Genomic DNA, 72089 nt, shown 5'->3' on the forward strand with positions numbered 1-72089 from the left:
TTTGATAGCTGCTTTCAACTACCTGAAAGGGGGTTCCAAAGAGGATGGCTCTAGACTGTTCTCAATGGTAGCAGATGACAGAACGAGGAGTAATGGTCTCAAGTTGCAGTGGGGGAGGTTTAGATTGGATATTAGGAAAAACTTTTTCACTAAGAGGGTGGTGAAACACTGGAATGCGTTACCTAGGGAGGTGGTAGAATCTCCTTCCTTAGAGGTTTTTAAGGTCAGGCTTGACAAAGCCCTGGCTGGGATGATTTAACTGGGAATTGGTCCTGCTTTGAGCAGGGGGTTGGACTAGATGACCTTCTGGGGTCCCTTCCAACCCTGATATTCTATGATTCTATGATTCTAAGTTTTTATGCATTTTTAATGGAGGAGGAGGAGGAGAGGATAACCCCTCCTCAAAATCCTAAAATACCAAATATTTACTTGGCTGTGGTATTAAATGGCCTCCATGCCAGATTACCAATATTCAGGGTTGGATGCCTTCAGTTTAAGTCTGTTGGGTTCAGCCCACCTCTAAATCCTGACATCCTCTACATTGCTGCAGGGGGGGAAGGGTCCCAGAGCATCTGAGACTGCACGCTTCCAGGGCCTCAAGGGTTTCTTATCTTTTGTTCCAGTCAAATCTCCCTTCCACACATACCTCCCACACTGAAATGTGGGGAAGCATTTTTAGAGATACAGATTTTCCAGACTTTTATCTGTGTGAAGAGTATACATATCACTGAGAGGATCTCTCCATTTCTGGAACCCTTGAGCAAAACCTATTTTAAGATTTTTGATACATTTCTTAGAATGCTGTCTGACTCTTCTCCAAATTGATTAGCTTATAGCAAGTTTCACACTTGCAAATAATTAAAAGTCATGACATACAGTATATGTCAAGTGTTCCAGTACATTTCTATACAAAGCACTACTAAACAGTCTTTGTGTTTCAATAATTAAGATATCCCTACACTGTTTGCACACCAATGACAAGGTGAAGGTAACCTACTTTTTGAATTGCTATCAGTGGTCCACACAGAATTTTATGTTTTGCCAGTAGTCAGAAGAGAAGATTTTTGGAGGACCATGAATAGGATAGAGGCTGTATTTGTTCAATTATGTTACATTCAATTACATTCTCCTCAGTGATGTCCTGTGTTATCATGAATTCTTGGAATAAGATCCTTCTGGTGATTCTGCCTGGTGGAGTGATTCCTCAGGAGTTAACATCTCCTGGAAAATTAGAAGCTGAAGCTGTTCTAATTTATGCCAGAAGCCATTTAGACCCCTGGCAGTCCCCAGGATTACAGGTGGGGACAGAAAGGTAGCATAATGCCATCTATGCCCCCCATCCCCAGAATGCACTTGGGGATCTAGCCCTCTGACAAAGTGAATCACCAGCCAGCATGGCCACTCATGGCTGAGCATAGCATTAGAGGCCTTTTCCTTTTTGTAACCATGGTGGCCAGCCTTTGAGGTCTGTTGATGGTTCCCTTCTATCTTGCAACATTACTTTCTCTTGCCAGATGATACCTAGTCCCATGCCTTCGGGGAAGATCGGAGTCCAGCTAAATAATAGTGTGGCAGCCTTGTGCCAGGTCTCTAGTAGGATTCCAAACCCATTAATCCCTATGACCCTAGTCTGGGGCCTTAACCAGTCCTTTCCTTGATGGCTATAGGGGAATCCAGTCCCTCACTCTATCCTGTGTTACAGCCTTGGGTCCCCGTAGCAGATGATTAATGTTGTGGTGTATTGAGTGACTGTCAGAATTGCAAGCTATCACTTTATGAGCGGGAGGTTTCCTGGTCCTGCTTGCAGGCTAAGGGGCTCTGTAAGAAAACGTGTTATCAGAGTCAGTCTGGAAAGAGCCAGCTTAGAACACGGTGGGGTGAATTGTGTCTCTCTATCTTAGGGAGCAACCTGTTATGGGGTTCTTGTGTGTTATCATTCTGAATTCTAAGAAACAAAATAGTGTTGCTGTTATAAATACAAAGGGAAGGGTAACCACCTTTCTGTATACAGTGCTATGAAATCCCTCCTGGACAGAGGCAAAACCCTTTCACCTGTAAAGGGTTAAGAAGCTAAGGTAACCTCGCTGGGACCTGACCCAAAATGACCAATGAGGGGACAAGACACTGTCAAATCTGGAGTGGGGGGAACAAAGGATCTGTCTGTGTGATGCTTTTGCCAGGAACAGATCAGGAATGCGGCCTTCCAACTCCTGTTAAGTGAGTAAGTAATCTAGCTAGAAATGCATTAGATTTCTTTTTGTTTAATGACTGGTAAAATATGCTGTGCTGGATGGAATGTATATTCCTGTTTTTGTGTCTTTTTGTAACTTAAGATTTTGCCTAGAGGGATTTTCTATGTTTTGAATCTGATTATCCTTTAAGGTATTTACCATCCTGATTTTACAGAGGTGATTCTTTACCTTTTCTTTAATTAAAATTCTTCTTTTAAGAACCTGATTGATTTTTCATTGTTCTTAAGATCCAAGGGTTTGGGTCTGTGTTAACCTGTACAAATTGGTGAGGATTCTTATCAAGCCTTCCCCAGGAAAGGGGGTGTAGGGCTTGGGGGGATATTTGGGGGGAAGACGTCTCCAAGTGGACTCTTTCCCTGTTCTTTGTTTAAAACGCTTGGTGGTGGCAGCATACGGTTCAAGAACAAGGCAAAGTTTGTACCTTGGGGAAGTTTTTAACCTAAGCTGGTAAGAATAAGCTTAGGGGGTCTTTCATGCAGGTCCCCACATCTGTACTCTAGAGTTCAGAATGGGGAAGGAACCTTGACAGTTGCATTGCCACTTTCCAGCAAGAATATGTCATGTTTTACCTAATGTTCTTGTGTGTATGCCACGAACATAAAAAGGTCTGCCTCTTTACACAATCTATTTCTTTTTTTCTGTGGTGGCCTGCCTAGCCTCCTTCCCCAATCCTTTTTATGTCTCAAAGGAAAGATAATAAAAGAAAGGTCTAACACAAAACTAGTCCAAATGTGTACCATGCCTCCTTCTTTTGACAAGCTGAGGCCCAGCTTAATTTCCTCGGGATTATTGTGCAGTGTCCTCAGGCAGCTTCATCCTCCATAGTGTTCTTTTCTGAAAGCTAATATCCACCTCCCAAGGCCTGCTCTTCAGAATTGGGCTTTTCTCCCTTTTAAGGCTCCTCTTCTAAATGTGGCATACTACATGGCTTGGAAATCCTTCTACCCTCCCCACAATGAGACACTGGAGATGAAATTCTCTAAAAGGAACCTTTCAGTGATTTGCTTCCCAGTAGACTCTTCTTGCAAGACAGGGAGAGGGAGGGTCCTCAGGTCTCTGAGCTCAGAACCTGCCAGCTACAAAAATAGCCTTTATTGCTTTCTGCTATCTCTTGATACTTTGCCTATATTTGCCATTAACTTGTAGGAACATCCTGATTTAGCAGGTGGAAAATAAGGAAGTCTACGGGTACTAACTGAACCTTTCCTTTGAATTCTTCTGGTGGGTATGGGGGCAAAGTTTACCACACACACAAGAAAGGCTTAGGGCCTCACCCTGTGAATCTTAGGAGATATACAGGAGGCAAGTGTTCCTTGACTTTTCACTCATCAGGCTCCCTGACTCTGTTCCAGTCCCTGGACATTAGAGCTCCTCTGGAAGGCTGACAGGAAGAATCCTGACTAGGTCTCTCCATAGAATACTCCTTCAATCTGAGGAACTTCCTCCAATCCGAGGATGGGGAAACAGAGTAAATTACTTACTACAGATTCCTCCATTGTTTTGGGGCACAAAATGGCTGAGCCAAAGCAGCTCTAACACCTCCAAACCAACAGAGCCTGGCCCCCATAATATGAGCCTGGCCCCCCAGTTAGAAGGGTTTCTGAACAGCTGAAGGGAACATGCCACAGGAACAGCACTCCCTCACTACTGTGGGCAAAGGGACATGGACCGTTAGTGTGTGTGGGACTCCAACGCACAACCCACCTCTAAACTGACATGCATTGTAAACGGACTCGGCTCAACTTGTAAATAATAAATCATGGCACTTATGGAAAATTGTTTGCACACAGATATCTGTCAGACTAATTTAAAGCAAACTATCATCTGTTCAAATACATTTATATATCGTTTTCATTTAAACAATCTATGTTCTAAATGAATAAACTGCTTGTAGTAGTCTCAATATTTTTTTTCATCTTAAACATTTGCAGTGAATGCTCCAATGTTCTGCGTGTTCTTTCTCAGACCAGCATTTTAACTGACAAGCCCTAATCTAAAATTTATTGAATACACAGGAAATTTTGCATAATTTAGGTATAATTAGGGAGCTAGGGAGTGTGGAACAAATTATTTAATGATCACGGGTAGAAGGAGTAGAGAAGCTGAGCAATTTTATTTATATAGCTGTGTGAGCTTCCAATAATACTAATGACGGGGCTGCTACCCTCACGCTCTCAAAACTCCCAATGAAATTAGTATTATTTCTGAACCAAACCACGAAATCCTTTATTCTATTTCTAATTCAGTGTTTTCCTCAGGAGAAACTCCCTCTGAATTCAATCAGGACCTTGAGGATATGGCCTATTATTTACATAGCACCATACGTGTGCAATACACTTTACAGACATAGGTTACAAGCTCATTGGGGTGGACATTATGAGGACCATGTTCCCCTTGGCAGTTATGTGTCTATGCAATTGTGATAGTGCGAGGGGAGGCAGACTTGGTTCCTGAATTTAGGGGAGAACAGGGATTGCTTCCCCCCCTACTTCCTGGAGGGGAGAAAGCTCTGACTTAAACACGTTATCAAGCCTTATGTTCGACAAATACAGAATCACAACAGGTAAAGCCATCAAATGTTAGAGTGAGGGTGACGAACTGAGATGACAAAAATGGGAAAGGCAGTGCTGCTCCTAGAAGACCATTATTTTGTTCAGTGGGATTAAAGACTATAGAACTAGGAGCTGGAAAACTCATTTGTTATTTTTTGCTCAGATTAAGACATCTCTATCTTGAAATATCTACCCTAATCCTCCCACCCCCATTCTCCCTTTCGTTACACACACACACAGACACACACACACTTTTGAAGTCCATTCAGTTTGATCCCAGATTCATGCATGAGAGGCCTCATTTTTTCTCTGCTAAATTAGAGGGCTTCTCATGCACTGCAGTTCACCAATCAGAGACAGATATGTTCCCCTGATTTATAACAGTAATTCTGTTCTAGCCAGCATGACTTCATGGGTTTTGTTGAAATTATTGGTCTTATTTTCAGTTGGATAACTTAACTGTTAATTAGGGCTCAGTGCATAAAGGTGACCTGAAGGGTTTTGCCTTTTTGCTCACCTCACACCACTATTAGTTTTGGACTCATAGCTTCACACTGTCAGTGAAGTGTTTAAGATTTCAGCTTTTATAATACTGTTTCTAGAAGGGGAAAGTCTCCGGTAAATGGCATACACACACACACACACATCACGCCCCCTAAAAGGCTCTTACTGATCTCTCTTCAGCTCCTGACACTGTAGGGGACAGCCATGATGTCATTTAGTCCCCCCATTGGTGACTGACAAGCAGGCAAGTTCTTGCATCACAACAGATTTCCCTCATGGTGCTTTGGTGCCTCGAGTGTTTTAGGAGATTAGTGTGGCAAACTAAGATACTTGGCAAAGAAAATTACTCTGGATGTTCATATACATGAATAAATGACAAAGGAATTGTGTTTAATTTCAAACAAATGTGATGTCTTTGTAGCTTGTTTTTTAATAGCAGAGTCTAGATTTACTGTCCTCTCTGTCTGTTTATTGTGCAAATTTCACTTGTAATTTGCCAGCTCTTGGAATTCTGCACTGAACTTCTAGGGTGTCCTAAAATAATATGAACTAGAACACTAATGGCTACCAGAGCCCTGACACCACTTCCCAGCAGGGGAGTACACAGGAATAAAAATATGGCTGCTTTTGGAGGGGCACAGTCTGAGGAGCTGCCTCTCCCCACCTCGGCCCCGGGGCTGGGGGATCTGGCTTTCCCCCCATTCCTCTGCAGCCGCAGAGGAGAGCTGCCACTTTCTCGACAGAAGGAAGAACTCGTTCTTCCCTGACAGCCAGAGGAGCTGGATCTCGCCCCCATGGTCCCATGACCGGAGAAGTTGTCATATCCTGCCCTGGCCTGGGGCCAGAAGAGCTCACTCGCCCCACCCTTGCCTTGGAGGAGTTCTTTGCCCCTGTGGATTGGGGGAGGGGCTGTGCACACGTCCCTATTCCCCAGCATGCTTGGAGTCAGGTGTGGGGACAGAATGGACTGAAAACTGCTGCGGCCAATAGGGAGGCTTTTGCAAGGGCTGATATGGACAAGCAGTTTGCTGGTTCAATGATGAGCGAGGGCTGCTCATTCCCTCAGTGGGAGGAGACTCAGAGACAGAGATTAGGTTTAGTTTATATTTTTAGGATCTGAGAAAGAAGCAAGGCAGCTAAGGGAGTCTCTGAATAACTCCCTGTGACGGGGTTCCTGGGGTGCAATCTGAACTGTGGGACTGCTGAGCTCTCTGTACCATCAATTGGGGGGTGTCCCTCTCCTTCTGTGATGCTGTGTCAAGCCATAAACCTCTGGCAGGTACTGCACTTACAGGCAGGGACACACCCAGATGAGTTACATGAATACTTTCCCCAGCCACTCATGAACCAACAATAGAGAGGCTTCAGCCAATTCCCCCATATCCCCAGACTTGCACCCCAGAACTGTACTGTCAGAAGCCTAACCAGTGTAAGTTCATTAAGTTCACCAGTTCTACAAAAAAAAGTAGATGTGCATTAGCCTTTGTAACCTGAGCAGATTTCCCAAGCACTTCAACCAAAACACACTGGTTTTAGGTAAAATGTAAAACAGATTTATTAACTACGGAAAGACAGATTTTAAGTGATTATAAGTAGCAAGCACAGAGATCAAAGCTGATTACCTAAAGAAATAAAAGTAAATTCACAGTCTGAGTTCTACAAACTAACAGGATTTGATTCAAGCAGTGTCTCACCATGACAGATGGTATAATTCCTCAATTCACAGGATAGGACTCATTTCCAGCCTGGGACCACCCTCCCCAGTTCAATGTCTGTGTCCTCCAGACATGTTTCCAGTTGTTGAGTTGTGGGGGGAGTGAAGCCAAGTCACAATGTCATCTCCCCTCTTTTATAGTTTCTCCCAGCTTGCTGGAAAGATCTTTTGCTATGACATGGGTCAAGCAACCTCCATTGTCTACGTCTTCTCTTTGAGAACTCTCCATAGAGTTGTTGGGATAGTGGATTCTTTCCTTGGTGGGTGTTGATAAGCCATTAACTGCTGTCTGGCTAATCCATGCTATATTTGAAAGGCTGTTTGTGGGTGTTCCCAACCTCACAACATATTTTGGTAACACACACATAGCAAAGCTTCATAACTTCACATACAATGATAGCATGTTACAATCCAACAGGAGAGTAATGTTCAACAGATGGAGACTTTTAAAATGATACCTCACAAGGCATACTTTCTACAAAACATATAATAATTATATGACAGTGGTGAATATGGGGATTCCAGGGAGCTGCTTTGAGGTACAGTGCCATACTCCCCCTTCGCACAAAGGGGATCTTTGAACTGCTGTGGGATCCAGTGCACGAGTCAGAAAGTTCAAGCCCTGCAGAGGCCAGCATCCAGAGTGGCAGAGATCCAAACTAGTGCCAGCTATTGAGAGCCAATCAAGACTGCCCCAGGACAACACACCAGGGAGACAGGAAAGGACTCTCTCTCACTCTGTCCCTTTTGTCATTTAAACCAGCCAATGATCATAGAACTTCAGCACTTATCTCTGGACTCATCTTCAGCATGCCATATGCCTGGAAATGTGCAGGGAGGGAGCTAAGGGTTGGGAAGAGTTGTGATTGCTGGGAGGTGGGAAATTATATTGATTTGTTGATGTGTTAGTTCTTACTAGTTAATACTAACCCTTTCCTTCCCCAGATCCTTTTTTCCTGCTCCTAATAAAGTCCCACCTTTGTTATACTGTTATTTTTGGATGTGTTATTTCTTTGCTGGAAACCTCATATCCCAGGAAGGGTACCACTGAGGCCCCAGGTGTTTTCAGTACTAGGAACTTCTTGAGAACTTGAACTTGAGAAAACCTCAAGATCCTCCAAGAATCACACGTACCTTGGTACTAAAATTGTCTGTAGTACTAATCAAGCATGACCATTCCAGCAGAGATCCAAAACAGTCTGCCTGAAAAAAAAATCTGGATCATCATCAGACTTTTCATTACAAACCCTGGTACCTAAACTGGTAACCTCAGATTGCAACAGTGGAACCTCGGAGGCCAGCATCTTCAGTACTAGCACCATCAGACAGGCAGGTACCACCAGCAACATCCTTGATATTGACATCTATCACCCTGGAGATCCCGATTATGCCAGCACAGATTCACCACAGGAATTTAGATTCTCAAAGGAGTTGTTAGTGTCTGAGCTAGAGGCTCCAATACTAATGAGTACTGAGGTCTACAAGAACTCCCAGACCTTGCCTTTCTTTGGTATTCCGTGATTCTCTGGTGCCATTGGCACCAGTTGAACAAGCATCATTGCCTCCAATTTCTGGCTGTCCTCTAGATTCTCAGATCTCCATGCAGGCATCTCCTACATACCACAACATCTTTCTAGGTACCTTTTACTGAGTAAGAAGCACCAAGAGCAAGACAATCTCTTGGACCTTCCCACTGGTCTGGGAAGCAGTCGATGCCTCTTCTTCAACCTTATGGTCCTGCTCAGTGGCTATATTGGGACACTCGGGCAGCCTACTGCCAACAGTTTTTGAGAGCTCATTGCTATTCCTGTGGGGAATCATTGTGAAAGGCACTGTCCTGTGCCATCTCTCCCTCATCAACAACCCCAAATTCATGGAGGAGGTTTTCAAAACATAAGTGGCTAGGTTCACAAGATGGTGATGCCTCAAGCTAACATTTCCTCATCTTCACCTCCTGATGCCTCTTGAACCTTCTTATGCAGATTACTTTAGATCGTTTCAGGACCAGATGAAGTGGATTGCTGACTCTCTCCAGATCCCACTGAAGGAGGTCCAAGAGTCACAACATAAGCTTTTGGATGTACTCCATATGATTTCCTCTGGTTGAGCAGCCTTGTCCGTAAGTGTTTTGGCAGGACCCAGTAAGGAGTCAATCTGGCAAATTCCAGAATTGCATCACCTACATGTAAAAGAGTTAATGAAAATACTACGTTCTCGCTAAGAATTATGAATTCTACTGCAGTTTTCACATGGCGAGTGGCTTGCTACAGCTGTTGGGTTTTCCTCAGGAGTTTCAAAATACAACAGAGGACCTTTCTCTTGATGGAAAAACTTTGTAACACAACACACTAGGCTACATCTCCTCTCCAAGGTTGTCTCAAAACATTTATATACCAAACAAACATGTTTTAGACAAGTTGGTGTCTGTCCCTTGTTAGGTGCTAGACTCACTCAGTTGGCAGAATAACCTGTCCAAAGTCCTTGCAGGAGTTCCTTTCACCCAGCTGATCCCTACCGTTATCATAATTTTTGGTGCATCACTGATGGGATGTAGAGCTCACCTGGTGACATGCACCATTCAGGGAAAATGGCTGCCTGAAGAGTCTCTCCTTCATATTAACCTCCTAGAGTTACAAGCAGTCAGAAACACCTGCATTCACTTCTTTCAGTGAATCAGAGGACTATCATCAAAATCATGACAGACAACATAGACTGCATGCTCTACATAAATTGTCAGGGAGGGGCCAAATTCCATTCTCTGTGTTGAAGAAATAAAGCTGTGGAACTACTGTATAGCCAATCACATTCTCACTTCAGCATCTTATCTTCCAGGCATATAAAATATCATAACCAATCATCTGAGCAGACATTTCTTCCTAGATTAAAAGTGGAAGCTGAACCGTTGAACCCTCTAACAAATATTCCTGATTTGGGAGTATGCAGAAGGGGAACAAGATCAAATAAGACAGAGTCAGTCATTCTAATTGCACCAAGGCAGGACTGGTATCTTTACCTGATTTATCTAGCTTCCTGTCCAGTGATGCAGCTTCTGTCCATTTCCTCCAACCCAAAGTGACTATCCCCAGACTCAGAACATGCTCCTGGATGGTTCTTGGGCATAGAGGTTTCCTGTTCAGCAGAGGTAAAACAGATCTTATAAAACAGCAGAAAGATCTCTACTAGAAAAAGCTTATCTTCAGAAATGGAAGACATTTCACCATTGATGCACCCAGAGTTAGTTTTCTCCTGTTCTTTCTTCCCTCTCTGCAGTTCTTGATTACATGTTAGATTTAAAGAAGTCAGGTCTTTCTATAGAGTTCCATTAGAGTCCATTTGGCAGCTATTACAGCCTTTCATTACTTGGTTTAAGGATTTTCAGTTTCTGCTAATTCCACAGTGAAATGATTTATCAAGGCACAGGGCACCTTTCCCCCCACAAATTAGATGGGATTTGAACTTGGTCCTTAATGATCTTATGAAACCTCCTTTTGAGCTTTTAGCTAAATGTTTTCTGGTGTATTTATCTGTGAAAACAGTATTCTTAGTGGCTATAACCTCTGTCTACAGGACTGGAGCTAGGACCATTAATGACTGATCCTCCCTTCAGTTTTTTTCAGTGATGAGATGTCATTATGCCCACATCACAAGTTCATACTTAAAATATCCCCAGTTTCAATACTAACCAAGTTATCTATCTACCTGTGTTCTTTCCAAAGCTTCACTACTCTAGAGAGCGAGCTGCCCTCCATACCTTGGATGTTAGAATTGCATTATTAGCTTTCTATTTGGACAGAACTAAGCCATTCAGAAAGTATTCCAGACTGTTTATTTCAGTTGTAGACAGATTCAAAGAATCCACAATTTCTACCCAGAGACTTTCAAAGTGAGTTTCCAGTTGTATTCTTGTTTGTTATCAGATTGCCAATATTCAGTTCCCTTCAATAGTGATGGCCTGTTCAACAAGATTCCAGGCTGCCTCCCTGGCACTGTTAAATGTTCAAATTACTGAAATTTGCAAAGCAGCAACATGAGCTTCAGTGCACATATTTTCAGTCACAACACTCTCATACATACCTCTAGATGAGATGCTGCTGTTGTTATGGCAGTCCTTACTTCAGTGTTATACCCAGTTCTGAAGCCTTTTGGGGTTACTACTAGAAATCACCTGAAGTGGAGCACCAATAGGGACTCTACACAAAGAAGAAGAGGTTATTCACCTTGTGCAGTAACTGGAGTTCTTTGAGATGTGCCCCCTTATGGGTGCCCTGCCATCCTTCCTTCCTACCTTCTGCTTCAGAGTTTCTTCTCATGGAACTTTGTGGTAGAGAAGGAAGTGAGGGTGAGTTACCCAGGCAGCTCTATATATCCCCAGTACAGGGCGTGAGCATATCTGGTCTGCATGTGCAGGCCAAACAAGCACTGCTAGGAAAGATCTCCAATCAAAGGCTTATTGGGAGCATGAGCACTGGAAGTGGACCATGCATAGGGTGCACATGTCAAATAACTCCAGTTACTGCACAGGATGAATAACCTCTTTCCTGGTCAAAACTAGCAGCTTTTGTGGCTTCACTGTGAACCCCTCAGTAGAGTACAAGTTGCAGCCACATTTCCGTGCAGTAACCTCCACAGAGTCTCTACCAGGGACTAGGTCAGCGTTTCCCAAATTCTTTCATGCCACAACCTCATTTGGGATTACTTTTGTTGACATGACCCAACTCCCCACTCCCCAGGGGCTCTGACCTAGTTTAGATATTTTTTGCGGGGTGGATTATTCAGCCCTGCTCCCACCTCTCCCCAGGAGGAAGTTGCCATTGCAGACTGGCACAGGCAGGACCACCCTTGCCCCAGCAGCTGTGGCATCACAGAATCTCTCTTCCCTGCACCACAGCTCCTTGCCAGGTTGGGAGGTTCCTTTCAGCACCACCAGCCATTGGACTCCACTGTCCCCAGCAGAGACCAGGCTCTCCACAGCTGGATCCATGGATCTCTGCTCCCTAACTTTCCCACTGCTGGCTCAAGGCTTCCTACAACACCAAGAGGAGTTGCTGCAAATTCTGGCAGAAGGACCTTGAAGGTAAGGTGGGACCTGGGTGCCAGGCACAGTCCTCCCACAGCGACTATTCCCCGCCCTTGCTCCTTACCCCTTCTCTCTGCTGTCTTGATATCTCTTGTCCCACCCTTTTGCATCCCTCCTGGGAGTTGCAACCCACAGTCTGGAACACTAGTCTAGCCCAATGAAAGCTGATTTAGACCATGGTGAATTTGGACCAAAAACTCCATAAGGGAGTGGGTTTGGTAGGCTGATATAATAGAGCATTTGAGCAGTGAAAGATCTTTTAATATTTTTTTCTTTAAACAAAAGTTAAGTAATAAACCTTCAAGGTCCATCCTCCAAGGGTAATGGTTGGGGAATGTCTGTGGTGCCTGAAGGTGGGGCTGGAGAGTCAATATTTCTTTCTTCTTCCTTTAAATAGGACAAGTATGGGGAAAAAAATCAAGAGTGTATAGATTTGTGGTTAGGTTTATAGTGATAGAAAAAGATGGTTAGTTTTTTTGGGGTCTGATTTACTCCTCTCTCAAGCCAAAATCTTAAGACAAACATAATAAATCTGAAAAGTTTGACTGATCTGTAACATAGGCGTTATGTGCTTGCAAGATTGAAACTATTAACTGTACTGCTTACATGGCCTGTTCTCTGTATTCATAAAGGGCAATTTGTGAGGCCTTTCTCTCACTGCTCAGCACTCGCTCATGCAAGTGGTCTCATTGAAACCAGTGCCCTTTCACAAAGGAAAAGCAGTGAAAATTTGTTTGCTCTTAGGGATCAGCAGAGTAGTTACGGTAGCATAACCCCATAGTGTAGAGACAGTGTACAGCAATGGAAGGGATTTTGCTGTTGCTGTAGGAATGCCACCTCCCTGAACTATGGTAGCTAGCTGAATGGAAACAGTCTTCCATCGACCTAGCTACAGTGGGGGTTAGCTCATCAGTTATCACTCTCAGGGGTGTAGGTTTTTCACACCCTTGAGCACCATAGCTATGTTGAACGAAAGTTTCATTGTAGACCAGGCCTTAGTAATGGAGAAATATCAAATAATAAATCCCACTAATGAAAGGAATTGTAATAAACATAAAACATGTATTAGCCCATTACCTGCAAGAGAACTGAGTGGGGAGAACAATTTGAGAGTTTGAAAATAGTTACTTAGCAGAGTGCTCAGTCACATAAGTACGCATCCTCAGAGAAGCCAAATGAAAATTACTTCTTTCACTCTCTATGGAGTCTGGATGGACTCTGAATGGATGGAGTCTGTCAATAAGAGAACCAGAATATCATGTGACATTAATCATGTGGCCTCCAACAAGTGACCAAACTACTCTGAAACTTGACATCCTGAAGTCTGTTGTTTTCAAGCCTTTTTCAAATTTTTGCTGACAACCAGAGAGTGCAAAATATTTGGGACTCAATTCTTAACTGATCAGGGGTCCCTTGCACCATTCATGTGGAGGAACAACAAGCTCCCTGACATCCTGCCCCCACATCATCTGCACTGAGTAAAGCTCTGGGACAGCAGGGAATTTGCTGTTCTGTGTTTAACTTCTGCAAAAGTTTTAGGGATACAAAAACTATTCTGACAAAATATTTAGGAAGAAGCAGCTCAAACTTGGAAACTAGGAAACTCAGTACTAATTAGTTTTCAGTCAAAGATTTTGGAGCACTTGACTATATGCTTTTAAAATAAGGAGTCCACCTTAAATCTATATAGCTATTTATTACATTCAAATGAGTGGCTTTCCCTCTTTGCATGTTTGTGATAGAGCTGAGTGAATACTTCATTTTTTTCTGGAAGCCTAACCAAAATATCTGATAGATTCAGGTCATTTTGAATTGAAATTGATTTCCCGCCTCACTCCAGCTGCAATGAAAAAAAGAAAAAAACAACATTGTTCAGATCAAACAAACCATTTAGAACATTGAAGATTTTGAATCCACATTTCATATTAAAAACATGAGTGTATGTATGTATTTTCAAAACACTAATTTTGAAAGGACATTTTAATTCAAAAATATCATTTTCAATGAAAGTGGCTTGTTGTAAAAATCTTGAGACAAAGTGGTTAGAAAGTGTCCACATTCTTTTTCCCTCAGGTTTTTTTTTTTCTGCCCAAAACTGTTCACTGAGCTTGAACTGAATTTGTAAATCATTTTGGTAGCCTCCAAACACATAGTTTTGGGCAAATTTTCTGGTTACCAAAAAAATAAAAACAAAAAAAAATAAATATATTAAAAAAATAATCCAGCTCTATATCTATCATGTGCTTAACTGTGTTGTGTTCTTGTTTTGTCTGGTTAATTGTGCAGTGAATTTGCAATCTGGCCATACAAATAAATTAAAAAAACAACAAACTTTATTTGCATAAATCAAAAAATGTACATAGCACATCAATTTGTATTCAGCAATAATAAAGTATATAAAATATAATTGCTAAACTTTTAAAATACTTGATTCTGTCACACTGCACAGGTATTAATTTATGTCATCATAAGCATATTTTACCTATGTGTAAAAGTTTGCACAACAGCTGCTTTTTATTTTATAGGACTCAAACTTGGAATGCAAATGTATTCTTGCATCTTTTCCTGTGATTTGCTTGATAAAAATATTTCATGAAAGCCCAATTTAATTTGTTGACATTAATTGGAAGCCTCAGTAGAATGTCATTACTGGATATCACATAAAATGCAGTATAAGGCTTTCAGTAACATCAGAGGAAGATCTCAGGATGACTAAATTTGGAATTATATGCATCTAATTATGTCTAGATTTAATATGTTAACATTTAACAAAGAAGCTGAGTGAGATCACAGAGTCTGAGATAATTATTTTGAAAGTTTCATCATCATGTTGCATGCCTTCAAAAATCTTCCCATGACTTGTAAGTGACACTGTGAAATCTACGATAAAGATTTTCCAAATACAAAGTACAACAAGGTTACTACCATACCTCCCAAGAGTTAATTTTGTTAAATGAGATTAGGCAATGAATAATGATATACAAAAGTGTCTATCATAAAGAATTTTATGAGTGAACAATAATGACTAAACACACATATTGGCTGACGTATTTTGTAGATGTGAATTACAGCTCTGCATATTATGAATTACAATCTGCATAATATTTGTAGGAATTGTTTTAATCTGGATTATTGTTTTTATTAATATATTTAAGTGGTATCCAGTGAACACTATTATTAATTAATTTTTACTATACTTTTACCATGGTGTTTTTGGTATTCTTTATCCTCAGAATGGGAATGCTATAAATCTATAGTAAGTGTCACTCCTGTAAGTGGTAAATATTCTGTTTTCACTATACGTACTGTACAGCAGCAGCATCTATTGTGCTAAGTGGCAATATAATAGATGTACTTGATGCTTTGTGGCTGTGCAAGACACAAAGAATGTGAACTCACCAGGGCACAATTGCAATTTGATTATTGCAACACATAATGGAAATGTAACAACAGATCATTGTCGGTGGATGTTAGTGAAGACTTGGATGTGGAGTGAAAACAAGGGAAAGAAAGATATTGCTCAGAGAAATAGATATACATACATATGGGTGAATAAACTGTTGTAATGGATCCAGCAACAAAAGAAAAGTTACTTACTGTATTCAACATTTTTGTCCCGAGCTGTACTTAGTATACACAGGTTTCAACATAAGACTAGATGGAAAGGGTGAGATCCACAAAGGGATTTAGGCATTTCAATCCTGAGTGTCGTGGTGTCTAACTTTTTGGTTCCTAGGGGAAAAAAAATCACAGGAACAACACTGGAACCCAGAAAGCCGATTTAGGTGCCTAGACCCCCTGTACAATCAAGGGGGAGTGGTAGGTAACAAAGAATGCAATTCACAAAATCCCGTACATTAGGCAGGGAGTCGTCTAAGCTAGCCAGTGAGAGACACCAACAAGAGGCATGAGTGAGAGGGGTGGGGCTTAACGGAGATAGGCACCTAAATTTGTGCTACAGGGAGGAGCCTATCACTGCTAGAGATACAAAAATGGAACCCATCTCCTGGGGTCAGGCATTTCTTGTGGGAATGAATTAAGTGCCTGCCTTGCTCCACACAAAGCAAGGGTACTGGTGCCAGTGGTTCCCACCTTAGAACTTTTATCCCGGTCGTTAGCACTCTCACTGGGGATATGCAAGATGCAGGTTCAATTCCCCCTTCGCTGTCAGCAGAAGATGATTTGAAAGGGAGTCTGCTGCTTCACAGAAGAGTGTTTAAACAACTATAGTATGGGATATTCTGCTCTAGGGATCCCTCACTGTCTCCTGTTAAAGCTGTTCCACTATGGATAAATAAACAGTGATTGGGACTGGACCCTGAGTCTCCTGCTTCCCAGGTTGGTGCCTTAGCCTCTGGCCCCTAGACTGCAAAGTCTCTCTCTGGCCCAATGACTGTTTATGTATTTATACTGATACTGAAAAGGGCAAGTATTGTGTGGTGGCTAAAAAGAACCACTTCTGGTATGGACCAGGGAATGTTATTTTAATTAGTCTGTGTTCTGTTTTGCATCTATGTTTCCTGAGGTAATGAATACAAGTATATCTAGTACCAGGTTTTTTTTTATAATGTAATTAAAATAAAAGCAAACAAAATTACCAAAAAATGCTTTAAAGACAAAACATGCTCACAGGGTGAAATTACACCCAGGTGGGCTATACCAAAGGAGGTGAGACTCCGCTCCTTGGTTTATACTCTAAACCAAGCATTTATGGTGGTTCAGACAATTACAACTATGATAGTCTTAAAAACTCTATTGCTAAATAGTGAATTGAAGAAAAAAAGCACAAAATACTTAATACAATGCAAAAGAAAACAATTGCTAATATAAAAAAGAAGAACAAAAGCAGGGTGAGGCCTCATTTCTTGGGAGGCAGGATTAGGAAGGTAAATGGATCAGCAGGCTGGAAACAAAATGTCTGTACAAGCTAACAAAGGGGGGAACACCCAAGGAACAATTTATAATGGAAAAGATAACAATGGACAGGATAGAGCCTGGAACATAAGATGAGGTAAAGAAGAAGTTGTGCATGGACTGGGTGTTGACAGAGTATTCTGTACAGGATTCATGACTTTAGAATAACCAAGCCAGTCTAGAAGCAGGTAATGCACTGTATAATTAAGAATGCATGTGTTGGTAGAGTTTGATAAAAAATTACTTAAAGGAAGAGGTTTGCTGTGTGACTTTGGATATGTGCTATGCCCTAAACCCACCAGCTATACTTGAATCTAATCAGTCCATCATAGCTTTGCTGTACAATAAAGAAATCTGAGTGACAGGACTGGAGGTGAACTAAGTTTTTGGGGAACCAAGTGAAAGAGGTCACCGCAGGAACCCCAATAATACAAAGCTGCTTCCATGTGTATACAGAGCAGAGTTGCAATTATTTATATATAAACTAATAAATTGCTGACTCCCTAATCTGTATTCTTTTACTACACATTTAATAAACAATGTATAAAGTCAACAGTATATATCCAAGAGTACATTTCCATTACAGAACAAAATGAGGGGGTAAGGTTAAGAACAGGTGGCTATTGTGCAGGAGGTAGGGGAATAGCAACAGATGGAGGATTACGGTAGTGGGAAACTGCCTGGATCTTTTTGGGGTTCATTTTCAGACATTCTAATTATACTTTTAATCTATACGTTATATGTTATATATAATTAGATGTTTACTTTTTCGATAGCGTGGAATTTCCATAAGGAAAATCCTCTGAAAAAGTAATTGCATTAACTGGAATCAAATAAAACATGTTTAATCCTAACTTTTTTTTTTGCACAAAAATATTGTTTGGAAATAATATGAGTATTAGATGTGTTTTAAAATATTCTATACAATAAAGACTTGAGCACATAAGCAAGTTAAGTTGAAAGGCTTTAACAGTTTCTCCTACTCAAGAATTTCATGCTATTGAGTCAAAATCATAGAGTTTTGACCCGATAGTATACTGGGTTACATTGCTGGGGGAGGAGGTGGTATTTTTGACAAATAGGTTGTATTGCTCTGCCACATGTAGTGCACATGAATGCTTTTCAATCCATTTCCTTTTCCCATATTGATGAAATAAGCATTTTCCCAGCAGTATCCAAGACCCTGAATGTAAGCAATCAGAATCTGAGAAAATGGTGTTGGAAAAGCAAAGAGAGAAAGGGATATATTGGTCCCTCAAGACAAAAAAAGAATCTTAGAACTAATAAAACAAATAAACAAAGGGTACTCTGCTCTTAGACCATTTCAACAAGTGAGTGCAGCACTCAGGGCCCCAAACAACCTATGTATGAAATCTCTCACCTTGGTATGAAAGAGCACCATAAGACAAAGCCAACTGTCATGCCACAATCTGCCCTGAGTAGTGGGCATTAAAAGGGAAGGGATTGTGACTCTCACATTCACAATTCCCTCTCTGTTTCTCCCGTTGCATCAGGGACACAAGTAATCTGTTACGTTACTACTTTCATAGCATATTATTTCCGCTTCTGCACCATCAGAACCACACTTGCTGACATATGGGAAGAGGGGGCAAAGCTAAGGATCCATCCATTCTCCTTCCATCTACATGCCTGACTAACCTCATTGCCTTCTATGATGAGATAACTGGCTCTGTGGATGAGGGGAAAGCAGTTGATGTGTTATTCCTTGACTTTAGCAAAACTTTTGATATGGTCTCCCACAGTATTCTTGCCAGCAAGTTAAAGAAGTATGGGCTGGATGAATGGACTATAAGGTGGCTAGAAAGCTGGCTACATCGTGGGGCTCAATGGGTATGATCAATGGCTCCATGTCTAGTTGGCAACCGGTATCAAGTGGAGTACCCCAAGGGTCGGTCCTGAGGCCAGTTTAGTTCAGTATCTTCATTAATGATCTGGAGGATGGCGTGGACTGCACCCTCAGCAAGTTTTCAGATGACACTAAACTGGGAGGAGTGATAGATATGCTGGAGGTTAGGGATAGGATACAGAGGGACCTAAACAAATTAGAGGATTGGGCCAAAAGAAATCTGATGAGGTTCAACAAGGACAAGTGCAGAGTCCTGCACTTAGGATAGTAGAATCCCATGTGCTGCTACAGACTAGGGATTGAATGGCTAGGTAGCAGTTCTGCAGAAAAGGACCTAGGGGTTACAGTGAATGAGAAGCTGGATATGAGTCAACAGTGTGCCCTTGTTGCCAAGAAGGCTAACGACATTTTGGGCTGTATAAGTAGGGACATTGCCAGCAGATCAAGGGACATGATCATTTCCCTCTAATCGACATTTCTGAGGCCTCATCTGGAGTACTGTGTCCAGTTTTGGGACCCACACTACAAGAAGGACATGGAAAAATTGGAAAGAGTCCAGCGGAGGGCAACAAAAAGGATTAGGGGACTGGAACACATGACTTATGAGGAGAGGCTGAGGGAACTGGGATTATTTAGTCTGCAGAAGAGAATAACGCCAGGGGATTTGATAGCTGCTTTCAACTACCTGAAAGGGGGTTCCAAAGAGGATGGATCTAGACTGTTCTCAGTGGTAGCTGATGACAGAACAAGGAGTAATGGTCTCAAGTTGCAGTGGAGGAGGTTTAGGTTGAATGTTAGGAAAAACTTTTTCACAAGGAGGGTGGTGAAGCACTGGAACGCGTTACCTAGGGAGGTGGTGGAATCTCATTCCTTAGAGGTTTTTAAGGTCAGGCTTGAGAAAGCCCTGGCTAGGATGATTTAGTTGGGGACTGGTCCTGCTTTGAGCAGGGGGTTGGACTAGATGACCTCCTGAGGTCCCTTCCAATCCTGATATTCTATGATTCTATACTTGGAAGGTAGTAAGTCCCATGGATGCTGCTCTCAACCTAACTTTCCCCACTTTGTGAAAGGCTAGTAGCTGTACTTCCCTGTATGCTGTAAAAAAGGCAGGTCACAGCTCTGCTCTAACTGAATTGCCCAAAGTCTCACAGTGGCTTTGTGACAGAGCTTAAAAAAAAGATCCCACTTAAAGCTGGTCAAACGTGGCATTTCCATTCCATGGGAAGTTGCAACATTTTGAATTGGTTTTCATTCCAAGTCAGAACAAAAGCAAAAGTCAAAATTTCCAGCAAAATGAAATAATTTTTGGTCAATTGGAAAAAATAAAACTCTCCATTTCAATAAATGAAAAATGAAACATTTAGACACTGTCAAAATGGTTTTTTTCCAAAACAAAATTTTAATTGAAATCAGCACTGTCCTGACACTATCCTCTAGAAAGTCTTGATTTCAACAAAATGTCATTCTGGTTGGGAAAATGTGTCAATCATCAATTTCTGAGTTTTTTTTATTAACCAAATCTCAATTTTACTGAATTTACTTGGTCCCTGAAGTTACTTGCTGAATTGTAAAAAATGAGTTCTTTGCACAGCCTCTGGGGTGGGCTCCCTTATTTGTGATTCAAAGTGAGACACCCTGGTCTCATGGGAGCAGATCCTCTGCTGTGTAAATGGGCCCAGTTGAGAACCTGGCCCATCATTTTCTTTCTGGCCCTTCACTGAAAAAACCTACTTATATAAAACAGGATGCATACTTGAACCTAACTCCTTGGGCTTTGAGTCTTTCTGGGGCAAGATAGACTCCCACAGGAGGGACACAGTTCTTCCATGTTGTTCATTATGAACAGTATGGTATTTTGGGTTTTTTGAACACCAACACATATAGAATCTAAGCCAGTTTGTCATACACATGTACCTTACTTTTGTAGGAGTTTGCTAGTTCACAGTCACCAGTGGGAGATTCTGGCTTACATCTGTGTAATATATAATTGTGTCTGTCAGTCACTATTTCTTGAAGGCCAGCAGCAGGCAGTTGTCTAACTTTGCTTTTTAATTGGGACTCTGTCCAACCAGTTTCATTCAATCAGATTTGTATGTTTGCTCATTTTGTCACTGTGTGGCATGGTCTACACTACAAGGTTAGGTCCATGGAAGCTACCTTGCTTCAACCTAGCTGTAGAAGTATCTTCACTTAATTTTGGCACCTGCTGACGTAAGTACCTCTCTACACTGATTTAGTAATACACTGCTCAGAGAGATGTCACAGTTGATGTAATTAGATCGATGCAGTGTCAGCAGAGACGCTATCTTGCTTACGTCGACTGTTACTGGCTTTCAGGAGCTCTTCCACAATGCCTGACACTCACAATACCATCAGTGCAAGTGTTCCTGGTGAGTACGCGCACAGATGACTCAAGGAGCCAAGTGTGTACACACACAAGCAATTTAATAACTGCAGTGACTGTATGCCAATGGTCAATATAATTCTGTGGCGTAGACATGGCCCGTGTGTAAGAGACACAGACAGTAAGCAGCCACTGTAGTATCATCCTGTTAGCTACATCCTACTTCCTCCTCAGCTGTGGCAAGAGAGAAGGCCAGTACACATAGGCTTCAGGTGAGGCATGAATGCATACACACTATACCTATGCTTTTTTTTTCAGTGGAGACAGTTCATTTGAAGCTTCAGGACCAAGAGAATGCCAAAGGGCTCAAAAATGTAACAAAGCACAGGGTATTCACAAAATGTGCAGTCAGAGGAAAGCAACAGTAATATTGCTGAACCGTATTATGGGGCCCACATCCTCCATTGCTGCCAATGATCAAACATTTTTAACACTAATGTGCCCCCTGAATATGTGAGAAGTACTCTCAGAGAGTATTACTAATGATAGAACCAAGAGTTGTTGTGTCATCTGTACTCACCACTGTATCCTCTCTAGTCAAGTAGAAAGGTACAGAATCTGACAGTGACTCTTGCGTTAGGAGAAATTAGTGGACATGTTTCCAGCACTGAGCTATCATAAAAGAAGGCATTATTTAAAAGCTAGTTGACTGCTCTCTCCCCTTCTCCCCAGCTAACGTGAAAGTAACAAACCAATGCCTGCATACCAGATATCACTGGAGAATAAATGTGAGTCACCGATGCTTCCTCTGTAATACATACTAGTTTTTTGGGGGATGGGGGATAATATACAAAACACAGACACTAATTTGGGGTGTGGGGAGAGCAGTACATTGCTCTCCCCAAGTGAGCACACTTTCATCTACCCTTTAATTTTCTCCAGGAGGGAAACTAACTCACCGCTGGCTGACAGGGGCCACAAATTACTATCCTTCTCCCCCATATGCCACCCCTCAGCTCTGTTAGCTCATTTACTGGCTCCATTCACTCATTCCCTACCTCTCCTCATCCATTCCCTACCCAGCTGCTTTGGGAAGGGGAGATAAACAAATGCAGAGGGCCCACTTACTTCTACATGCCTTAGGGTGACCAGACAGCAAATGTGAAAAATCGGGACAGGGGTTGGGAGGTAATAGGAGCCTATATAAGAAAAAGATCAAAAAATCAGGTCTGTCCCTATAAAATCGGGACATCTGGTCACCCTAACATGCCTGGACCCATTGTTCAGATGACCCATTTGGGATAATAGGAGGATTTCTCACTCTCCTGCATGGGTGTATAGTCCAAATCATAATATAGTTCATTGCTTGCATTGTTGTAGCAGTGTGAGACCCAGGATCTTAGAGACACAAGGTGGGTGAGGTAATATCTTTTACTGGACTAAGTTCTGTTGATGAGAGATGAGCTCTGTATAGCTCAAAAACTTTTCTTCAGGTCTGGGCCTGTTAGGAAAGACTAGCAGAAAACAGAATGGCTTGAGATAAGCCATGTCTCATCAATGCTTGATGGTTGTTAAGGGACAATACCAGGACTATTAATTTTGGAGATTTTGCCTTCTCCCCGCTAACTTATAAAACTGGTTGAGCTAGGACAAGAAAGGGCCAGTGAACATGGGACATCAAAATAGCAGTAGCAGGTTTAAAAAGGAACATTTTTTCAAGGGGGTCAAGGGAACCAGATTGAAATAAAGGAAGCTGCGGGGCGTTTCTGAAGAATTAGGCCAGCCTAGGTCACCCTCAGGGGATGGTAGGGCTTTTGGTAAAATAGATGTATGCAAACTATTTGTTTTTTCAAAATCGCTTTTCTCTAATTATTTCTATCTACCACATAACTGTAGACAAAACTCTGGTTTTAAGGCAGCTGTTTGGTCACAGACTCCAAAAGGGAAGTACTGTGGATGCCAAACCCAGTCAGACCTGCAGGGTGAGAATGGTGGATACATAGGGTACTGTAGCCCACAGCCTAGTCTAAGAGTGGGAGAATTATGGAATTCCACCCCAGGATAGGTAAAGTCCTGAGGCCTGACACTTAAGGGGATGCTCTCAGAGACCCGCAAAAGGAATAAGGGAACAGTAACCCTGTAACCATAACAATTGGTTCAGCCCAGTTTTAAATGACAAATCAAGCAGGTCCTTTGAAAAGAAGTGTAGAACTAACTCCACAGCACTCTTTGCACACACCTGCAGAAATTAAACTTCAGATAATTTAATGGTGTTACTTGTAGGCAGGATAGGTGAGGAGAAGAATGCAGAGCTCCCTCTTTATTGAGGGTAAGCTCTTGTACTGGTGAACAGCAGTCACTTTGATCAGACAGGGCATTGCCCAGAGTTCACTTAATCTGGCAGGATGGTGGTGGGGGGCGGGGGCGTGACAGTCAGCTGCTCTTGCTAGAGTCTCTATGGGTATGTCTACCCTGCAATTAAAACCCCAGTGCTGGCCTGTGCCAGCTGACTCAGGCTCACAGGTTTGGGCTAAGGGGCTGTTTAATTACAGTGTGGACATTGAGGCTCGGGCTGCAGTCCACGCTCTTGGACTCATCCATCTCACAGGGTCCTAGAGCCCAGGCTCCAGCCCAAACCTGAACATTTACACCACAATTCAACAGCCCTTTCACCTGAGCCAGAGCCAGCCACAAGTTTTTAATTGCAGAATTGACATACCCTGTGGAAGTCCCACTCTGGGCTATGAAAGGTGTTTGTTTCAGCCGTGCTGGGGTGTGTGGGTTTCCCCTTGTACTTGGCAGGGTCAGCTGGTCCTAGTACTCAGGGGGTCTGAAAACCCGTTCAGTTCTTGAGTCTTGAAGGGATCAGTAGGAGAAGCCAGGCTCACCTGCCCACCCACTCTACTGGGTTCCAACTCAGGGCCTTAACTCAAGCAGACAGAATCAGGGCTCAGCAATAACTCTTGCTGTGCCCTGAGCTGCTCCTAGCTCCCTTGGTTTCTGTTGGCTTCTTAAGCCTGTAGAGCTGGTCATCCCTGCTCTGGGCAGCTTCTCAGCAGCTTGATGGCCATTGTTTCCTTCTCCAGCCTGCTTACTCCTCTGGCAGCCAGCCCAATGTTTCTCAGCTCTTTTATTCTCCCAGCTGCTGTGAGGCTGCTAATCAGCTCTGCCTGGCAGTTCCTGCATTAAACCCTTGGTTGCTAGGCCAGCATGGAGTATATACATCCTATGACATTGAGTCTCAGGAGATCCATATAAGTTGTTATACTGAAATGGAGAAAGAGGAAGATCTTTATGACAGTGTGTGTTATCTCCTCATGTCATGACAGCCATATGGATCAGGGGACCAAGCATTTGATTACATAGCCTCTGTAATATATTTCACAGTTTTGCAATCTGACATCTGTGCCCTATCCATTTGCACATCAAGCACCATCAGGAAACATGTAACACTGAACACTGTGAAAAATACCACATGGCTGTCCACCTGCTTCAGGATTTGTTTCGACCATTTGGAAACTGGCCTACTCCCAGATTTCTGAGACCAGGATTTATTACTTCAGATTATGGTGTCAACATTTTATGGACAGCAAAGGATGATAACTTTACAGACACCATGTTTTGAACACCGATTTTTTTTCCCTTGAAGACCTCAGAGTTCACGTAAGATTAAGAAAATAGTAGCAGCAGTGGAAGGCAAATCAGCTGCATTTCCTTCTGCACAAGCAGCACCAGACCGCTCAAAATGGTTTGGATTTAATGGCATGTCTTAGATTTTAGCAGTTTTGCTGCAGTGTCCCACAGTCCTATGCAACATTTCCTGGTCTTGCACTATTAGTTTTCTCTCCTCTGACGACCCATTCTGCAGACATAGAAAGGAGGAGAGGGGGTAAAGTGGACTAGCAGCGAAGGATTAACATAGTGTTATGGGGTATACAAACCCCATATTGGACTCTAAGGGCTTCAAAGACATTAAAGGGCCCAAGTAGCCCTGACCCTCCGGACCTGCCAAGGATGCTCCAACTGGAGGAACAGATTAAAAGGAGCTCAGAAGTCCAGGCAGAGGATGGTGGACAGGTTGCATGAGAGTGGACTCCTTCTCCAGGAAGCCAGGCAGAAGAGTGAGCCTGAAAGGGGAAAATGGAGTGGATAAGGTCCTCAGGTAGAGCCTTCTCTAGCTCCCACCCTTTTTGAAAACTTGCAAAGCCTTACTGTTTTGTTGTAAGGTGACTGACTGTTTGGACTATAGGAGCCATGTGAACTGAAAGGATCTATAGGTAGGAAGTAACCCAGGGAAGGAACTTAGATGCACTGCAAGGCCAATATTGCTTTCCACAGGGCTCTGGGCTGGGACCTGATGAAGAATGCGGGCCCATGACCCCTTACCACAACCCCTTAAGTGCCTATTCACTTATGTGAGTGTAAAGCTGAAGATCCCTAGGTTAAGGTACCTCTGCTGCCCTGACAGAGAGGCAAGGGGCTGGAAGTTGGGTGCAGCTAGGTTGCCTGGCCCTCTGAGCTCCCTATCACACATGGGTATTGGTCTCAAATGGCAATGAGGGAAAGTGTGGAGGACTTTGAGGGGGGAGTCAGATCATGGGCTGTATGAAAATATCGTGGTAAAAGACTGTGGAAGGACAAGGAGATGGAAGGAGAATGTGAAGAGAATAAGAGCATGTATGCAAGAGAAAAAATGTACATGTTAAGTGCTGAGTTTACCTTGTGATAATTTGTAATACTGAAGTACCGCAGTAATTTACAAGTGGTGTTTGAAATAGTGTGTTGATAGAAATTAAAGATGAAAATGACCTCTTAGGTCCTCTAGCTTCAATGAGATTATTAGTTTGAATAAATCCTCACCACCAGGAGTAAGGGTTACACAACTGAGCTGTTAATTATTTCTTAACCCGGGTCTGATGTATTTGTCTTTGTTAATCTTTGTTCATACTCAACATTCTGTAAATTGCTTTTCTCTTTGGAAGTTGATGCCACTATCTGGCGGCCTCCATTCCCCTCTGCGACCGCAAAGGAAAACACATAGAAAGGCTGGGGCGCAACTGAACGCGAGACCCATGCTTTAATCAATTGTTCAGTACTGACTGATTTGGAGACTGGGAAGTCTGAGTGGCACCAACAGCAAAATAATATTAATGCAGCCGTTTTATTTCTGAGTGCAAATGAGTATTTGGATTAGTTTGGGTCTTTTGCCATCAGCCTAAATTGAAATAACATTATCCAGTCAATAGGCATCTGTCAGTACTTTCATGGTGAACAGTGACATAGAGTCCAGTGACTCTGGAGTAGTTACCATGTATCATGTCAATCCACAGTGAGGAGAGGTTAATTAAGGGATCTTTGACTTGATCTATCACTCCAATCTGTATCACTGAAAAATTACTGAGCAGATGTGTGATACGACATCTTGGGCTAAATTCATTCCCTATGTAAATCCACTGAAGTCAGTGGAAATAAATCAGGGTTGCTTTTGTCCCATTTGATAATGCATAGAATAGGGCCATTAGGATTTCAGTATGGATAATATCTGCAATTTGTCCTTGAAAATATTATGAATAACACTTATTGCATGTTGGGAAGCAGCTGATTGGCTGTTATATTTATTTTAATGTCTAAGACAAAGATGTGCCAATTTTAGAGAAGTAGACTCAAGGCTCTGCCCTCTTGTGTATGAGTTAGATGTAGCAGCCCCACTAAGGCTCCTATCCTTCGTATGCTGATGCAAGGGAGTAAATGGGGCTTTACACCTCTTCATTCCCTTACACTGCTGTATAAGCTAAGTCATTGTGTTGCCTAGTGGCTGGTGCACTAGACTGGGCCTTAAGTGAGCTGAGTTCTATTCCTAGCTCTGCTAGTGGATCTTAGGCAAGTCACTTCATCTCACTGTGCCTCAGTTTTCCTATTTGTAAAATGGAGGTAAAAATACTGAATTTCTTTGTAAAGAACTCTAAGCTTTATGGATGACAATTGCTATATAAGAGCTAGACCTTCTTCTTCACTGAAATAATTATTTCTCTTACTAGGTGCTACTCTGTGCAGAGGCAGTTTTACCTTTTCTCCTCTATAGTCAGCTAGTTTCATGCATGATTCAGCTGTGTCTTTCCTACAGCAACAGGAGAGTAAAAAATCTTTTTTTAAATGGGAAATATGACTGCATGACCACAAAAAATGGCAAAAGCAGATGTAATACCTGAAATTATGTTTAATTTGCTTTTTGGAAGTGACTACACTATGAATTGCTAGTATTTTTTTAACAAAACAGACTAACATATACAACTGATTTAAGCAAGTTCTTTCCTTAGCTGAAGTATTGCTGTAATGACTAACAAACTCATTAAACCAGATTTAAAATTTGATTAAATCTAACAGAAAGGGAGCAGGGTGAATTGAGGGCATCAGAAAATATTCATAATTAACATTTATCTATCTAACAACCATACAATTAAGATCTGTCAGGAGGGGTTAGGAAAATCTAATTATTCCCCAGAGTCAGGATCAGAAGAGGTGGAAAATTGCATGTTCTTATTCTAGGCGGGTCATAGAAGCCAAGTCCTAAAATGAGGTTTTCTGTCTGTGCCGGACTTAAGGTTCAGCTGCATACAAGATTGATGCCATGACATCCTCCTTCATCAATTTTTTTTCAACATTTAGTTCCTGCCTTTGATGTTGTGCAGCACGCTTATGTCAGGGGAAATTAGTAATTTATGCCCATCAATAATTAGATCAACTTTCTTCCAAGTTCACATAGCAGTTTCTTGCTTATCAGTAGTATTCAGAAATATGGGATTCTCTATATAACTGGCATCTGGTGTAAGGTTTCCTGTGGCTAACTTGATAACACCTTTCCATATACAAAAGATCTGGTTTGCTTCCAGATGCAGGAGTCCTGGGATTTCACCATCCACTAAATCAATGATTTGTTTTGGAATTTTGTCCCAGGAGCTTGATATATCAAATGCATTTAGTTATCAAAGACCTCAAATATCCCATCTTCATAGGAGTTCTGCTTGGAACAGTTTTATTTTTTTCCCCACAGACTGAACTTTACAGTCTTTGTACTGAGAGCTGAGTTAGCCTGTTTGCTCTATGTTGTTTAAGCATCATTCTCATTGTAATAATGTTATTGTTCTGCCCACTTCCGTCTGAAATCACCTATTTCAATTTAGATTATAGAATCTGGAACTGTGTGTCCATGGACATTGGTACAATTTCAGGGTTTTTTTTCAGGGAAGAATTTCCAGCATTCTTGAATGGAGGACTGGTTCCTGCAGAGACAAACTAGGAGAGCAGTGGGCAGGTGTGGAGTAATCAGTAGGCCTCTGGACAGACCCCTGCAGAATAAAGAAATGTATTTTTTTTACCTGGTTCTAGTTCTTCCCCATGTCCAGGATGTAGTTGTGGGTTGCACACTTGTTGAGCACAGACAGACAAACTGGGGCGGGGGGGGGGTCGGGGTCCGAGAGGTTAATTCCAGCTCTATCAGTTGAACTTAAAAGAGAGGCTCATTTCCTCTCCACTCGTCACATTTTATATTTATATACAAAATATTTGTGGGGAGGGATATCAAATAATAAAAATAAATGTGACACAAGCCCCTATTTAAGAAATTACAAAAAAACAAAACTTCCTGTCAAATCAGTATTGCCAAAACACATTTAGTTCTGTGCTGCTTCTGTGTTACTTATCAAGTTGTGATGAAACAAGTTTTGGAGCTTAGTTTTGTCCCACTAAAACATGGAGTTTGGATCTGATTTTATAGATTAAACTCCTATTGGGCCAGAGTTTCCGGTACAATTCTAGCTGTAAAAGGCCAGATGATAAATTTTCTCTTACTGAGGGAAACCTCCGCACTGGTAGAGGCCCAGCATAGGCAGTGCCTGCACCAGCCACCTCCCACTACACAGCAGGGGGAAAAAAACCGCATGCAATCGAAAGATGGTCCAATGGTTAGTGCATTAACCTGGGAGTTTAAAAACTTGAGTTCAAGTCCCATCTTTCCCACCAATTTTACTCTTTCTGGTCTCCATCCATAAAATTGGGACAATAGCACTTTCCTACTTCATAGGGGGCTTATGAAAGAACAATGGATATCAAAGCTTGTGAGATGCTCAGTTACTACATTGATGGAGCCATAAAAGTACCTTGGACAAATAAGAAGAGGGAGGAGCTGTAGTGGGTGTGTGACAGAGCTAAATATTAATTAGAGTAGCCCATAAGCTGTTCAAACTGAGACCTGAACAAGGTTGTGCAGAACGCAGGAGTTATAGCTCACTAGGTGATGGTTCCTCACCTCCCATCCCTGACCACAACTCAGCTACAAGGGACGATCAAGCCCGCTGACTTAATGCACAATTTTTCCTGTTTAGGATCACTGAGCAGCAACTATTCTTTTTGAAGCTGTAGTATTTTCTGTATTTTCCCACATATTAACTGATCTTGCTTACAGCATGAATATTGCATTCAGTTTGTTAAACCTTAAATGAGATTGATGAGTATTGTCTTTGGCTTTATCCTTTTCTAGCCATGCATTCACTTTAGTATGCTTCAGATAGCCTTAAGTCACTTGATGCAATAAACTTGAGCTTATAGGTTCGGCTCATACATAACCAGTCTGATTCACTACCAGGTCCTCCTTTTCAGCATATGTCCTTGTTAATAGTTTATGTGATGTAATTTCCTTGTGCAAAAGTAAGGAACCGGCTATTTATAATATCTATTGCAAGACTGCAAGCACTTTCGACTGAACATGGTCATTTTGTTTAAAATATTAAAAAATCAGATGAAGTGCGGGGATATTGTACAGTTCATAGCTTTCACTGCAGCACTATTGGCACTTCTATTGTAATTCATAGCTTTCATTTATACACTCCTCCTGAATTGTAAACAGAAGATATTGGCATGCAACAGAGTAGCGTTCAGTTGATTTGTTCCCTTTACTTCCATGTACCACATCTCATAAAAGTGAATGCACTGTCAATTAGCACAGGACTATGGTTCGTTATTTAAATGAATCAAATAATTGTTTTAACATGATATAATTATGTCATTCCACATGTTCTTCATGTCATTGGGCCATCAGCGGGCCTATTGCCTATTTGCAAGGCATCATAAAAGCTACTGTGCACTTGGGAACTGTTTCCTTAGCTTCTGAAGTATAGTTTTCATTTAAACTCTTCAATGCTGGCATTAGTGCTCTCAGAGCAACAGCTCTTTCATGTAAATGGATGGAAATGAACCTTGTAGATGGGTAAATGTGCCACAGAACTGTTGATGCACAATGGTTGTTGTGATGCAAACTGAAGGAAAAAAATACAATACAAAAAAATGGGCTTGTGTAAAGGCAGGTTAAGCAATTGATATGAAATTCAAGTACCGAAAATATCATCTATTTATTTTTTTCATAGAAAAGACAGACTGGTTGCTGGCAATCTGGCAGCATATAGAGTAAAACTATAGATTTTGCTTTCTTGATGTTAGACAATATACATATTATATGTATTGTCCACCATATTAATATGTATTACACATCACTTTAATATTATACACATTACATATGAATGTTGGCACAAAGTTATGCTCATTCTTGTTCACCCATGTCAAGGTATTTAGATTTCACAACACCTTGCAACAGCTGAGCTCAGCTTTGGTACTAGTGAATATGAAACCTATCAAAGGCAAGATGCATGAATACTTTGTACTAGTACAGTTAGGGTGTGCTTTCATGGCTCATCAACACTTGGAATGTAGTATTCAAAATGAGATCTGGGAAAGTTACAGGGAGGTACCAAAGACAAAGTTAGCACAAATTGGTGCTTATAAACTTAAGTTGATGTATAAAGTGGTTGTAGCTGGTTAATAACCATACATAAGGGATAAATTTGAGGATGCATCTTTGAAGTAAACCCACTCTGCCAGGTGAATGCTATGAGTTTCCCAGAAGGGTGGTTTGTAGGACTCCCTTCATGTGTTTTAATCAATAAACTTGGCTAAGCTAGGTTATTCGGTCTTGAACATTTTAATAACAAACCACAAGTATTAGTTAAGCAACTGGCTATATATTTTAGCAATATTACTGTCACATTACATAAAAGTTACTATTTTTAGCCTTTTTGTTAGACAATACTCTTATTTTATTCTCACTTCCAGCAAATATAGTTTAAGATTTTGTTTTTTCTTTTTCAACATTTATGAACATCATCTATCCATACATCATAATACAGTATGAGCTTCACCTAACAACTCAATATATCAATGATAGTTTTATTAAAATTAGTTCAGTCCTAGGCAGTGTTATTCAGTTCTCATTATAGAATAAATCAAAAGGAATTCCACTAGACAGAACCTTTCCACAATGGGATCCAGATCCCCCACCTCATCCTCACATAAAAACCTATGAGAGGGGGCAGGAGAACTGTTCATGTTAAAATGCAACAGACCTGTTTGTCCACTGCCTGGGAATTTGTGTAGTCATTTACCTCCATGGCAAAATGGGTGCAAAAATGCTACCAAAGCAGAGTAATAGCCTTTTACAAAGACATACGTAACTACTAAAGTTGCTCGGCAGTGGAGAGTCAGGCCTATGGACTTTCCTAACTCATGTGTGGATAAACTTCGGGAGGCCATGGAATGGGAAGCAGAAAGGTCTCTTTACCACAAGGATACTGAGAATAGCAGGGAATGGCACTCCTAGTTCTGTACTGAGCCACAACCTTCCCCAAGCAATGTGGCTCCTTAGAAGGGTCATGCTGGCATTGTCTGTTCAATAGAACCCATAGAGTAATATAGTTAATATAGGTTTCAGAGTAGCAGCCGTGTTCTTGAACTGCATTAACTCTTAACTGGATTTCCAGATGGATTTGTGGTAGGTCTTCAGGGGAAGATGCCAAAATGCATGGCCAGTCCCCTGGTCTTATTCCTTCAAGTCTTGACACCAAATCTCTGCAGGATGGGTACAATGGGTAGAAATTGGCATTGAGGTACACTCCCCACACTACTGCAAAGAGCAATATGAGGTATAACTCAAGGCCTTGGGTATTAGTTTAAATTTGACCCAGGTAGGTACCAGACAGAAGACATCATCATCATCCAGTTTCTCCAAGGGCTATGTAAAATAAATTGGTGGTCTCAATTTCTAGTGCAGCAGTGTCTGAATAATCAAACAAACACTAGCACAAATAGTAACCTCACTGGAATGCTATATGAAGCAGAGGGGCTGCTCCATAGTTACTCCTCTTAGGGGCATGTCATCAAACACACATTAGGAAGGGGCTGAGGTCATGCCTCCCCGCCTCCTCTCCACTGCTGTGGAGCAGGAAAGGTGCAGGAGGAACCTGTTGCACCCCATGAAGACGGCAGTAGTAGATACATATTATTCATATACCAGGAAGTTCTAAGAGACTTCCTGTGTCCTAGTGGTTCCCCTCAGGCAGTGCATCTTTTCTCATGTGCCTAATGGGAATGAGCTAATCCCAAGATTGTTAGTATCTTTGATTCCTTATTTTAGTGGCCAGGTAATTTTTTTCTTGTTCCCTGGTTAGTCTTCAGCCTGTCTCATGCAGATTTAAACATGATGATCCTGAAGTTGATTATTTTAACATTGCCTTCACAATGGTTATAGTGGGAATATGCTGCATGTTGGCTTCTTGAGATCATCTTGTCCACCCATCTTGATGAATCTGAGCAGTAATCTCTCTAGTGAAGAATAAAGTATAAGGAAGAAAGTAAAGTGCTTAACACCACTCATGAAGTAAATGAAAGGATGTCTGGAGACCACAGTAACTGTCAGAATTAATCTGTCATCACAAGGGTGTTTTTATTTTAAGTCTGAAGGTAAGAGTTATTCAGAAAAAATCCAGTTTTCCTTTCTAGGAGATGGCAGTTGCCTCTTATTAGATATCTCTGATGTTACAGGACCTCCTGATGTACATCTTCCAACTTTTTTCAGCATCCATAATATTCTCCATGTGTGAGGGTCACTGAGTTTAGACTGGAATGATGTCTTTCCTTTACTTAGCATATTAAAGAGGTGTAGGTAATGAATGTATGGTATGCCAAGCTGTGTAGGTAGCCAGTGCCTGATACATTATAGCTCACAGAAGGAGCTGAACATCATGGAATTTCTGAATATGGCTAACAACGATTCCCCTACTTCCTTACTCTCAGTACTCAATTTAAATACAAAAGGCCCAGAATGGTATAACAGGGCATTCTGCTCCTTGGAAAACTAGTGTGGGGCAGGGAGAAGCCAGCCACATTCTGGAGAAGAACCCAGCAGACAAGTGCTAGGAATCAGTTAAGCAAGCTGGATAGCATCAAGTGATAACTCACTGCTGGGGGATATAAATGAGTGTCCCATCTGCATGAGAGGGTTGGGACCAGGTGAGAGCTGTGAATTCTGTAGCTGCACTGGAAGCAAATATAGAATCATAGAATCATAGAATATCAGGGTTGGAAGGGACCTTAGGAGGTCATCCAGTCCAACCCCCTGCTCAAAAGCAGGACCAATCCCCAATTAAATCATCCCAGCCAGGGCTTTGTCAAGCCTGACCTTAAAAACTTCTAAGGAAGGAGATTCTACCACCTCCCTAGGTAACGCATTCCAGTGTTTCACCACCCTCCTAGTGAAAAAGTTTTTCCTAATATCCAACCTAAACCTCCCCCACTGCAACTTGAGACCATTACTCCTTGTCCTGTCATCTGCCACCACTGAGAATAGTCTAGAACCATCCTCTCTGGAACCACCTCTCAGATAGTTGAAAGCAGCTATCAAATCCCCCCTCATTCTTCTCTTCTGCAGACTAAACAATCCCAGTTCCCTCAGCCTCTCCTCATAAGTCATGTGTTCCAGACCCCTAATCATTTTTGTTGCCCTTCGCTGGACTCTTTCCAATTTATCCACATCCTTCTTGTAGTGTGGGGCCCAAAACTGGACACAGTACTCCAGATGAGGCCTCACCAATGTCGAATAGAGGGGGACGATCACGTCCCTCGATCTGCTCACTATGCCCCTACTTATACATCCCAAAATGCTATTGGCCTTCTTGGCAACAAGGGCACACTGCTGACTCATATCCAGCTTCTCGTCCACTGTCACCCCTAGGTCCTTTTCTGCAGAACTGCTGCCTAGCCATTCGGTCCCTAGTCTGTAGCTGTGCATTGGGTTCTTCCGTCCTAAGTGCAGGACCCTGCACTTATCCTTATTGAACCTCATCAGATTTCTTTTGGCCCAATCCTCCAATTTGTCTAGGTCCCTCTGTATCCTATCCCTGCCCTCCAGCGTATCTACCACTCCTCCCAGTTTAGTATCATCCACAAATTTGCTGAGAGTGCAATCCACACCATCCTCCAGATCATTTATGAAGATATTGAACAAAACCGGCCCCAAGACCGACCCCTGGGGCACTCCACTTGACACCGGGTGCCAACTAGACATGGAGCCATTGATCACTACCCGTTGAGCCCGACAATCTAGCCAACTCTCTACCCACCTTATTGTGCATTCATCCAGCCCATACTTCTTTAACTTGCTGACAAGAATACTGTGGGAGACAGTGTCAAAAGCTTTGCTAAAGTCAAGATACAATACATCCACTGCTTTCCCTTCATCCACAGAACCAGTAATCTCTCATACAAGGCGATTAGATTAGTCAGGCATGACCTTCCCTTGGTGAATCCATGCTGACTGTTCCTGATCACTTTCCTCTCATGTAAGTGCTTCAGGATTGATTCTTTGAGGACCTGCTCCATGATTTTTCCGGGGACTGAGGTGAGGCTGACTGGCCTGTAGTTCCCAGGATCCTCCTTCTTCCCTTTTTTAAAGATTGGCACTACATTAGCCTTTTTCCAGTCATCCGGGACTTCCCCCGTTCGCCACGAGTTTTCAAAGATAATGGCCAATGGCTCTGCAATCACAGCCGCCAGTTCCTTTAGCACTCTCGGATGCAACTCGTCCGGCCCCATGGACTTGTGCACGTCCAGCTTTTCTAAATAGTCCCTAACCACCTCTTTCTCCACAGAGGGCTGGCCATCTATTCCCCATGTTGTGATGCCCAGCGCAGCAGTCTGGGAGCTGACCTTGTTCGTGAAGACAGAGGCAAAAAAAGCATTGAGTACATTAGCTTTTTCCACATCCTCTGTCACTAGGTTGCCTCCCTCATTCATTAAGGGGCCCACACTTTCCTTGGCTTTCTTCTTGTTGCCAACATACCGGAAGAAACCCTTCTTGTTACTCTTAACATCTCTCGCTAGCTGCAGCTCCAGGTGCGATTTGGCCCTCCTAATTTCATTCCTACATGCCCAAGCAATATTTTTATCGTCCTCCCTGGTCATATGTCCAACCTTCCACTTCTTGTAAGCTTCTTTTTTATGCTTAAGATCCGCTAGGATTTCACCATTAAGCCAAGCTGGTCGCCTGCCATATTTACTATTCTTTCAACACATTGGGATGGTTTGTCCCTGTAACCTCAACAGGGATTCCTTGAAATACAACCAGCTCTCCTGGACTCCTTTCCCCTTCATGTTAGTCCCCCAGGGGATCCTACCCATCCGTTCCCTGAGGGAGTCGAAGTCTGCTTTCCTGAAGTCCAGGGTCCGTATCCTGCTGCTTACCTTTCTTCCCTGTGTCAGGATCCTGAACTCAACCAACTCATGGTCACTGCCTCCCAGATTCCCATCCACTTTTGCTTCCCCTACTAATTCTTCCCGGTTTGTGAGCAGCAGGTCAAGAAAAGCTCCCCCCCACCCAGTTGGCTCCTCTAGCACTTGCACCAGGAAATTGTCCCCTATGCTTTCCAAAAACTTCCTGGATTGTCTATGCACCGCTGTATTGCTCTCCCAGCAGATATCAGGAAAATTAAAGTCACCCATGAGAACCAGGGTGTGCGATCTAGTAGCTTCCGCGAGCTGCCGGAAGAAAGCCTCATCCACCTCACCCCCTGGTCCGGTGGTCTATAGCAGACTCCCACCACTACATCACTCCTGTTGCTCACACTTCTAAACTTAATCCAGAGACACTCAGGTTTTTCTGCAGTTTCGTACCGGAGCTCTGAGCAGTCATACTGCTCCCTTACATACAGTGCTACTCCCCCACCTTTTCTGCCCTGCCTGTCCTTCCTGAACAGTTTATAACCATCCATGACAGTACTCCAGTCATGTGAGTTATCCCACCAAGTCTCTGTTACTCCAATCACGTCATAATTCCTTGACGTCACCAGGACCTCCAGTTCTCCCTGCTTGTTTCCAAGGCTTTGTGCATTTGTATATAAGCACTTGAGATAACCTGTTGATCGCTCCTCATTCTCAGTATGAGGCAGGAGCCCTCCCCTCACAGACATTCCTTCCTGTGCTTCCTCCCGGTATCCTGCTTTCCCACTTACCTCAGGGCTTTGGTCTCCTTCCCCCGGTGAACCTAGTTTAAAGCCCTCCTCACTAGTTTAGCCAGCCTGCTCGCAAAGATGCTTTTCCCTCTCTTCGTAAGGTGGAGCCCGTCTCTGCCCAGCACTCCTCCTTCATGGAACACCATCCCATGGTCAAAGAATCCAAAGCCTTCTCTCCGACACCACCTGCATAGCCATTCGTTGACTTCCACGATTCGACGGTCCTTACCCAGGCCTTTTCCTTCCACGGGGAGGATGGACGAGAACACCACTTGCGCCTCAAACTCCTTTATCCTTCTTCCCAGAGCTACGTAGTCCGCAGTGATCCGCTCAAGGTCATTCTTGGCAGTATCATTGGTGCCCACGTGGAGAAGCAGGAAAGGGTAGCGATCCGAGGACTTGATGATTCTTGGCAGTCTCTCCGTCACATCGCAAATCTTAGCCCCCGGCAAGCAGCAGACTTCTCTGTTTTCCCGGTCAGGGTGGCAGATAGATGCCCTGTGGAACCCCCTAGACTGGAGAAGATCCTAACCTGTAACCTGCCAAAGGCCCCACAAGATAGGTGGGGAACAGGATCTTTAATTTACGTTGTTCAGTGTTTCCTTTCTCTTATGCTGGAGAATAAACAGAGCCCCGAAGTAATGCCTATAAACTGAACTGGAAGTGACCCAGGTTGGTGACTGAGCCTACCAGCCGACAGAGGGGTGCGTATCACACATTGCCTGCTGAAGAAAATGGGAAATGTACATAGATAGCTGAGGACAGAATTTAGCCATAAGCTATAAGTGGCATCCCTGTTCAAAAATCACTCTTTGCTTTCCTCTGCAGAAATATACTGAGGGATAGCCACTGAGGTGCATTTCTAGAGGGACACCTGTTCATTACTTAGAAACATTGCCAACCAGCTAAGTTCACACACAAACTACACCCCAAACATCAAACTAACAAGAATTATATGAAATTAAATATCTTCTACATTAAGTGTTCCTTTTCCTCATGTCTGTAAATACTATCCACATCTACTGCGTAACACTATGCATTTGAATAAATAACCATGTGCAAGTGGGGAGGTGCCAGAAGACTGGCAAATAAACACAGGGGGTACCATTTGAGGATCTAGTCCTTAAGTGTGTGTGAAACCTAAAGGTTGTGAGTAGTAGTATTAACTTCAGTGAGATTGCTAAAATGCATAAAGTTTCACATGTGTGGATTGGGGCCTAAGAGAAAATCACTAAACAATAGATACTGAAGGCTCAATCCTACAAAGGGCTGAGCACCTTGAAATCAATTCGTATCAAGGGTGCTTAACGCTGGTTAGGATCAAGGCCCTGGAAAGTAGTGGACTCATCAGTAATAGGTGGCAAGGAAGCATGGATAAATCTTGCCAGGTACACTGTAATGCTTTTTTTAAAATACAAAAAAATAAAACTGATATTAGTAAAGTACTTGACACACAGGTTCAGATTCCATTCCCGGCTGTATCAGTGTTAAAAATCCAAATAATTCTGTTGAGTTCAGGAGCGCTCTGCCGGATTTATACTGCTGTCATTGGAATGGAAATTTGGTTCATTATGTTTTACCTTAAAAAGTAATATAAATTGTCTGGAAATTATTGGAGTGTTTGATGGGGTGTATAGATCCCTCACTGGCCAAGAAGGGCTGGAGGCAGGGTTTAAAAGACAGCCAGGCCATCCAATCAGGGTCTGACCATCCAGGGGAGAAGACGAGCCCTGGGAGCACTCAGGGAGGACCAGAATGTGGCTTGCCTGGGGCTGGTGAGCAGGAGAGACTCAGCACCTGGCAGCAGGGATGAGGGCTAGCAGCCCTGAAGGCGACATTTCCCAGAGCTGGGTGGCGGCTAGGTGGGACACAGACTGGACTAGGAAGTGGCCCAGGGAAGCTGATGGGAAACTGAACACCCAATGGAGCCAAGTGAGCCACCTAGTCAGCCCACAGGGCCCTGGGTCAGAACCCAGTGGAGTAGGGTGGGCCTGGGTTCCCCTACTCCCACTCAAGTCATGACCACTAGGTGGGATTGCCACCACAGAAACCCTAAGCACTAGATGGAGCTGCCGCTCACTGAACTAGTGCCACAAGGCAGAGCTGTCTCCCACTGAACTGGTGCCACTAGCCAGGACCACCGCCATCGTGGACTATAACCGTTAGGCAGGGGACCCCTGCACCACTCCCTCAATCACAGAGTGAAATATGGTAATGAAAATTAGCAATGTAATGAGCAGGTGGGAGGTGTCTAAGGGCACTGTAGGGATCAGAGTTGAGTCTGCGCTTTATTTAACATCTTAATTGATGAACTAGAAGAGCAATCATAATGTTAATAAAAATCAGATTATACTGAATTGGGAAGAGCTTTGAACACCAGTCAAGACCAAGAAATACTATAAATGCTCCTAGACAAGTGAGAAAGATGAAACCAAATGCTACATACTGTGTGGCTTCTGCCCACTTCCTGCATGATAAGTCTAGCCTACTTGCTTGCATATATTTCTGTTCTTGCCTATTCTGTAAGGAATCATCCACTGCCTAAACAACTTGTAGCCTACAAATTTCACTCATACTTTTTTACACTGTAAAAAAAATCTATGTTCTTATTGTGTAGAGGGAAATCCAGAGTTGGCAGGGCAGTGGACTGAATAACAAAAGGATTTTTAAAAAAAGAAAAGGAGGACTTGTGGCACCTTAGAGACTAACCAATTTATTAGAGCATAAGCTTTCGTGAGCTACAGCTCACTTCCTCAGATGCATATCGTGGAAACTGCAGCAGGCTTTATATATACACAGAGAATATGAAACAATACCTATTCCCACCCCACTGTCCTGCTGGTAATAGCTTATCTAAAGTGATTTCCAGCACAAATCCAGGTTTTCTCACCCTCCACCCCCCCACACAAATTCACTCTCCTGCTGGTGATAGCCCATCCAAAGTGACAACTCTTTACACAATGTGCATGACAATCAAGCTGGGCTATTTCCTGCATAAATCCAGGTTCTCACATCCCCCCACCCCCATACACACAGAAACTCACTCTCCTGCTGGTAATAGCTCATCCAAACTGACCACTCTTCAAGTTAAAATCCAAGTTAAACCAGAACATCTGGGGGGGGGGTAGGAAAAAACAAGAGGAAACAGGCTACCTTGCATAATGACTTAGCCACTCCAAGTCTCTATTTAAGCCTAAATTAATAGTATCCAATTTGCAAATGAATTCCAATTCAGCAGTTTCTCGCTGGAGTCTGGATTTGAAGTTTTTTTGTTTTAAGATAGCGACCTTCATGTCTGTGATCGCGTGACCAGAGAGATTGAAGTGTTCTCCGACTGGTTTATGAATGTTACAATTCTTGACATCTGATTTGTGTCCATTTATTCTTTTACGTAGAGACTGTCCAGTTTGACCAATGTACATGGCAGAGGGGCATTGCTGGCACATGATGGCATATATCACATTGGTGGATGTGCAGGTGAACGAGCCTCTGATAGTGTGGCTGATGTTATTAGGCCCTGTGATGGTGTCCCCTGAATAGATATGTGGGCACAATTGGCAACGGGCTTTGTTGCAAGGATAAGTTCCTGGGTTAGTGGTTCTGTTGTGTGGTATGTGGTTGTTGGTGAGTATTTGCTTCAGGTTGCGGGGCTGTCTGTAGGCAAGGACTGGCCTGTCTCCCAAGATTTGTGAGAGTGTTGGGTCATCCTTTAGGATAGGTTGTAGATCCTTAATAATGCGTTGGAGGGGTTTTAGTTGGGGGCTGAAGGTGACGGCTAGTGGCGTTCTGTTATTTTCTTTGTTAGGCCTGTCCTGTAGTAGGTAACTTCTGGGAACTCTTCTGGCTCTATCAATCTGTTTCTTTACTTCTGCAGGTGGGTATTGTAGCTGTAAGAAAGCTTGACAGAGATCTTGTAGGTGTTTGTCTCTGTCTGAGGGGTTGGAGCAAAAAGTCTCAGACAGAGACAAACACCTACAAGATCTCTGTCAAGCTTTCTTACAACTACAATACCCACCTGCAGAAGTAAAGAAACAGATTGATAGAGCCAGAAGAGTTCCCAGAAGTTACCTACTACAGGACAGGCCTAACAAAGAAAATAACAGAACGCCACTAGCCGTCACCTTCAGCCCCCAACTAAAACCCCTCCAACGCATTATTAAGGATCTACAACCTATCCTAAAGGATGACCCAACACTCTCACAAATCTTGGGAGACAGGCCAGTCCTTGCCTACAGACAGCCCCGCAACCTGAAGCAAATACTCACCAACAACCACATACCACACAACAGAACCACTAACCCAGGAACTTATCCTTGCAACAAAGCCCGTTGCCAATTGTGCCCACATATCTATTCAGGGGACACCATCACAGGGCCTAATAACATCAGCCACACTATCAGAGGCTCGTTCACCTGCACATCCACCAATGTGATATATGCCATCATGTGCCAGCAATGCCCCTCTGCCATGTACATTGGTCAAACTGGACAGTCTCTACGTAAAAGAATAAATGGACACAAATCAGATGTCAAGAATTGTAACATTCATAAACCAGTCGGAGAACACTTCAATCTCTCTGGTCACGCGATCACAGACATGAAGGTCGCTATCTTAAAACAAAAAAACTTCAAATCCAGACTCCAGCGAGAAACTGCTGAATTGGAATTCATTTGCAAATTGGATACTATTAATTTAGGCTTAAATAGAGACTTGGAGTGGCTAAGTCATTATGCAAGGTAGCCTGTTTCCTCTTGTTTTTTCCTACCCCCCCCCCCCCAGATGTTCTGGTTTAACTTGGATTTTAACTTGAAGAGTGGTCAGTTTGGATGAGCTATTACCAGCAGGAGAGTGAGTTTCTGTGTGTATGGGGGTGGGGGGATGTGAGAACCTGGATTTATGCAGGAAATAGCCCAGCTTGATTGTCATGCACATTGTGTAAAGAGTTGTCACTTTGGATGGGCTATCACCAGCAGGAGAGTGAATTTGTGTGGGGGGGTGGAGGGTGAGAAAACCTGGATTTGTGCTGGAAATCACTTTAGATAAGCTATTACCAGCAGGACAGTGGGGTGGGAATAGGTATTGTTTCATATTCTCTGTGTATATATAAAGCCTGCTGCAGTTTCCACGATATGCATCTGAGGAAGTGAGCTGTAGCTCACGAAAGCTTATGCTCTAATAAATTGGTTAGTCTCTAAGGTGCCACAAGTCCTCCTTTTCTTTTTGCGAATACAGACTAACACGGCTGCTACTCTGAAAAAGGATTTTTAGCTTTCACTACCTTATCTACTTGAGTTTTAAGATTCTGTTGATAGGAATCCTAAATTCTATAGGGACACTATTGCAGGCAACAAAATAAAATGTCAATGTCCTAGAGCAACTAAGCTAATTGAACTGAACCTGAACAAGGGAGCAACTGAAACTAATTGGCTAACTGATTCTAGTTTTGCTTCTCCTTCTTCCCCTCTGGGCAGAGTGTTGGCTATCCTACCACTTTTCCAACCATGTCTTTTCCAGCCATGTCTTCTCCTCCTGATTCTTAGCTCACACTAGTGTAAATGAGGAGTGGTTCCATTAAATTACATTGATATCCTTGAGCAGAAAATTAGGCCTATTGCTTGTACATAATTTTTTAAGGCCGAAATCCTGCAGCACATACCACCTTCTTGGAAATAGATAAGATGTGAGAGCTTGACTTTCCAGGCAGTTTGATTAAATGGTCTGCCTCTCCTGATAGGCTCTCACTCAAAAATATCCTTAGAAGTACATTTATCTTGTCTCAGATACAACACTCTCACCTTCACTCTATGATACTTTGCTCCTCAGGGTCACTAAAGTTTGAGCCTTTATATCAGACATGCTAAACCCGCAAAAAAAAAAAGAAAAAAAAAAACTCTACAGAAATTGGGCTTATTTTTGGCTTAATTGGCTTGTGAGTTGCTTGTTGGCTAGTTTTAGGCTTGTAGCTTGTTGTACCTTGTTGCTTCTTTTTTTTTATCAGCTCCCAGCAAGAAGGGGCAAGGGAGGACAGAGTCAGGGATGCACAGCGGGCCCACCACAGCCCCAGACTGCACGCCGGAGGGATCTAGTCACATAGAGTGTGGGGATTCTTAGGCATTGGCTTGTTTTGGCCTTGTTTTGAAATGTGATTAGCGTGGTTTTTGTCTTATTGTGAAAGTCAGGGTGCTTATTTACCATGTGAAAGTTGGCAAAGGCTTTATATGCTTATTGAATCTCTTGACTGAATCATTTCCTGATTATGTGTAGAAAACTGATTTGGTCTGAACGAGCAGAGTGATATGTCATTTGGTTTCTATTTGTTTAATGCCAGGAAGTACGTCCATTCTTTTTATCTCTAAAATAGATCTTGGTCTTTGTCAGACCATTTTCTCCAGTAAAAGAGTGTTAAACCCCCACCACACACACATTTCTGAGGTATTGAACTACAGTAACATGAATACTGTGATTTTTTTTAATCTGGCATTCTGTTGCTAATATATTGTTCTAGTGGATAAAGAGCATGGAAAGTATTGAATTATTGACAAGAGAAGCAAAAGTATTGTAACAGATATGGTATAATGTCTATGTAATTAAATGGAGGACTTTCAATGATCTTATAAAGCTTCTTGAATGGATTCAAGAAACTAGAAATGCCTTGTTAAAAGGCATTGTATGGACAAATATTCTAAGCACTGTAAGAGGAAAGATGAGCTTTTACATTGATAAGCTAAAGTAAAAAAGGAATTAACAGTGTTGTATCTATTGTATTGTTATGTATGCAAATTCTGTTGGCATCGATGGAATTTCTATATGAAATTTTCTCATCAGGGTGCATAAACTAAACTGTTGGCTAATATAGTATGACCTTAAAATATCTGGCATACAACATGTATATGGTCTGCCAGATTTACCAGCAAAGCCTAGGCGAGTCATTTAAAAATTCATTCTTAAAATGCTTTTGAACAAGTGGATCAAAGAGTTGTAATACAAAAGCATGTAACTGCCATCTTTAAATGTTCATAACTCTCAAACTCCTCACTCAATTTTCTTCAAATTCAGCTTGTTTCCAAGCAAAGACCTTCTGGTCTGAACACATGGGGAAAGAGTGTGTTTTCCATGGTTGGATGTACCAATTGAAATGGAGTTTGAAACTCAACCATAACTAGAGTGTGCACTAGAGAGCCCTGCTCTCTTCGACTGATCTAACACACTTGCAAACCTCAAAGCCTTTATTGCCTGAAAACAAAAGATCCTAACACATCACTCAGAATTATCACTGTAGCAAACCAAAAGAGTAAAAAATAAACAAAACACACACACAATAAAAAGAAAAATCAAAGATAAATGCTTCTGGCTTGTCTTATGACAGTGCTTCCCACAGGTTCAGCCTCGAAGTACTCTATATCTATTTTGAGATGGAGAAATAGAACAGAGAAGGCAATGGAAAGTATTTTTCTTTAAATGTGACTAATTTCTAATGTAATATGAGGAATGCCACTTATCCCTTTACTAATGTAAGAAAAGCTTTGGTATACATTCCCAGTGAGTCACCTAGGGCCTGATCCAATGCCCGCTGAAGTATATGAAAAGGTTCCCATTGACTTCAGTGCATGGTGATGGAGTGTGGTCACTTTGGATGAGCTATTACCAGCAGGAGAGTGAGTTTGTGTGTGTGGTTTTTGGGAGGGGGGTGAGGGGGTGAGAGAACCTGGATTTGTGCAGGAAATGGCCCAACTTGATTATCATGCACATTGTGTAAAGAGTTGTCACTTTGGATGGGCTATCACCAGCAGGAGAGTGAATATGTGTGGGGGGGTGGAGGGTGGGAAAACCTGGATTTGTGCTGGAAATGGCCCAACCTGATGATCACTTTAGATAAGCTATTACCAGCAGGACAGTGGGGTGGGAGGAGGTATTGTTTCATATTCTCTGTGTGTATATAAAGTCTGCTGCAGTTTCCACGGTATGCATCCGATGAAGTGAGCTGTAGCTCACGAAAGCTCATGCTCAAATAAATTGGTTAGTCTCTAAGGTGCCACAAGTCCTCCTTTTCTTTTTGCGAATACAGACTAACACAGCTATTACTTTGAAACATATCTCTGACAGTGGCCAGCACCAGATGCTTCGAGGAAGGTGTAAAACCCCGCAGTAGGCGGATGTGGGATAATCTAACCCTCACATCAGATCTCATCCTCATTTCTACTAGTTAGAGACTGGTATAAGCCATGAAGCACAAGGTTTTTCACCAAAAAATCACCAAATTTTTGTTATGATAATTTTGGATATCTTTCCTATACATATAAATGTCCAATCCGTTTTTTAATCTTGTCAGGTTTTTGGCCTCAACAAGTTCCTCAGTTTAATCACATGTTCTGTAAAACTTTTTCTCTTTTTCACAGTTTTGAATTTCCCATGCAGTTCCTGGTATTCACAATGAAGAAGATATTTTAGAAGCTGGATTTAGATTAAATTAATAAACCAACTAACAAGGAATCTAAACTAGAACAAAAATAGATAATTAAGAGTAGCAAACATGTTCAAAAATATTATTTTAAAATAAAGATTTCTTATGTTCCAGCAAAACTGTTTATTTTCTTGCATTACAGTAACGATCAGGAAAATAAACATAAAAGATGTTTGTTTTATTTTTAGCTCTATCACCTCTCTAGCCCCTGCTGTTTTTCTACAATGATTAAGCATTGGCTTGCTGCTCTACAACTTGAGTGTTGTTGAATGTTGCTTATAATTTTGGTCAGTGGCCAAAGAAAATGATCTTCCGACCTTTCCCCAAGGGCAGTACAATTTGTCATGCCTGTAAGTTTTATTTGTGCTAAAGCATTAAAACCTTATGTGTTTTTAATGGACTAAACAGCCAGTTTATCTGGCTGGTTTAATTTGTTAAAACATATAGGATTGGGCCAGAGTGCAGGGAGCAAACAGGTGAGCCTGCACTTTTATCATTCTGATGTTAATTAGTTCCCCTTCAGAAAGCTAATGGAGGTAATTAGACAATCAGGCTGGCCCACTGGATGAGATAAGGAGTCAATTACCCATCAGCCCAAAGCTGATAAAGAGGCAGGAGTGCGGCCCCAAGGAGGAGAGAGAGAGAGAGGGGATTAGGGTTAGTTGACCCCTGTTGCGTGGACACCTCAAGGACCTCAGGTCCTGGGGAGAGGGCCCCAAAAGTGCTATTGGTGCTGTAAATAGATTGGTACCCAGGGATTGTTGTGGAAATGGTGGAGGGAACTTAAAATAAAAGGGTACCAAGAAGGCACAACCACAGGATGCCATGCAGTTTCTGTGGAGAGAAGCCAGGTCCTTTGACACAGATAAACCAAATCAGTATATTTACTTGCAGTGAAAATCTCTCAAGGAGTTGGCAGTTACCTACGAAGGGTTGAAGTTTTAAAACAAAGCAGCAACTAGTATAGGATTGCACTGAATGCCTCATATATTTATAAACCAGACTGGTTTGATATTGCACAGGCACAAGCAGGGTTTCCATGAATTCGCTGCATTTGTAGAGCAGAAAGAGTATCTAAAATGGAATGTATTCTCTTGGATTGCAGCAGTGATACACTCATGTATATCATCTTTTCATCAATGTCTGGCAGCTACATTTTGAAACACCGTGCTCAGTCTAGGACGTGTTCCTTGTCCATTATTGAATATAAAAATATGTTTGAATGACAAGTGTTTCAGGAAATACAGCTAAAGATCTGTTAAATGCTGAAACATCAATTGAAAAATCTAGAACCATGCCAGACAAAATCAACTGTTCTTTGTTACTTCCTTTTTATTTTTCCTTCTACTGAAACAGCTAATATGTGGGCATCATATTTTTAAAATGTAATATTTCTTCTGGCTTTCATTTTTCAATATGTGACCAGTAGAGCTGGCTGGAAAATGGAAATCCCTTTCTCTGAAAGATTTTGTGTGATTTTTTTCCCCAAAAAAGTATTTCATCCTTGATTGGGACAAAAATTAAAAACCATGAAATTTTTTTGCAGGAAGGGATTTCCAGAAAAAAATATTTGGTGTTTTTGGAAGAACCAAGACAGAGTTGTTCCAGCTGCCTGCCTGGAAGGTTCTTGTCTATTTTAATTTCTCGTTGCAGGCAGAAAGTGTAATTTATAAGAGCTTTCCACAGTCTAGCTTCCCGAGAGGCAGATAGCTGGGGAACACTGCATCTCCACCCAGGCCTGAGCACCTTGACTCTCCAGCAGCTGGAGTTGCATGGAAGATGGGGAGCCTAAGCATCTCTCCTGTAGCTAGAGTTGGAGGGGGAGGCCAGGAGGTGGAGACCTGGGGGGTCAGAGGCAAGGTGCTCTGTAGTCCAGGCAACCAGAAATTAGCCATCATTTTAATTTTCCTGACAGAAAATTTCAGTTTTGTGAAAAGGGCATACTCCATTGGCAAATCATTCCAACAGAAAATTCCCAATCAGCTCTACTGATTAGTATGTGCAGATAACTATCTGCATCTCTGTGATGAGGTTTGCTGTTAGCCTATATAGTTAGCCTTCTCTGTGTCCATTCCTTCACATTACACCAGTTTGTTTTGGAAGGATGCTAGTAAAATGCTTCAAACACACTCTGTAGTTTGTGCTGCCTTTTTTTTTTTTTAAACTGACAAACTAGACATTAGCCAGGAATCTTATGGGTGCATGTTAAACCACACACAACAGGCATGCTGTGAAATTTGTGGTTCAGGAACCATGTGGCTGATTGATATTAAGGACTAGAATATATCTTTGAAAGCCTGAGCCACATTAAGGGCTGTGAGCTAGACTGTTTGAGTGGTGGTGTTGGTGGCCAGAGGCATTCTTTGGGTTTTAAGGAGCAGTTGGTTCAACCCCTTTTGGAGGTGTAGCATTCACTGCCTTACTACCTTCCCAAGACTGCCAGCCTGTGTGAGAAAAGGTGTGACCTTTGTCATACCCCCACTCAGTTATGGCCCCTTGGTATGTTCTGCCCTTTCGCTGCACTGTCACTCCTCTGCACTTTGTACTCAAAGATCACGGGCACTCAATGCACTGGATTTCTTGTATTCTGTTGGTACAATTAGTATTTAATTTGCTGGAATTATATTGTTTCAATAAAACAAGTGCAGTTTGCCAAGAAGACCCCGGTTGGGAATAAGGAATTGAAGTAATTAAACTCTAACAGTGAGTAATGTATATTATTCTAGGACTTTATTTTTACAGTAGTATTATCTTTGTTTACATTATCCAGCTACTGTGGATGCCAGAGCTTCTTATATGAAAGGGAATGTAGTATAGAACTGCTTATTGCCGACTCCCTCTTCTCCCCCCCACTCACTCTAATGATCACTGTTTTCTGCCTCACCAGACGTATAGTATGGCCAAGAGTGGGGAAGGGAAAAGAGTAGTAAACTTCTGGTTGGAACTCAACCTTCCCACCCTGGAGTACCAGACATAGGACTCCTGCTGATCAGTTGTCTCTTATCCTTCATTCTTGTCTTCCTAGACTGTTTCCTTCTTGCCCTTTACTGTCTCTCTTCCTGTAACCCCCTCCACCAAGCCTCTGTTGCCTCTTCATTGCCTATGTAGCTTACCATAGCCTTTGTAGCCTATTTTTCCCCTTCCCTGCTTCCTGACTGCAGTGGAATTTCAGTAAGTTTCACTGTAAGCTTTGTTTTGCCTCTGAGCTAGTGGAATTCACAACAGAGGAGAGAGGAGCCCAGCCCAGATGCAGTCTCTCTACATTTCTTTATATGTTTTTCTCTCTGCTCATTGGTATTCAGAACTCCTCCCAATTTAGTATTATCTGTGAATTTCACTAACATGCCATTTAGTCCCTCTTCTAGATCATTAATAGAGATGTCAAACAAGACTAGACATAAGACTGATCCTAAAGTCATATAGTCATAGCTTTTAAGTCCAGAAGGGACTATCAGATCATCTAATTTGACCTCCTACATCTCACAGGCCACCAACACTACCCAGCACCCGCACACTAAACCCAACAACTAAAATGAAACCAAAGTATTAGATCTCAGAAGCAGAGAATAGAAGAAACAGAGGTTCACCAGTGCCCAAGGCCCCCACAACGGCAGGGAAATGATTCAGTGAAATATACCCAGATAATCCTGGCAAGTAAGCCCCACTCACAGACTGCAGAGGAAGGCAACCCCCCTCTCCCCCACACACAACAACCACCCCACAAGGTCACTGCAAATCTGACCTGGGGGATTATTCCTTCCAGCCCCCACATATGGTAATCAGTTAGAGCAAGAACCAGCCAGCCGAGCATGCGAGACAAAGAATGCTAGGTGCCACCTCAGAGCCAAGATCCCCTCATCCAATGCCCCATCTCCAGTTGTGACTTCCCCAATGCTTCAGAGGAAGGAGAAAAAAACAAAACAGAATACATGAGGGAAGAAGAGGAAATCCCTTCCCAACACCTTAAATCCTGAAGCATGAGCTCTTAGGAACATAAGACAAACTGGAAGTGAGCCCCAGGGCCCCCTACCATTACAAGCAACCCCATCATACAATTGCACTCATAAATCTGTCCAGCATTCTCTTGAAACTAGGTGAGTTATCTGGCTACACAACTCCTATTGGGAGGCTGTTCCAGAAATCTTCTAATTTCTAGCCTGTATTTGGTCTTAGCAAGTTTATAACCATTTGTTCTGGTGCCAGCATTGTCCTTTACCTTAGGTAGCTCTTTATCTTCCCTGGCCTTTATCCCCCTAATTCATTTGTAGAGAGCAATCATATCCCCTCTCAGTTGTATTTTTGCTAGACTAAGCCAGCCAAGCTCTTCCAGTCTCCTCTTATAAGACATGCCTTCCATTCCCCTGATCATTCAGTGGCTCTTCTCTGCACCTGTTCCAGTTTGAATTAATCTTTCTTGAACATAAGTGACCAGAACTGTACACAGTATTCCAAATGAGGTCTTAATAGAGCTTTGTACAATGGCATTAATAATTCTCCATCTCTACTGGAAATGTCTTGCCTGATACCTCCTAGGATCACATTTTGTCTTTTTCTCAGCTGCATCACATTGGTGGCTTATAGTCATCCTGCGATCCACCACACCTACAAGTCTCTCTTGTCCTCTGTCACTTCCAACTGATGAGCCCTCAGCTTGTAGCAGATCTTATTATTAGACCTGAAGTCTGAGACTTTGTGCTACTGAATTTCATCCAATTTTTATCACTTCAGTCTTCAAGGTCAGTCCTAATCTTCAAATATAATACTCCAATCCTTCACTATATTGACTTTGTATCATTGGAAAATTTCATTAGCACACTCCTTCTTATTATGCCAAGGTCATTAATAAAAATATTGAATAAGTTTTGGTCTCAAGATGGATCCTTGAACTCCTCTAGTCACCTTCCTCCAGTCCATTAATTCACCCTTCAGCACAACCCGTTGCCTTCTCCCTTTTAGCCAGTTCCTTATCCAGCTTACAATGCTTGTACTGATCTCCATCTTCCCTAATTTAAGTAATAACTTCCCATGTGATACCATGTCAAATGCTTTATTGAAGTATATTGCATCTCCTGAACTTCCCTTATGTAAAAAAGTCAGTTATTTTCTCAAAGAAAATAGTCTGGCTTGATCTACCTTTGGTAAACTCATGTTGCATTACTTACCCCTTATCATTTACTTCCATGAATTTAATTATTAGTTACTTCACAATTTGTTTTAAAATCTTGCATACTACGGAGATCAGACTAACAGGTCTGTAATTGCCAGGAACAACTTTTTGCTTTCCTTTCTTAAATATAGGTAAAACAGTTGCAATTTTCCAATCACATGGTACTACCCCCAAATAGATAGTGTTATTAAAAATCCTTGATACCAAACTAGAAATGTGATGTGCCTGTTCTGTCAGTATTCTGGGATGGAAAATATCCAGTCCCCATGATCTGAGTGCATTAAGCTCTATACATTTTCTTCTATCTGAGATATTATAATTTCCATTTGTAGACATTCATTTCCATCACCCATATTGTCTTCATGCACACATTCCATAACATTTTCCTTCTTGAAAACTGATGTCACCATGCCTCGGTTCGCCACAGCCGAGAATACCAGATTCAGGACAAACTGCTGAGAAATAGGAAATTGAAACTGGTGGTTATGCTATCATCAGATTAGACTAAATCAGTAACAAAAGTAAACCACAGTGCTTAACAAAAAGCCAAAAATCTAGTCTTCTTAGGCTTTCCAGCTCTTATCTCACTGCCCAAACACTGGACTCTATTATGAGTGGCTACTGAAAAGCAGTTTAATCACATATAGGGTCCTTCTAATCCCAAGAGATCAGCCACATAACCAGGTCAATATCTAACTCAGATTTTACATAATAATCATACTGGTGCCAATCCTTTAGTAACTAAAATCTAAAGGTTTATTAATAAGAGAGTTCAAAATGGTTAATAGATCATACACACACACACATCTATATATATATATATATATATATATATATATATATATATATATATATATACACAATAATTGCAAAGTTCTTATATCAGGTTTGTAGCAGTGATGTAATAGACTGCTGGCTTATAAAGTCTCTCTGGTAACTTCCAAAGGATTGGAAGGTCCTCAGTCCATAGTTAAATATGCTCCTTTTAATTGTAAATCCACAGTCCAGAGAATCAGGGCAGGAAAGAGGCAACATGGAGTTGTCCCAGGGGTCTTTTATATATTTTGCCATGTGCCTGGACATTTTCTGTTTCAAACAAAACTCACCGCCCAGTTTGTGTAAAGTTACTGGCACAACATGGAGTCCCAGGTCACATAAGCATATCACATGTCTTTACATGGCTTGATGACACAGGGCAGGTAGCCATATTCATCCCCAGGCAGATCTATCGGAGTGAATGTGTTTCTTCGGTGGCCCATTAAGAATATAAGAACAGCCATACTGTGTCAGATCAAAGGTCCATCTATCCCAGTATCCTGTCTTCTGACAGTGGTCAATGCCAGGTACTTCAGAGGAAATTAACAGAATAGGCAGTTATCAAATGAAGTGTTAGAGTGAAGTGTCCTTAATGGGCCATCAAACTTGAATAATCCATTCACAATGTGCTGGCTAGATTGGATGTAAACTACTTTGTGGGTGTTACCCCAGGAACAAACCCATTTGAGATATATATAGCCAATATTCATAACTTCAGATACTCATTCATAACTTCAATATTATTGAAGATATTCACACCTTCAATATTCATATATAGCCAATATTCATAACTTCAGATACAAGGATGATACATGGATTTAAACATGATAATCTTATTTAGCAAATCATAACTTTTCCACTGACACCTTACATGATATACTTTGTATCAGATGTGTTGCAATTGTCTAACAATGCCAATATCATTGATATAAATGGTCACATTTCAATCACACAGCATCACAACTAAGGCAAAGTATTCATTTAGTTATTGGACTACACCTCGAGTATCTTTCATCTCCTTTCAATCCACACTGCATCACAGCCCGACTCATCCTTCCTTATTCTTTTAAATTTTTAACTACCCTCCCCCCCACACACTTATTATTTTAATTTCCTTGGCAAGAGCTAATTCAACTTGACTTTTAGCAATTCCCACTTTATTCCTATATTTTCTAAACACCACTAGGTAGCTTATTTTTTTTTTTTTTTGCCGATCAAATCCTTTTCCCATCCCCTATAGGCTGTCTGCTTACTCCTGTTAACTTTTTGGGTATGGTTATTCATCCAACTGAGTCTGGAGCCTGCCTATACATTTTTTCCCTTTTGCTTGGGATGCATATTTTATAGCTGATTTGAAGAAATGCCAAGCCTCCTCTGTATTTATAAGTCCTTGAGCTCTTCAGTGCAGCTGACTTCTTTAACTAATTCCCCAAAGTCTGTCCCTTTGAAATAAAAAATTATAACTAATGCCCTGGTTTTGATTTCCTTCTGTTTAATTTAATTCAACCTGGTTTGGTGACAATTTGGTGAAGAAAACTGTTGTCTATCACATCCAGCAATAACTGGGTCCTACCGGGTTTAGTAGCATTTATTCTCCAATTCTTATTCGGGAGGTTAAAGTCTCCCATTAGGACACAATTCCCAAAAGTATTTATCTTTCTAAAGAGATCTCTATCCATATCTGAGTCTGACCCTAAGGGTCTAATGCAGCCCCTAATACAATCCCAATAGAACCTCTTTTACAATCCTTCCACAAACTGATTTTGAACCAGATTCTGTTTTGCCCATATTATCACTTCATATTTCTTTACTGTTTACCAGTTTGTTGATATTGTGACAGGGTCGGGCCAGATGGCTACAGGAGAGTAATAGAAGACAGATATATTAGCCCCAGGTTAAGTAGGTCCCTTTTCCCTGGGTAAAGTAGCATTTATTCTCCAATTCTTATTCAGGAGGTTAAAGTCTCCCATTAGGACACAATTCCCAAAAGTATTTATCTTTCTAAAGAGATCTCTATCCATATCTGAGTCTGACCCTAAGGGTCTAATGCAGCCCCTAATACAATCCCAATAGAACCTCTTTTACAATCCTTCCACAAACTGATTTTGAACCAGATTCTGTTTTGCCCATATTATCACTTCATATTTCTTTACTGTTTACCAGTTTGTTGATATTGTGACAGGGTCGGGCCAGATGGCTACAGGAGAGTAAGAGAAGGCAGATATATTAGCCCCAGGTTAAGTAGGTCCCTTTTCCCTGGGTAAGGTAACATGGAAGGTTTTTTTTTTTTGTTTTTTTTTTTTTAAACAAAAAGAAAGTTTATTGGTAACGCTTACAGAATTACCAAAGGAAACAAAACAACTATGCAACAAAACAACGCAATCAGAAGGTATAACACAGCAGCTTTCAGGAGGGAGAAGTGTTCAGGCTAGCCTGGGCCCAGAGCGGGGGGGCTTCCTCGACACTCGTGGTCTTCCACCCTCCTGAGTTACCTGGTGGCCTAGAGCGGGGGGGCTTCCTCGACACTCGTGGTCTTCCACCCCCTCGAGTTACCCAGTGCCGCGCCCAGTGTCACCGATCCTCCCTCTCCTGAGAGTGCCCGGTAAGATGGGCACGGCTGCGGGGTGGGCAGTTTAGGGAGCGGGGGGTAGACACCCATGTATTATAGGACCCCTCCTAGATGACAGGAATGATGGTATCCACAGCGGCAATGGCTGGGGCTGGCGTCTCTCGCTCTTCCCCTCAATCAAAGGGTCAGACGGAGGGAACCGGACGGGGTCACCGAGCAGAGAACCCCAGACAGCGCCCACCGCTCCTCGAAGGCTTCAAGGGAGTCGGTGGACGCCGCCCAGAGGAACTCCGCTCGGATACGTGAGTGTACTGAGGATCGGAAAACGGCCCCACAATCGCAGGACGTTTCATGGGCCAACCTCCTCTCTCTGGTTTTGTAAATGGCTGTTTTAGCCAAAGCTAGGAGGAGGTTGACCAGAAGATCCCGCGACTTTGTGGGGCCACGAATGGGAAGTGTATAGATAAAAAGGTGGGGGGAAAAATGAAGCCAGAAGCGTAATAAAATATTTGTGAGGAGCCGGAAAAGGGGCTGCAATCTGGCGCACTCTAAATACACGTGCACCAGGGTTTCCCTCACATTACAAAAAGGACAAGTGTCCGGAATGGGGGTAAACCGTGTCAAAAACACGCCCGTGCTCACAGCTCCGTGAAGGAGCCGCCAACTGATGTCCCCGATGGGCCTTGGGACCAGGGTGGAATACAGGCTGGCCCACCGAGGTTGCTCACCCTCCAAAGGTGGCAGGAGATCCCGCCACTTTGTATCGGGGCGGGACACCAGGGTGTGGGCGTGAAGGGTGTGAAGCGTAAGTGTATATAAATATTTCCGTGAAGCAATTTGAAAGCTAACCGGCTGCAGTTCGTGCAGCCGGCTTGCAGTGAAAGGGTGAGGGGTGTGTTGGGATCTATGGGGTGGGGGCCCGATGGAAAGGTCCGGCGGGCCTGGGGTAAGGGATGGGCGGGGTGTGCCCTCGCACAAGGCTCGGCTAACATAAGCCCGAGCAGCGGGGGTCAAGGCGGCCTTCACCTCCTGAAGTACGCGCCGGGGGATACGGAGGCTGGAGAGCCCCATGCGCCGAGCGAGCATCAGGGGATCCAGCCAGTCTCTCCGGTCGTAGTCCAGGAGGTCTCCGACCCTCGTAACTTCCGCCAGGACCAACCTCTGGCGCACCGAGCGGGACTCCGCCACCTGCACACGGAGCTGGGGGTTGTGTAGCAGGGGCTCCGTGAGGAGATCTGCCCCCACGGTGGCCGCCACGGACCTGGTTGTTAGAAACAATTTCCAGGTCCGGAGGAGGTCCTGGTAGAAGACCGGCAGCCCGGAGAGGTCTCGCGGAAAACCCCTCGGAGAAAGATAAAAGAGCTGCCGGTCATATCGAAACCCTTGGAAACGGCGCAGGAAGGCGTGCGCCAGTATGCTCCACGCCGAACTACTTGCACTATAAAAGAGCCTCTGCAGGGCCTGGAGGCGGAAGACGCGGACCTGAGTGTACAGACACTTCAGGCCCTGCCCTCCTTCCTTCAGGGGTAGATGAAGAACTCCAACAGGGGCCCAGTGCATTCCTGACCAAAAAAACTCTAGAATCAATCTCCGGAGATGGGTCAGGAAACCCGGGGCCGGGGCTAGGGTGTTGAGCCGGTACCAGAGCGTGGACAGGACTAGTTGGTTAAGCACCAGTGCTCTCCCTCGGAGGGAGAGACATCGAAGAAGCCTCGTCCATCTCCGGATCCGCTCTATCACCCCGCCCTCTAAATTTTGCCAGTTCTCCGGCGGGGAAGGATGCGTGGCGGAAAGGTAAACGCCGAGATAGAGCAGTGGACCCGCACTCCACCGGATGGTCTGAAGTGCGGGTGGGAGGGAGCTCACCTGCCGCCAGTCCCCCACCGCCAAGCCAGAGCTCTTGACCCAGTTGACTCGGGCGGAGGAGGCTGCCGAATAGATGGCTTGGCATGCCTCTACTCGCGCCAAGTCGCCCGGGTCCTGGACCACGAGAAGTACGTCATCGGCGTACGCCGACAGGACCAGCCGCAGCTCCGGCTCCCGCAGCACCAACCCTGTCATCCTCCTGCGGAGGAGACAGAGGAAAGGCTCGATCGCCAGAGCATACAACTGGCCCGAGAGGGGGCACCCTTGCCGCACTCCTCGCCCGAAGCTGACCGGTTCAGTCAGGGTCCAGTTGAGCCTAACCAAACACTCCGCGGAGGCATACAGCACCCGGAGAAAACGCACAAACTGAGGTCCAAATCCAAACGCCTGCAGAGTGCTCAGGAGGTACCCATGGTCTACTCTATCAAACGCCTTCTCCTGATCAAGAGACAGGAGGACGAACGATAGACCATCTCTCCGCCCGAGTTCCAAAAGGTCTCGGACGAGAAAGAGGTTGTCGAAAATGCTGCGACCCGGGACAGTATAGGTCTGGTCTGGGTGGACCACGTCCGCCATCACGGACCCTAGCCGCAGCGAGATTGCTTTCGCTACGATTTTGTAATCCGTGCTAAGGAGTGAGACGGGACGCCAATTTCGTAGATCGCGGAGGTCCCCCTTCTTCGGCAGCAAAGCGAGCACCGCTCGCCTGCATGACAGAGGGAGGACCCCGCTCTGCAAGGACTCAGCCCAGACGATGACTAGGTCTGGGCCGAGAATGTCCCAGAACGCGCGGTAAAACTCCACGGTCAGCCCGTCCATGCCCGGAGATTTATTGGTGGGCATGCGACGGAGGGCTTCCGAGAACTCGGCCAGGGTGAGAGGCAGCTCTAGTCGGTCTCGGTCGCCCACGCTGACCGTGGGGAGTTCCTCCCAGAGCACCTCGGTCGGGTCCGGGGAGAAAAGGCTTGTGTAGAAGTCACGGGCCCTCCCACACATCTCCTCCGGACCCGTGAGGGGGGTGCCGTCTTCCGCAAGAAGGCAGGTGACGTGTTTCTTGGCCCCCCTCGTTTTCTCCAGGGCATAGAAGAAGCGGGAGCCGCGGTCCATCTCTCGAAGGAGGCGGATGCGGGATCGAACGAAGGCACCTCGGGCCCGGTGGTCCTCAAGGGCCCGGAGCTCCTCCCGCTTCTCCCGGCACGCTCCGCAGAGGGACGGGTCCTCGGGATCGGCGGCCAGGCGCCTCTCCATCTCTAAGACCTCCCGTTCCAGCTGCTCTATCACCGCATTTCGCCGTCGGCTGGTGCCCCGAGTGTAGTCACGGCAGAAGAGCTTGGCGCGCACCTTCCCGAGATCCCACCATCGCCGCACCGAGGGAAAGGCACGCCACTGCTCTCGCCAGGCCAACCAAAACTCCCGGAAGGACATCACAAAACTCTCATCCTCCAACAGGCTGTTATTAAAGTGCCAATAGGCCGGCCCCGGTCTCTCTGCACGGAGGGAAACCGTTACAGCGACTAAATGATGATCGGAGAATGGGGCCGGCCGAATGGCGGAGGAGTGGGCCTGTGAAAGATGGAAACGGGATAAGTAAATACGATCCAACCGAGAGTGGTGTGACCGATGGGCCTCCACCCGGACAAAGGTAAACGTGGAGGTGTCATCTGGGTGATGGTCACGCCAGACGTCCACTAGGGAATGATGGTCAACTATCCCTTGGAGAATATTCGCAGCGGCTGGACTCGGTTCGGCCCCTGAGCGGTCCCGTTCCTCGAGGGTGGTGTTAAAGTCCCCTCCCAGGACCAGGCACTCGTGCGAATCCAGGGTGCCGAGAAAGTCGGACACCTGCTGATAAAATTGTGGCCGCCTGGAGCTCATTTGCGGGGCATAAATGTTAACAAAATTAACCACGAGCCCCTCCATACGGACTCGAAGGTGCAGCACGTGGCCCGGCACGGCCTCATTGACCCCTAGCACCGCAGGCCGTAGGTTGGGGGAGAATAGGGTTGCCACTCCAGCCTGCCAGGTTGCAAAGTGGCTAAAGTATACCCCGTCCCCCCACTCCAGCTGCCATCTGTCCTCGGCGGCCGGGTCTGTATGGGTCTCCTGCAGGAAAACTACAGAGTACCTCCCCTCCCGAAGGTAAGAGAGCACCTGGGACCTGCGGAGAGCCATCCTACAGCCCCTGGTATTCAGGGTCGCAATAATAAGAGGCATCATACGGAGGGCTGGGGGGGTGGGGGTCTTGTATTGGCGGGGGGGTTCAGGGCCCCCGGCGGGTTGCGCAGCAACCCATGACCCATCCCGTGGGTGAGTAGATCGCTTCGGAAGCTGCGGGCTCGCTCGTAGGCCGCAGCACCGCGCTTTCCTTGCCCCCTGCCCTCCTTCATAAGGGCCTTTGTGGCCTGGAGGAGTTGATCAAAGTCTCCCCATAGCCGAAGAGCCAGCTGTGCCCTATCGCGGGCGCCACGGGAGTGCTCTAGGAACTTCCGTAGCGCATGCCGCAGCTCATGGGGGGGTGGGGTTACAATTCCCGAGGTATTCCCTGATGGGCCTCTTAATACAGCCTCGTGGTCCGCTAAGGCAGGTAGACAGGGTGCGGACCACCGACGGGGCGTCTGACAGGCTGGGGTTATTAAATTCATTTCACGCCTTGGGGTGGAGGGGGATGGCAGGGGAAAAATTGCCACTCCTAACGGGTCGCGACTAGAAAGTGCAAAGACTGCTCCCTGGGGGGAGTCTGCAAAAGGCGGAAAGGAAATAACCCCAGGGGCGGCATTAACATTGCAGGAGGAGGGACCTTGGGCAGGGGCAGGGGTGGGGGCAGGGGCAGGGGTAAGGCTCTGGGGTGCAGGAGGCGAGCAGCTAAAGGAAAGTGCCTCCTGAGCAGAGTCAAGGGTTAAGGGGGAAGGGGAGGGGCTCCCAAGAATGCTAGGTGCTGGCTCCATGGTGATTTTAGCGGTCACGGCATCAGGTGGTGGACCGCCTTCTGCAGGGTGCTCACCCGGGAAGGCAAAAAGGGGGAGGGAGCATGGGGAAAGGGAGGCTGGGGTAAGGCTGCCCAGCTCGAGGCCAGCCGGCAGCAAATCATCCCCTCCCTGGGTGACCGGGGTCAAATCTAGGGCCTCAATCTCCACATACACGGAGGAGAGGCCAACTCCTGCCACCCCGGGGGCCTCTCCTCTAGGGCCCGCCTCAACGGCCGCCTCGGGGTCTGCGGGGGGTTCGGGTAGCGTCCAGGCAGAAGGGGTGTCCTCAGAAGTCTCGGAGGGGAGGGTTTCCCGTGGAGGGGGGATTCTGCCCTCCAATGCCAGTTCATCTTCCCCTCCCGACGCCGGCGGATGGATCTCGCTCGCGGCCGTGGCGGGAGGCTCGATAGCAGTGCCTCCTTTCCTGGTCTTCCGGGGGGCTTCCGCGTCGGGTGGATGCAGCGGAGCTCGAGCCTTCCGCTTGCCTCGCTTCCCCTGGACTAGGGTCCAGCCCTCCATAGCATCATCTGGGGGTTGGTTAGCAGGGGTCGTGTCGGGGGGCGGAGGCGATGGTTTAGGGGTTCGGGGAGGTAGCGGTGGGGCAACATAAGGGGCGGGGGCTTCTCCTTGGGGAGGGCCCTCTCTTATACCCGATAATATCCTTGCCGCACCCTCCTCCATGGGCTCTATTGAGTTGGTACTAGCAAGGGTGGAAACCCCTTGCTCGCCCGGGCATTGTAGGGAAGATATCTCTTGGGCCCGGACGGGAGCAGCGATGGGTCGAGTAGGAGGAGGGTTGGTTTCAGGTACTGGGCAGCCAGGGGCGTCGGCAGCAACGGGGCCGATGTCCTGCCGGGTCTCGGGGGTTTCGGGTGCCCCTCCCCCCCGAACCAAAGGGCAGTCTCTGCGGACATGCCCCGCTGAGCGGCAGAGGTAGCACCGGGCCTCTCCGGTAGAATAAAAGACCCGATAGCGGGCTCCCTCGTAGGGGACTAGAAAGGACCCCTCAAGCGCCCCTCCGTCACGCGCCCCTGCCGGTGGTAGAAGCTGCACTTGCCGGCGGAACGAAAAAATGTGACGGAGGGTGGGGTCCTTGCAGCCCAACGGGAGAGGGCTGATGACAGAAACAAGTTTCCCCAGGGTGGAAAGAGCGGGTAACAGGGCAGCATTGGGTAAGAAGGGAGGAACGGAGGTAAGGACGAGGCGAACGCCCAGGTCTTCTAACGGTTCTAGGGGGACAAACACCCCCCCTACCGTCAGGCCCCTCTCCACCGCCTCCTGGGCGGCATCCTCCGAGGCTAAGAAGAAAACGACCTTCCCATACATCTTGGAGGCCGCCACAATAGCCGTGGGTCCCACCACCTTCGCCAACGCCTGCACGTATGTCTCCACGTGGGGCGAGGCGGGCACCAGGAGGCAACGGACGCCGTGCTTCCTGGTCAAGGCGGGGAAAGGGCCTCGGCCGCTGGTGATGGTGGCAGAGGCAGGGGGGGGGCGAGATGACGAGGCGGCAGGCAGCGGGGAGCCCGCTGCCGCCCGGGCATACGTCCTGGGGGCCGGGGGAGGGACAATCGCAGAGCTGGTGGAGGGAAACGCTGGGAGGGGCGCCACGGTTGATGACGAGGCCGCAGCGGTGGGGGCAGCTCCCGTCATGGAGGGCTCAGTGGTTTTAGCGGGGCCCTTTCCCTTCCACCCGCCCTGGCCCTTCTTGCGAACCGGGGGGGGTTTCCTAGAATCTGGGGGGGTGGTGGGTGCAGCAGCAGCAATCACCCTGGTGCCTCCTGCTACCGGTGCCCCAGCAGGGGGGGTGGCAAGTACCTTAACAATAGTAGTAGGGGGGGGACCTTGGGGGTTGGGCAGGGGTGGTGGTGGGGAAGGGACAACTAATTCTAATAAAGCAGTCTCGCCCCTCTCGTTCCCCGCCATTGTGAGCAGGGAGAGACAGGGAGACACCGGAAGGAGAAGGGGGGAGGGGAGAAGGCAGAATAGCCCCTCCCTCCGCTGGCTGCGGACGGGAAGGAAAAAAATGCCGAGGGAGGGGGGCTGGGAGGAAGGGGGGAACAAAATCGGGGTCCAGTAAAAGGGGCAAGTTGTAGGATAAGCAGTCCGGGGGGGGGTGCAGACCCACACACGTTTGTCCAAAGAGTCTCGGTTGGTCGGTTGTTAGGTCCGGTCCGGAAGGCAAAGTTCAAAGCAAACAGCTGGATCCGAAGGGAGATGGCAGATTGCCAGCAGGGACAGACTGCGGGGGGGCCGTGACAGTTGTAATAACGATGGGGGGGGGGTAGGGGCACCGATGGATCGGGGGTGGGGGTCTCCACGCCACACCCCCTGTGCCGCCACAAACGCAAGTAATCACAGTCAAACTCCCCCCCACGAGAGCATAATTCAGAAAGTTACTCAGTCTTACGGCCTCCGTCATGATGATTTATATTATTTCTTCTGTCCGATGAAATCTCCGTCTCCGGCTGTGTTGGCTGTGTTCCAAGTCCTCCGGTATGTTAAGAATGCTATAAGGTCCGAGCTGCTGGCAAAACGGCTGGGTCTGGGGGTTTCCACTCCCCCCCCCAGACAGCAAAATCGGCAATCTTCCCCCCCCTCCTCCGGGGGCTCAGCTGAGGCAAATAGCTGCGCCCGAAAGCAGGAGTGTGGGGGGGTGGCCGGCGAAGGACGTAGACGGAAAAAAAACACAAAAAAGAAAAAGAGAAATCAAAAAAGCGTCTGGCCTGGTCGGGGGGGGGGCTAAGGCAGGTGCAAAAAGTAAGAAAAATCCGGGCCAGGGGGCTTTAGGAAAGAATAGAAAGCAGATAGCTGAGGAGCAAGCAAAAGACGTTCCGTTTCCTAACAGGGAAGGTTCCAGAACACTCAGGAACCTTCTGGAGACAATTAAGACAGACAGGCTGATTAGAACACCTGCAGCCAATCAAGAAGCTCTTAGAATCAATTAAGGCAGGCTAATCAGGGCACCTGGGTTTAAAAAGGAGCTCACTTCAGTCATGTGTGAGGAGTTGGGAGCAACAGGCACTAGGAGCTGAGAGTGAGAACACGGACTGAGGAGTACAAGCATTATCAGACACTAGGAGAAGGTCCTATGGTGAGAATAAAGAAGGTGTTGGGAAGAAGCCATGGGGAAGTAGCCCAGGGAGTTGTAGCTGTCGCACAGCTATTCCAGGAGGCACTCTAGACAGCTGCATTCCACAGGGCCCTGGGCTGGATCCCGGAGTAGAGGGCGGGCCCGGGTTCCCCCCAAACCTCCCAACTCCTGGTCAGACACAGGAGGAGTCGACCTGGACTGTGGATTCAGAAAAACGGCCAAGCTGAGGGCTGCCGTGAAGCTCCAAGGCGAGCAAATCCGCCAATAAGCACAAGACCCACCAAGGTAGAGGAGGAACTTTGTCACAATATACAACACTACCCCACCACTTCCACCTTTATTCTTATGTCTCCTAACCAGCACATACTTCTCTGTACTTTTTCACTACACAATATTGTCCAACTAGATTCATTACAATTTACTAATGCCCTTTCCTTAAAATCTTGCACAGTTTACAGTCCACAGGACAACAGTCTTAGGGTAGCAATGTTGTACCAATAAAATAAAAACCAGCAGGATCTTATTAAAGGGAAAAAGGCAAAATACCACATTTACTGTGAATACAGAAAGAATCATAGTAAGCAGTTAGTTATAGTTATAACATTCCATTCAATCTCAAATTTATTCTCACATTCATTCATACAAACATACACACACACACAGGTTCTGCAAGGTTGTTATCATAGTTACCAGCCTTAGAGTTGCTCATGCCAAGCCACTGGCCAGGTGGCCTGGACATGAGGAGGGAGCAGGGCCTTGTCAGATGCTCATCTGATGCTCCTGGAAGTTGGTTTGTAGAATCAGACCCCAAAGTTCTCACTTTTTAGAGTCTATTTTTATAGGAATTTCTTCCTATGCCAGTCTATGGGAATTGCTTCATCATGCTGTTGCTGAATCAATCAGCAGATAGCACATTCCTGACGGCTCCAAGATGTTATCTTGTTCTTTGGTTCTCCCATCCTTGAGGCTGTTGGGTGGATTCCAGTCTGCCCACCGGGGGGGATCCTCTGATTATTTCCACTTGACGCCTTCTTCAGCCGATGGACACTGGATTCTTAGGCTGGCACCTCCCTGATCATTCAGTTATTATCCACACCAAGCATCCATCCACATGCATCCTCTATCTCTATTTTAACCACAATTGTTAATACAACAAAAGGGCAGGGAGTCTCTGGGTGCTGTTTCTGTTGTTAGAGTATTGCTTTGAGTCTCTCTCTCTGTGAATTGCTTTGAGAACAGACTCTGTCTTAGAATGTACTAACACAATTAGCAGCTTGCAAGTTTCACACATAGAGGGAGAGAAACAGTACCAAAAACCAAGAGACCTCTTAATTAGTAATACCCTGGAATTTAAACTCTGGGGAATCAAACTCATTTGTGATTTTAATACAGAACTTCTTTAATATGATCCAACATAATCCCCCTTTTGACACTAAGATTTATAATCGTCAGTGTCACTTTCTATGTAGCCTATTCAAGAGAAAGTACTGTGAGGCAATTTGAGTTTGTGATTCCAATTCATGCCACATACATGATCCTAGTGATGTATCTTTACTACAAGGTTCTGGGGCAACAGGCAAGGTGAGGCACACCCACTTTTGAGGAGTCCATTCGGTACAACCTCTAGTGTCCAATAGCTTCCCTCCCTCCCCAGCCCACTGGCTCAAGGTCCAGGGTAGCCAAAAGGATCCCATGTGTAATATGGGGAGTGGGTTAACCTTCAATACCTTTGCCTCCAGGGACTGTTGGTGTGCAATTTTGACAACAATTTCTCCCATTAACAAGTCTGGTTTACAATAGTGGAAACATGTTGCATCCATTCATATTGATAAGTGTCAAACAATGATCTCTTTCTTTTTTAACAAATGCATCAAACCCTTAATATTTCCCAATATGACCCAGAACATTTTGTGTTTCAAAGTAGCTAGTGCAAGTATCTGCATTTCAGTGCATCCCATAGCTATGGCTGTGTAGTTTCCTATTTCTAATATTTTTTTTTCTTATGGATAAGCCATATGGTAGTATTAAGCCATTACTAAAGATTCCATTGGCCTTTTAGGTTACCCAGACCAATTTAGACCAAGTCTACATTGGCATGTACTTGTTTTTGTATCAGGCTGTCCTGTAGCTGGGACAGAAAGCTTAATTTATTTTTAAGTTCCTGCAGGTCTTCTGTATTTTTTTTTTTTAAACACACAACAGTGCTAGCAACAACACAAAACACAAGACAAAACATAGAACACAGAACACAATTTCTATTGTGACAGTAGATTCATGGTATTGGGTTGCTTTTCAGCTGGCAGCTTTTCCTGATTTTCTGAAAGACAAAAAGAACATGTTTCTACCCCTTTTGGGGTGGCAGATTATTGCTTAAAATATTTCTTTTACAAATACCCTTGCTGATTGCAGGCAAAACAGAAAAATTGCCCCCATATTTTCCTGTTTTTGTTCTATAGGCAGGCCAGGTTTCAAAGGCTTTTATCTTTTAAGGGTTATGGGGAAATTATCCCACTGTTTAGTCATTAAATCCCTGAGTTTTCCTTCTTATACAGCAGACCAAGTTTATAATGTTTTTCCTGCTGTGTTAAGCTTTAAGTTTTATTTACAGGTAATAACTGAGAAGCATCATTACCATATGACCTTAAAGGATTTTTCCAAAAATCATACACACTATATGTTGTTACAGGGATACTTATTATCATTAAATTTATTAAAATTATCTTGTTATCCCATGCCTTTTATTTAGACAATTTGTTTGCTGACCAGGTATGTCCTTTATCTGCAGCTCCTTTGTGCTGCTAGTTCTTTCCTTCCTTTATCATTTAGGTAATTTGCATTTTCACAGAAACTTCCTGCTTTTGGATTTAAAGCCATCAGCAGCTCAGAGACTCTATCTTAAAAGGGACACAATCAACTTTCACCGGAGTTTTGATTACTTTTAACTTCTGCTTCCAAAACACACAGCAATCTGAAAAAGAAAACCCAACCTATTGTGGCTCCCTTTGGAGCCCTAATAGCATTTTAATTAAGTAGCATGGTATGTTTGCATTTCTTTTGCCCCTTCTACAATATACCCTGCACATGTTCTGGGGCAAATGCACATTCCTTCCATAGTTTAACTTCTATAACATTATCCAGATCCATTTTTACATAAGGTGTCACTATTTCTTTTTTTTGCTTACAGAGTTTTCATGTACCTTTATCAAAGTGACAGTCTGATTACTCAGAGCCATTTTAAGACTCAGTATTTCTAACATTGCTTCTTTTTGTTTTGTGCACCTCACCCCTGCTGTTGCTTCAGAGAGGCACTGTCTTTTTTTAATTTTTTTTTTTACTACAACTCTCATCTGCTATTTTGTTACAAAAACAACCAACAAAAAACAACCAAAAAGAATCCAAATTTTTTTTTTTATATTCTCCTGATTTTGACTGCCCTGCTGCAGCCACAACTTAAAAACATTTTAAATTTTGTAAAGCACTGAGTTACCTTTTAAGGGTTAAATGCCAAATCCCAAAGCCAAACAACACTAATTACCTGTGTCTAGCAAAAAGGTCTGTCAGTTTTGCAACTTTGAATTAAAGAGTCAAATGGATTTTTAGTGGCATTATTTAAAACAAAAACAAAACTAACTGGTCCTTAGAACTTTACATATTTACACACACACAGACAGATACATACACATTTTCTTTTCCTTAACATCCCTTCCACACTGCTCTGTTTTTTACATCTTACATTCCCTTTATACATTTGAGGCAGTTAAGTTCCAATAGAACCCTCTTATGTTCTTTTAGCAAATTTGACTAAATTGTCCAGTCAAATGATTTTAATCAGATAGTTTATTTTTGCCTGGCTAATTTACAGACATTCCTTTGGAAAAGGGCCCATTTTTCTTTCAGAATGGCTGCAAAGAAACCAAGAATGCTCTAACACTTTTCCTTTTTAACATTTTCGGTTAAAAGTTGTTTGGGTGAAATACAAAGTTTAACTGCTTAATTCCCTCCAGCCTCTGCAGAGTTAACTTTTTTTTTTTTTTTTACTCTCTTTTCTCTTTGTAATTATGCCTGGGGGTGCCGTACATAGGACCTTCTCCCCCTTTACCTGCCTCCCTCCAGCCTCTGCAGAGTTAACTTTTTCACTCTTTTTGTATTCCTGGAGTGCCTCTTTCACTATTTTCAGCTGGCTTTGGATATTTGTAGCCAGCACCTTCCAATTGTCTGCTCCCTTTTCCATTTGTGCCTTTTCCTCTTTACATGAAGACAAGCGGAGGGAAGAATCCTTACATGCCTCCCACAACAACCAAATTGCTGCTGCATCTCTTTTGGCAGCACTAGAAGGTTTGTATATGAGGATATACTGAGCCAATCTATCCTCTAGGTCCGAAATAGTGCAGACATCAGCTAGGCCTTGTTTAGTCCAAGGACTGTGCCCAAATTTTTGAAGGATTTGTTTAAAAGGTGTAATTTCTTTAACAAAAGGTGAGATTGGAGTTCCTTCTGACTCCATTCCTCCCTCTAGTACTGGCTTACCCTGTTTTCTTTTAAACATCTTAACATGGATATTTCAATCTCTTTGTCACTGCTGGTATTACTTAGCAAGTGACACAGCCTAGATTCTGAAATCATAGCTTAATCTATGCGTTTTTCCCCTGCTACCTTCCCGGAGGCCAGCAGGTCCCCTGCTACCTTCCCAGAGGCCAGCAGGTCCAGTTAACCTATTTCTCCCTGCTACCTTCTCGGAGGCCAGCAGGTCTGGTTAACCTGTTTCTCCCTGCTACCTTCTCGGAGGCCAGCAGGTCTGGTTAACCTGTTTCTCCCTGCTACCTTCTCGGAGGCCAGCAGGTCCGGTTAACCTGTTCTTCCCTGCTACCTTCTCGGAGGCCAGCAGGTCCCCTTCTACCTTCTCGGAGGCCAGCAGGTCTGGTTTAATCTGTTTTCCCTACTACCTTCTCGGAGGCCAGCAGGTCCCCTGCTACCTTCTCGGAGGCCAGCAGGTCTGGTTTAATCTGTTTTTCCTGCTACCTTCTCGGAGGCCAGCAGGTCCCCTGCTACCTTCTCGGAGGCCAGCAGGTCTGGTTTAATCTGTTTTCCCTACTACCTTCTCGGAGGCCAGCAGGTCTCCTGCTACCTTCTCGGAGGCCAGCAGGTCTGGTTTAATCTGTTTTTCCTGCTACCTTCTCGGAGGCCAGCAGGTCCCCTGCTACCTTCTCGGAGGCCAGCAGGTCTGGTTTAATCTGTTTTTCCTGCTACCTTCTCGGAGGCCAGCAGGTCCCCTGCTACCTTCTCGGAGGCCAGCAGGTCTGGTTAACCTAATAGAAATGCCTAGCTCACTAGAGCTGGCGGTGTGCACACCAATATTTACAATAACTGAGGTTTTTTACCAATATTCCCCCTTTCGCAATTCTCCACCAAAATGTTGTACCAATAAAATAAAAACCAGCAGGATCTTATTAAAGGGAAAAAGGCAAAATACCACATTTACTGTGAATACAGAAAGAATCATAGTAAGCAGTTAGTTATAGTTATAACATTCCATTCAATCTCAAATTTATTCTCACATTCATTCATACAAACATACACACACACACAGGTTCTGCAAGGTTGTTATCATAGTTACCAGCCTTAGAGTTGCTCATGCCAAGCCACTGGCCAGGTGGCCTGGACATGAGGAGGGAGCAGGGCCTTGTCAGATGCTCATCTGATGCTCCTGGAAGTTGGTTTGTAGAATCAGACCCCAAAGTTCTCACTTTTTAGAGTCTATTTTTATAGGAATTTCTTCCTATGCCAGTCTATGGGAATTGCTTCATCATGCTGTTGCTGAATCAATCAGCAGATAGCACATTCCTGACGGCTCCAAGATGTTATCTTGTTCTTTGGTTCTCCCATCCTTGAGGCTGTTGGGTGGATTCCAGTCTGCCCACCGGGGGGGATCCTCTGATTATTTCCACTTGACGCCTTCTTCAGCCGATGGACACTGGATTCTTAGGCTGGCACCTCCCTGATCATTCAGTTATTATCCACACCAAGCATCCATCCACATACATCCTCTATCTCTATTTTAATCACAATTGTTAATACAACAAAAGGGTGGGGAGTCTCTGGGTGCTGTTTCTGTTGTAAGAGTATTGCTTTGAGTCTCTCTCTCTGTGAATTGCTTTGAGAACAGACTCTGTCTTAGAATGTACTAACACAATTAGCAGCTTGCAAGTTTCACACATAGAGGGAGAGAAACAGTACCAAAAACCAAGAGACCTCTTAATTAGTAATACCCTGGAATTTAAACTCTGGGGAATCAAACTCATTTGTGATTTTAATACAGAACTTCTTTAATATGATCCAACAGCAAAGCCATTATGCATTTGTTATTCAAGTAACATGGCATGAGACAGGGTATCACTATGTTTTGCTGAAATCCATGCATAATTCATGTCCTGCTTTCAATACATGCATTAAAATATAAACATTTTTAAAAACAGTTAATTGTGTAGTACACTGAAGGTATTTGTAAAGGTGCCCATCTACTTGTACACATTCTAAATGTGCGAAAACCTGCATGGGATGTAACACTTGTACACACATTCAACAGATTTACACTCTGCATGTGTCCAAGTGTTGCTGTACATTGTCACCATTTTTTTTTTTGTCCAGGTCTGAGTGTGCAGTTTCTTGGAAGTGCATGTATTTTAAACAAAGCACACAGATATGTTTTCACTTTCCAAATATCATAGATTTTAAGGCCAGAAGGGTCCATTATGATCATCTTGTCTGACACATATGTGCTTTAAATTTTGAACATTCAAAACTGGAGGTATAATGAAGGAGCTTTTCCAAAGGCTCAGAGACCAAACTAACAAGTATGGAATTGAGCAGACTTTGTGAGTACTCAGCATTTTTCTCTTCCTGACAAATAATAAACCCATATAGTGGCAAACTAGAACATTATTTGCAATCATTTCTCTTAACTTCTAGCTAGTTAGGAATACAGCAACTCATATGAATTCAAGTTTAGTTCAAGTTCATCCATTGTGAGTTAATTATCCATTTAGTTATTATTAGAGTAAAATATAGCAGTATGGAAAGCACATGCTGTATCCAAAAATGTGTTTATAATAATCCCTGGTATGTCATTCAGTATTGCTTGAGCACTGCATGAATGCTGAATGCCTGTCAACATAAAAACATTATTCCTTTAAAGCTGTTCTCTGGTTTTGACCTTGCAATGCAGTTGAAATTTCTTTCTTTCCTGGACAGATGTACAGAAGTGTATGTAAAGAAGGTATGGATCAGCAGGTCCTTGAGCTAACACCCTGCTCTAAAACTTTTCAGTTCAAAGCACATAGCTCTACAATGTGATAGCTGAGTGTCTCAGGGGCCAGCTCTGAGCAGACTGTAGGTATTGAGAGGGGCTTCCTGACAAATGTCATGAACTGGATGAGGCTTTTAGGGGGAAAGGTTTTGACAAACTGATTGTTTTCACATCACTAGGGAATTGCTTGCTTGTGTGTGAGATTAGAAAACAGTGGGGAATGACAGTATATAGGAAATATCTAACATTTTCTTCACAGCCTATGGATGGCTTTATGTTATAGCAGAAATGAAAGCATAGCTTCCAACGGATTAGTTTGGCTGGACCAGTCTCAATTTTGAAACCCATCCTGGATGTTACAACTAGCTAATGTCCCAGGATTGTGTGCCACCAGGAGGCAGCTTTTCTAAACTAAGATACACTTTTTTTCCCAGTGGCTCACTGGCCTTGGTCCCATTCCTTGGAGGTGTCTCCTGCCAGCAGCAGCTGGGTGCAACTTCTCCCTATGGTGGCTTCCTCTCAGCTGCTCAGGGGACAGAGTTGGAAGCTGGCTGCTGCAGAGAGAAATGGGCAGCCTTCAGGGAGGAGGCGGAGACAGCTCAGCTGCTCCTGGGAAAGGAGACTGCATGAAGGTCATTCCCTGGAGGACAGAAGCAGCCATGGGGGTAAGGGAAAGTAGAGGGGAAGAGAACACTGCTAGGGAGAAGGGAAAATAAGAGGAAAGAATGGAGTCGTGGGGCAGCCTCTGGGCCCCAACTTATTCAGAAAAGTGTTCCTGGCAAACATTTATGTAAAAGTTGAGGGGCATATCATTGCTCCTGGGCATGAAGGGAATGAGACATATAAGTACATGGATGTGAGAACATAAGAATGGCCATACTGGGTCAGACCAAAGGTCCATCCAGCCCAGTATCCTGACTACTGACAGTGGCCAATGCCAGGTGCCCCAGAGGGAGTGAACCTAACAGGTAATGATCAAGTGATCTCTCTCCTGACATCCAACTCCACTCTCTGACAAACAGAGGCTAGGGACACCATTTCTTACCCATCCTGGCTAATAGCCATTAATGGACTTAACCTCCATGAATTTATCCAGTTCTCTTTTAAACCCTGCTATAGCCCTAGCCTTCACAACTTCCTCATGCAAGGAGTTCCATAGGTTGACTGTGAGCTGTGTGAAGAAGAACCAATCCTCAGCTGTGTGTAGTTAGCTGGTGTGGCTCCCTGCAGCCCTGGAGAGGGTCGAGCCCCGGCTAGCCCCTTTACAAGCATAAACATAACAACCTCAAGTGGAAGCTGAGAAAAGTTGATAAGATGCTGTAATTTGTTGCATTGAATTCCACCTGAATGAAGATTGATCTTTTTTCCCCACTGCATTTGAGTTTAAAAATATAAAAAGATTTTTGAAGTAAAAGATGAAATTCTCAGGTTAGCAGTATAATAGATTTCATTGATCCTAGAATGGGACAATAACTTATTCATGAGCTTACTTTGTTCTGTATTAGCATACATTTCTTTTTGCATCAAAGAGCCATACTAAAGTTGAAATAATCCTGCTATGAGACTGTGACATTTGGTAACCGGCCCACCCACAAAAAATAAGATAAAATAAGGAATTACCAGAGAACATGCTTTTAGAGTCGGGCTGTAATTCAGCTATAATTTATATCTTGATTTTCCTTGTGTGACTGATTTTATTGTGGAATAATAGTCACTTCAGTAGACATTATTCAACTGTTATTCATGCATGGAGAAACTAAATGATCTAAAACATACTAAAGGTGTTTCAATTTTTTCCCCCAATTTTGTTTTTATGAGGGAATTTATTTTGCTTTCCCAAATACAAAAAGAGCAAGAGAGAGAAGCTGTTTAAACCAATATAATATTTTGAAATGGGCCAAATAGTTTCTTCAAATTTGATTTTATATAATGGTTACAAAAACAGACAACTCTAAATCCATTTGGCTGTTAGCAGTGTCTGCCAGGTACTTCTCCTATCAGCATCTTTTCATTCTCCCATTGGTTTTTCCCTTGTCAACGGTCACTCATTTCTGCCACATATCTAGATAGCCCTTGCTGCAAATCTTCTGAGTTGAATTATTAGAGGATGTCCAGGCTAAAACTGAAATTGTGGGATTTAGCCCTGAGAGAGGGGAGTTGAAGAGTTGCTCCATCTCCTTCTTGCTACATGTGAGGTGATTTTCCCTTCCCAAGGCCATATAAGGGAATAGTTCCTGAGTGAATAATTTTATTTTTACTGGCTCTACTCAGCAGGGGGAGAAGGCTTCTTGCTCTGTCCAATCCCTATGAAAGGCTTTACAGCAATACCTGAGAAAATACCTGACCATCTCCTTTTAAAAGACTTTTTTTGTGTGTGCATCATTCTTTAAATCCTGCATGTTAAAATTAAGCCTTTCTGAATTAAGTATATAAAATTTGTTGTGCTAACTGAATAAAATAAACAGTAAGATGAGTGGAGAATCTAAATAATTTAAACCTGGTAAACAGCCTGCTGAGGACCTATTTATATCAATACTGTATGAACTGCAATGACAGTCTTGTTCAAAGCAATGCCCGTGTCAGGGAGAAACCTGTTATAGAAAGAGATTCCTTCATGCCAAAGCTACACACTGAGGAAATTTCCATTGCTTTGGTGTTTTGTATCTCTGCTTCCGCCTCTGTTGCTTTGTTTATATAGTGATTAGCAATGTAAGTGCATAGCTATCTCCCATAGCATCCCTTAAGTTGTTTGCTTAAATTAAACACCATTTGTGCTTAATTTAGATAAAATCAATTGTTTTGTAAAAGCCAGTCCGCCAGTTCATCCCCAGTGTAACTGCTGAAGGCAACACAGGTACACAAGCTCACTAACCTAAACTTTACTCCTATATGGCAGTTAACAAGGATGTCAAATTTACATCACAGCTAGATTATTCCTTTTGGCTGTTTTATTTAGAGCATTGTGCAAAGCTATAAACGGTGGACAAATTAGTACTAAATAAGTTATTAACTAGTTTGCATTTTGTCTTTCTATTGCTATAGAAATGTTGATGTTTTTTCCACTGCTAAGGTTTGGAAACAGATTTACACCCTGGAGGCACACTGAGGTTTTTCACTTTGGGCATTGTCACATTAAGTTAATTTGCAACCAGCTGCATGTTTACTCCAGCTAGGGAGGGGAGGTCTTCCTTTCTTCATATTCACTTTTCCAGCTACAACTCTGAGAGCATGCAA

Source organism: Lepidochelys olivacea (genome assembly GCF_965140295.1).
Source record: "Lepidochelys olivacea isolate rLepOli2 genome assembly, chromosome: 1".
NCBI lineage: Eukaryota > Metazoa > Chordata > Testudines > Cheloniidae > Lepidochelys > Lepidochelys olivacea.